Genomic DNA, 72,089 nt, shown 5'->3' on the forward strand with positions numbered 1-72,089 from the left:
CTGAATGAATGCTTGAATAGTGCATATGTCTCTTGAATTTGTTGTTTTTAAGAATGTTAAATTTGTTGGCTCTTGAAAGAATGAGGAGAAAGAGAACTGTTATTGAGGATCTGAAAAATCATCAAATTGATTCTTGAAGCAAGAAAAAGCAGTGAATACAAAAAAAAAAAATTTTCGAAAAAAAAAAAGAGAAAAAAAGAAAAAGAAAAAGAAAAGAAATAGAGTTGTGATCCAAGGCAACAAGAGTGTGCTTAAGAACCCTGGACACCTCTAATTGGGGACTTTAGCAAAGCTGAGTCACAATCTGAAAAGGTTCACCCAATTATGTGTCTGTGGCATGTGTGTATCCGGTGGTAATACTGGAAGACAGAGTGCTTTGGGCCACAGCCAAGACTCATATATTAGCTATGTTCAAGAATCATTATACTTAACTAGGAGAATCAATAACATTATCTGAGTTCTGAGTTCTCATAGATGCCAATCATTCTGAACTTCAAAGGATAGAGTGAGATGCCAAAACTGTTCGGAGGCAAAAAGCTACTAGTCCCGCTCATCTAATTGGAACTATGTTTCTTTGATATTCTGGAATCTATAGTATATTCTCTTCTTTTTATCCTATTTTGATTTTCAGTTGCTTGGGGACAAGCAACAATTTAAGTTTGGAGTTGTGATGAGCGGATAATTTGTATGCTTTTTGGCATTGTTTTTAGTATGTTTTTAGTATCTTTTAGTTAGTTTTTAGTATATTTCTATTAGTTTTTAATTAAAATTCACTTTTCTGGACTTTACTATGAGTTTGTGTGTTTTTCTGTGATTTCAGGTATTTTCTGGCTGAAATTGAGGGTCCTGAGCAAAAATCTGATCCAGAGACTGAAAAGGACTGCAGATGCTGTTGGATTCTGACCTCCCTGCACTCGAAGTGGATTTTCTGGAGCTACAGAAGCCCAATTGGCGCGCTCTTAACGGCATTGGAAAGTAGACATCCTGGGCTTTCCAGCAATATATAATAGTCCATACTTTGCCCAAGATTTGATGGCCCAAACCGGCGCTCAAAGTCACCTACAGAAATTCCAGCGTTAAACGCCGGAACTGGAATAAAATTTGGAGTTAAACGCCCAAACTGGCATGAAAGCTGGCGTTTAACTCCAGAAAAGGTCTCTACACGAAATTCCTTCATTGCTCAACCCAAGCACACACCAAGTGGTCCCGGAAGTGGATTTTTCTGTCATTTACTTATTTCTGTAAACCTTAGGATACTAGCTTTTACTACTTATAGGATCTTTTGACATTGTATCCGTACCTTATGACCCCATAACATTTTGTACACGTTTCTTTCCACAGTATGAGTCTCTAAACCCCATGGTTGGGGGTGAGGAGCTCTGCTGTGTCTTGATGGATTAATGCAATTACTACTATTTCTTATTCAATCATGCTTGCTTCCATTCTAAGATAACACTTGTTCTTAATCCGGATGAATGTGATGATCCGTGACAATCATCATCATTCTCAACCATGAACACGTGCCTGACAACCACCTCTGTTCTATCTTAGATTGAGTAGTTATCTCTTGGGTTCTTTAATCGGAATCTTCGTGGTATAGGCAGGACCTGATGGCAGCATTCAAGAGAATCCGGAAGGTCTAAACCTTGTCTGTGGTATTCTGAGTAGGATTCAATGATTGAATGACTGTGACGTGCTTCAAACCTGTAACCTACTGGGCGTTAGTGACAGACGCAAAAGAGTGATTCTATTCCGGTAGGGGAGGGAACCAAACCGGTGATTGGCAGCACTGTGACAGAGTGTGTGCATTAGCTTTCACTGCGCGGATGGGAGGTAGCTGCTGACAACAGTGAAACCCTATACGAGCTTGCCATGGAAGGAGACTTGCGTGTTTGATGAAGAAGACAGTAGAAAAGCAGAGATTCAGAAGATGGAGCATCTCCAAAACTCCAACCTATTCTCCATTACTGCAAAACAAGTAACCATTTCATGTTCTTTTGTTTTTCACAATCAATCCTGATAATTTCTGATCTCCTGACTAAGATTTACAAGATAACCATAGCTTGCTTCAAGCCGACAATCTCCGTGGGATCGACCCTTGCTCACGCAAGGTATTACTTGGACGACCCAGTGCACTTGCTGGTTAGTTGTGCGGGATTGCAAAAAGTGTTATTGCAATTTCGTGCACCATCTCCCAACTCAAGGGTCTCCGAATATTAATCAACTCTAAGGCCAAGTTGGAAGCCTACTCTATTGACATGGAAGCCATACTCGCATACATGTAAAGGGGGTAGAAAGAAGACATGAAATTTTGGAAGAAATTAAATAGAACAATACTATAATATTAATAAATTTCAAGATTGAAGATATCCATATGTAACTCTGAACAAAGTAAATGGGGATTAAAAGAGTAAGGAAATAAAAAACAAACTAGAATGATAAAGACTTCAACGGAGGTAGTAATATCCAACTCAAAAGCATAAAACTAAGAATCCTAAAACTTAGAGAGAGGAGAGAGCCTCTCTCTCTAGAAACTACATCTAAAACCTAAATTGTGAATAATGAGAAGTTCGTCGAATGAATCAATGATTCCCTCTTTCTGTAGCCTCTATTCTGTGTTTTTGGGCTTAGAATTGGGCCAAAAAGGAGCCCAAAAATCGCTCCCAGCGCTTTCTGTAATTTCTACACGTGGCGCATGTCACGCGTACGTGTAGGTCACGCGTACGCATCGTTTGACGAAATTCCTTGTCACGCATACGCGTCGGTCACGAGTACGCATCACTTGTCCTTTGTGCTAGTCACGCGTACGCATCAGGTATGCACACGCGTCGCTGTTAGCTTTTTAAAACTTCATTTTCTTTGTGTTCCTTCCACTTTTGCATGTTTCCTTTCCATCCTCTAAGCCATTCCTACTTTATAAAGCCTGAAAACACTTAACACACAAATCACGGCATCGAATGGTAATAAAGGGGAGTTAAAATACACAATTTAAAGGCTTAGGAAACATGTTTTCAATTATATAACAGAATTAGGAAGGATTTGTAAAATCATGCAAATTGTATGAATAAGTGAGCAAAGAATTGATAAAAAAACCACTCAATTGAGCACAAGATAAACCATAAAATAGCAGTTTATCACACGGCTAGGCTCAAGGTGCAAAACACCAAAGAAAAGAGAATTAAAGAAAATTTGTTGTGTTCAAGGATTAATCCGAAGTAAAAAGATTAGAGAATTCATAATTTGATCCGGATTCTAATTCCGAATGACAGTGGCATTCCTCTTATTCAAAGGATAGTGAGATGCCAAAACTATTCAGGATTGCAATGTAAAAACCCCACTTTGAGAAGAGTCAAGAGCTTAATTGAACACTCACCTCTCATGCAAATTAACATCCTAAGCCTATATTAGTTTTGGTTGCTTAAGGGCAAGCAACAATTCAAGTTTGGTGATGTGATGCGTAAGCATCTTTTCTATCTTTTTCTAGTGAATTTGCATTCAAATTGTTGAGTTTAATCAAGATTTAAATATTTTTTAGCCACTATGGATGCTACATTGATTTGTGTGCAATTCTATTTATTTCAGATAAAATTCAGATGGATTTGACAGAGTTTTATAGAAGAAAAGGCAAAAAGTGGATGATGCAGTTAATCCTGACCTCCCTGCACTCTAACGAACATAACTTGAGCTACAGAGGTCCAATTGATGTGATTTTAGTTGCATTGAAAAGATAACTTCCAGAGCTTTCCAACTATATATAATAGTATGCCCTTTTTCTTCATTCTATACGGCCAAGGTGGCGCCTAACTTGGAATTTCCCAAGTTAGGCGCCATGATCTCAAGTTAGGCGCCACACCAAGCCATAAAATCATATTATAATCGGGCAGGTTGAAGTTAGATGCCAGGTTCCTGAAGTTATGTGCCAGGTGTCTGCCTCAACATGAAGTTAGGCACCAGGGAATCCAAGTTAGGCACCAGGTTGGGACTTCACACCAAGTTAGGCGCCACAATCCACCAAGTTAGGCGCCAGGTCAAGCAAGTCGCGTCCAATCCTTGCTGCCTCCTCCAAGTTAGGTGCCAAATCCTCCAAGTTAGGCGCCAATCTAATGATTCACAATGGTCCCCACGTCTCAATTGAAGATGCACGAAGATCCTATTTTATTTTGACTAAAACTTTATTTTAATTACAAATAGGAAAAGATATTATTTAGTATTAGAAAATATATTTTACATTTAATTAGGATTAGATATAAAAGGGAAAAGAATCAGCCCTTCGGGCTTGTCTCTTCTTTTACCTCATTCCGCACTTTACAATTTTATGGAACCCTAGTTTTCTCTCTGAACCATGAGCAACTAAACCTCCACTGTTAAGGTTAGGAGCTCTGTTTATTCTATGGATTAATACTATGATTGCTCTATTTTAATTCATGTATTGATTTCAATTTCAAGAATCATTTTTGTTCTTTATCTTATGAATCTGGGTGGAACGGAAGTATGACTCTTATTCTAATTAAGTTCTTGTAAAACTTGGAAAAGTTCTTTGCTTGAACAACTGCTTGAAAACAATCTCTCCTAAATTTCTAATTATCTGGACTTAATGGGATACGTGACATATAATCCTCTTATATTTAGATAATTAAGATTTCTGTGACATATAAACTAGAATTGAACTTAGCTCTCTAATTGGAATCAAGTGACAAAGGAATTGGCAGTTGATGAAGGTTAGAGAGCCTAAAAAGGTCTAAGGAATTAGGGTTTAGTCACATATAGTTTGCCATGAATAGAATCTTGCATGATTAAAAAAGTTAGTAAGAAAAGTCAATTCAAAAGATAGATATCTCTGAAGCCTTAACTATTTTCTCCATATATGTTTCACCTCAATTTACTGCTTGTTTTTTGATTCTCTGAATTACTATTTGATGCATTTGAACTTTCAAGACTCTTTTCTGTTTGTCTAACTAAGTAAATCACGCAATTATTGTTGCTTAGTCCATCAATTCTCGTGGGATCGACCCTCATTCACTTAAGGTACTACTTGGTACGACCAAGTGCACTTGTTGGTTAGTTTGTGGGATATAAATTCCGCACCATCTGGCTAGTGTTCAACACCAGTAATGTTACCCTTTGTGGGCATTGAACGCTAACTCTTGCCTTCTTTTATGGCATTCAACGCCAGCAAGAAATGTACTCCAGGGTATTCTATTTTGACTTCTGAATGTTTCTGTCTTTGTTCTGACTAATGCACCTGATCATGAACCTAAAGAAAATAATTAAGAAAAACAAATTCAAAGAAAAACATAAACAATAACTATGGTTGGGTTGCCTCCCAACAAGCAATTCTTTAACGTAACTAGCTTGACTGTTAGCTCCTTACAGAGATGAATATGAGCTCAGAATTTTGCCCCTTATAGTGAACTTTCTTCCTGTCTTCTCATGGATGAGATCCACATGCTCTAGAGACAAGATACGACTCATTGTATGTGGTATGACTGGTTTCTTGGTGAAGATAACTCTCATGCCAGGTGAGAGGCCTTCAATAGGGATCTTTTTGTCCATCCAGCATTTAAGTACTTTCTTCTTAGTACCTTTAGTTTCAGTGCTTGTTGATGGCTGCCCAACACCAAACTTAGGATTGGTGTCTGGGGGCCTAATAAAGCTCTGCACTGAGAGAGATGGTTAGAACACTAAGTGTTGCACAGTTATCTCTTTTTTCTCAGAGGCAGAGTTGGGGTGAGGCATCTTGAACAAGATGTGCTCCTCCCCAAGTTGTAAAATCAGTTCTCCCTTTGCTATATCAATGATAGCATTGCCAGTAGCTAGTAAAGATCTTCCAAGGATGATGGATTCATCCTCATCTTCCATAGTCTCTAAGATTATGAAGTTTATAGGGATGTAAAGGTCTTCAACCTTCACCAAGACATCCTCTATTAAGCCATATGTTATTTTCATTGACTTGTCTGCCATCTTTAGTGAGATATTTGCAGCTTGTACCTCAAAGATTCTCAACTTTTCCATCACATAGAGTGGCATGAGGTTTATACTTGACCCTAGGTCACATAAAGCCTTCTCAAAGGTCATGGTGCCTATGGTGCAAGGGATTAGGAAGCGTCTGGGATCCAGAAGCTTTTGAGATAGTTTTTGCTAAATGATAAACGAAATTTAGCATGTCGATTTCGAATTCAATGAGGAATATGATCGTGAGTATAGTCTAATCGACACTTAAACTTCGCATCAAACAATCCTACAATCTATAACCGAGAGTACTAGTCTCCCGAGTCGTCCTCCCTTGGAATTGCTAGAGTATGCATCTTATTGATTAGGAAGCCTTGTTATGATTCTTTGAAGGTTTTAGCAAAATAGAAAACAAACAATCAATCCTTAAAAGACTTGGCATAGGGTTGGCATTAGAAATTCTATCCTTATAGTTCCTTCAATGATGACAACAATTAGGCCTTGCTTCATTTAGTTAACCCCTAGGCATAGAGGAAAGTCAAATGAGAGTAATTAACTTGAATCACAAGTCCTAGCTTTACCTTATGGAAACCTAGCTTTAGTGCACTCCAAGTCAATTAGCAATCCCTAATTCCAAATCAACAATTGACACAACTATTCAACTTCTTCTAATGGCCCAAACCCTATGCCAAGTAAGAAACTTTTACTCCATAACTAGTGTTGGCATTTTATCAAACATTTGATGAGCAAGAGTGAAAGTCATAGTAAAAATGAGAAGAAAGTAGAATTAAAAGTATTTCAACATAAGGAACTAACAACAATTAACAAAGAACAACAATGAAAATAAAATTCTCAAGGAATTGATAAAATCCAAAACTACAAAGTTGAATCCTAGATCTATGAGAATTGAGCAATTACAAGTACTAATTGAGATTGGAGAAGAAGATCTATGATATGAACAAAGTAAATTGAGAATTGCAATGGATCTCACCAAAGAGTGATTGAAAATTCAAAAATTGGATGAAGATGAACCCTAATGAGAGCTTGGAATCTCTCTCCCTTCTCCAAGAGTGTAACTAACTATCTCCAAAAATATCTAGAATCTAGAAAATGAGCTCAAAAAAATCCCGTAACCCTTGTTTCTTTGGTCTTCTTAAGCTTTTCCCGCCAAGGCACTTCCCCAAGATGGGATCTCCAACTGCCTCCACGCCTAAGTCACGTAGCTCTTTAAAAAAATCACATTCGAACATCGGCGCGCACGCGCAATGTACGCGTGCGCGCCACTGAGGCATCTTGTAATGTGCGCGGAGGCGCAATGTATGCGTGCGCGCCCATGAAGATCATGGCCTAGCCGCTACGCAAGCCGGCTCGTGGCTTGGCTCTTGGCTTCGACTTCTAGCTGCTCAATCCACGCGGACGCGTCAAGTGCGCGCACGCGCCCATGCTGAGATTTCCAAAGCTCAATTCTCATGCTCGCTTCCTTTGCGCCCGTTCTCTTTCTCTCTTCCGATCCATCCCTGCCCTATATTCTGAAACCACTTAACACACAGGTCACGTCATCAAATGGCACCAAGAAAAGATTAGAAATGTATCTAATTTAGTGCAAAATAAGCATGTTTTCATCCATGAGGCAAAATTAGGAAAGGAACACAAAGTCTTGTATTTTCATATAGAAAGCGTGTGGAATCATTGATAAAACCCCTGAAATCAATACAAGATAAACCCTCAAAATGGGGTTTATCACTAAACCAAAGCATTGAGTTCTATGGTAAGTGACGAATTGGATTTTCTATCATTAAAGAAATTTACAAATATAATCACGTTGTAAGTATAGCTTCTAAACCAACAGAAAATCCTTTCGTACAAATGTTTGGTTGTCACAAGTAACAAACCCAATAAAAATAAATAACCGAAGTATTCAAACCTCGGGTCATCTTCTCAAGGAATTGTAGGGAAGTATGATTTATTATTGGTTATGGAAAATAGTATTTTTGGGTTTTTGAAAGGTTTGAACAAGAGAAATAATTTGCAGAAATTAATAAATCAATAGCTAAGAAAACTCTTGGCAATGTATGAAAACTGGAAGTCCTATCCTAGTTATCCTTATCAATGGCGATGAGAATTATATTTTTGCTACCACTAAGTCAACCTCTAACTATGAAGGTAAGTTAAGTGGATAAATTAATTTAACACCTAAAGTCCTAGTCAACTCCTAAGGAAATACTAGAGTTATAGGAATCTAAATTAATCAGCAAAGATATCAATTATCAATCACGATGAGTTTGACAACTTAAGAGTCACCAATTAATCAACCAAAGCCAAAAGGGAAAAATCTAAATTATTTATATAATAAATAGAAGAAAGCAATCATGAGTCTAAAATACCTCAAATTATATTAAATTAAGAAAATCATAACATGAATGGTCCATAAGCCAATTGGGCAACATAAATCAAATACACATAAAAGCATCAGAGTAAATAAAAGTAGAAGAGAAACATAAATTATTGAACCTGGTATGAAGAAATAATCCTAATGACTAAAAGAAATCCTAAATCCTTTAAGAGGAATCCTAATCCTAAATCCTAAGAGAGAGGAGAGAACCTCTCTCTCTAAAAGCTACATCTAAATTATGAAAAGTGTGTATTATGAATGAATGATTGAATTAATGAATTCCCCCACTTTATAGCCTCTAATTTGTGTTTTCTGGGCTGAGAACTAGGTCAAAAACAGCCCAAAAATCGCTGATTGTAAAATCTGGTTCGTACAGGTCGTGGCAAAGTGACGCGGAGGCGTCATCCATGCGTTTGCATGGATTGAGATTTTGCATATGCAACACATGCGCGTTATTCACGCATCCGCATCACCTAAATTCGGGACAGCTATAGCAAATTATATATCATTGTAAAGCCCCGGATGTTAGCTTTCCAACGCAGCTAAAACCGCATCATTTGGACCTTTGTATCTCATGTTATGACCGTTTGAGTGCAAAGAGGTCAGGCTGGACAGCTTAGCAATTTCTTCAGTTTCTTGTATTCCTTCTACTTTTGCATGCTTTCTTTCCATCCTCTGAGCCATTCCTGCCCTGTAATCTCTGAAATCACTTAACACACATATCACGGCATCGAATGGTAATAAGAGAGGATTAAAAATAGCAAAATTAAGACTAAAGAAGCATGTTTTCAATCATAGCAAAGAATCAAGAAGGAAAATATAAAACATGCAAATCATATGAATAAGTGGGTAAAGAGTTGATAAAAACCACTCAATTGAGCACAAGATAAACAATAAGATAGTGATTTATCAGTAAGCACTAGAGGTTCTTCCTCCAATGTCTTTACTCCAAATAACTTGGCATTTAACTTCATGAGAGCACCTAGGTACCAAGTAACTTGCTCTTCCCTAGTTTTCTCATCCTCATCAGAGGATGAGTATTCATCAGAACTCATGAATTGCAAGAGTGCTTGCAAGGGGACCTCTATGGTCTCTACATGAGCCTTGGCTTCCTTTAATTCTTGGATAGGGACTTCATCAGTGGGTGTTAAATACTCGGTAGGAATACCTTTATTGGCGTTCAACTCCACCTTTTGTGGCTTTTTGGGCGTTGAACGCTCAGTAGGCACATCTTCACTGGCGTTCAACGCCAGCTTCTCTGCTAATTTAGGTGTTGAATGCCTAGTAAGATCTTTCTTACTGACGTTTAACACCAGCTCTTATGCCAGTTTGGACGTTGAACGCCCAGTAAGGTCATCCTTACTGGCATTCAACGCCATTAAAGGTGTAGCATTGGGCGTTGAATGCCCAGTAAAGACTTCCTTAATAGCGTTCAACGCCAAGGATGGCATATCATTGGGTGTTGAACGCCCATTAGGGATCTTATCATTGGCGTTCAACGCCAAATTTCTCCCTTCAGATTCGGCCTCAACTTCAATAGTGATGGCCTTGCACTCTTCTCTTTTGTTTACTTCAGTGTTACTAGGAAGAGTGTTAGGAGGAGTCTCAGGGATTCTCTTGCTCAGTTGACTAACTTGTACCTCCAAATTTCTAATGGAGGACCTTGTTTCAGTTATGAAACTATGAGTGGTCTTAGAGAGGTTGGAGACTATAGTGACTAAGTCAGAAAAGGTCTGCCTAGGAGTCTGCATATGTTACTGAGAAGATGGGAATGGTGGCTTGTTGTTGAACCTATTCTGGGTTCTTCCACCTTGATTATTACTGAAGCCTTGCTGAGGCTTCTGTTGCTCCTTCCATAAAAGGTTAGGATGATTCCTCCATGAGGGGTTGTAGGTGTTTCCATAGGGTTCTCCCATGTAATTCACCTCCTCCATCATGGGTTGGTCAGGATCATAAGCTTCTCCTTTAGAGGAAGCTTCTTGAGTGCTGCCAGTTGCAGCTTGCATTCCAGTCAAATGCTGAGAGATCATATTGACCTATTGGGTCAAGATCTTATTCTGAGCCAATATGGCATTTAGAGTGTCTACTTCAAGAACTTCTTTCTTCTGAGCTACCCCATTATTCACAGGGTTTCTCTCAGAAGTGTACATGAATTGGTTGTTTGCAACCATCTCAATGAGTTCTCTTACTTCTACAGGTGTTTTCTTCAAGTGGAGTGATCCACCTGCAAAGCTTTCCAATGATATTTTGGACATCTCAGATAAACCATCATAGAAGATGCCTAAGATACACCATTCTGAGAGCATGTCAGAAGGACATCTCCTGATCAGTTGCTTGTATCTTTCCTAAGCTTCATAGAGGGATTCATCTTTTTGTCTGAAGGTTTGAACTTGCACTCTGATTTTGCTCATCTTCTAAGGATGAAAGAACTTGGCCAAGAAAGCACTGACCATTTTTTCCCAAGAGTTTAGTCATTCCTTAGGTTGAGAGTCCAACCATATCCTAGCTCTGTCTCTAACTGCAAAGGAAAATAGCATAAGTATGTAGACCTCAGGATCCACTCTATTGGTCTTAACAGTGTCACAGATTTGCAAGAATTTAGATAGAAACTGATGTGGATCTTCTAGTGGAAGTCCATGAAATTTGCAATTGTGTTGCATTAGAGAGATTAATTGAGGCTTAAGCTCAAAATTGTTTGCTCTAATGGCAGGTATGGAGATACTTCTTCCATAAAAATCAGAAGTTGGTATGGTGTATTCACCAAGAACCTTTATTTCATCTCCTTCATTAGGTTCGGCTTCCATGCTTTCAGCTTCTTGTTTGAAAATCTTTGTGACGTTTCTTTCGGAGTATTATGCTTTAGATTATTGTAAACGTCTCTTTAAGGTCCTATGAGATTCAAGATCAAGATTTAAGAGAGGTTCTTTATCTCTGTTCCTGCTCATAAACAAGAAAAAGAAAACAAGAAAGAAGAATAATGGAAGCTCTGTGTTCAAGAACAGAAGACTCCCTGTGAGATGTGAAGAAGAAAGAAGAAAGAAGATAGAGAGAAGAGAAGAAGAATTCGAAATTAGAGAGGGGGAGAGAAGCATCACTAATTCAAAAATAAAGAAGAATGAGATTTTATAAAATATTTTTGTTTTGTTTTTATTTATTCATGTAATTCGAAAAAGAAAAGGAAATAAAGAAGAAATAAAGACAATTAAAAACTAAGACAACTAATTAACTAAAAAGATTTGGAAATTAAATAATGAATGTTGAAAAAGAAGAGGGAGAAATAGAGAAGATATTTTCGAAAATTAGAAGAGAGAAGAATTAGTTAGGAAGTTTTGAAAAAGAAGAAAGAGAAAACAACTAACTAATTAAAAAAAGATTTGAAATTATGATAAGATAGAAAATTAGAAAAGATTTGAATTTAAAATTTGAAAGGATAAGATAAAATTGAAAAGATTTGAAAAATATTTGATTTTGAAATTAGAAAATATAAGATAAGAATTTAAAAAGATTTGAACAAGATTTAGATGAGATAAGATTTGAAATTTGACTTTTGAAAAAGATTTGATTTTGAAATTTGAAATTTGAAATTTGAAATTTTAAATTTTAAATTTTGAAATTGAATTTTAAATTTTGAACAAGATAAGATAATTATTTTTTTTGAATTTTAACGAAAGATATAAAGATAAGATAGTGATTTGAAAAGGTATAATTTTTGAAAAGATTTGAAACTAAAATAAGATCAGATAATGATTTTGAAATTAAAATTTGAAATTTTTGTTTCAATTTTCAAAAATTAAAGTAAAAAGATAGAAAATATATTTTTTTTATTTTTTTTAAATTAATGAAGAAAGAAAAAAACAACTAAATGACACCAAACTTAAAAATTTTAGATCTAAAGACACTAAGTTTCGAAAATTATAAAGAAAAACACCTAAAGACACCAAACTTAAAATTTTAAAGATCAAAACAAGAAGAAAAAACAAACACAACATGAAGATCAAGAAGAACAACAAGAACAAACTCGAAAAATTCAAAGCAATTAAAGAACATGCAATGGACACCAAACTTAAGATGTGACACTAGACTCAAACAAAAGACACTATTTTTGAAAATTTTTGAAAAAAGACTCAAGAAAGTTCGAACTCTAACAAGAACAAGAACAAAAGAGTCAAACAAAGGATAAAGATTATTAAAGAAAGGAAAAGATTTTTTGAAAAATTTTTTATTTTTTTTTTCAAAAAAGAAAATAAAAGACTCAAACAAAATTAAAAACAATACCTAATCTAAGCAACAAAATAATCCGTTAGTTTGTTCAAACTCGAACAATCCCCAGCAATGACGCCAAAAACTTAGTGCACGGATTCCCACACTCCGAACAACTGAACCAGCAAGTGCACTGGGTCGTCCAAGTAATACCTGAGGTGAGTCAAGGTCGATCCCACGAGGATTGTCGGCTTGTATCAAAGAGTGGTTATCTTGTAAATCTTAGTTGGGCGGATAGAAAAGTTGTATAGTTGTTTAAACACATAAAAGTAAAATAAAGATAACGTTACTCAGTAATTGTGAATTCAATGATAAGAAGATGGTTAAGGCTTCAGAGATGCTTTGTTCTTCTGGATCAATCCTTTCTTACTGTCTACTCCAACTGTGAATGATTTCTTGTATAGCAGGTTGTATCTGATCAACGCCGGTTTGAGCAGCTGCCAATCTTCCTCTAGGTTGAACACCAAGTTTAGTGCGCATCCAGTCTGAATGAGGGTGAAGCTCCTGTAGTTCATTTCCTTGGTGATCCTACTCAAAACGCCATAGACAAGGTCGAATCTTCCGGATCAGAGAATGCTGCACCTTGATTCTAGCCTTTACCACAAAGACCTTAATCTCCCCATACCTCGGCTGAACTGATGTCTCGAGAAGTCCCCAACGAAGTCGTGGATTAGCCGTCTAAGAGATGTATCCTCAAGCTTGTGGTTCATTGATATCTGATGAAAGACGCTCGCTGAACCCATGTAGAATAGAGACAACTTTTGACGGTTCAACTCATTCATAAGGTTGAGGAACGAAGATACATCTTAGGAGAGAATTAAACACGAATTGAAATAGAACAGTAGTGCTTTTATTAATCCATAAAACTCAGTAGAGCACCTAACCTTAACCTAGGATGTTTAATGGCTCATACTATACATAATGGTGTTCGAAAATATGATATGTTGGAGAGTGATCCTAAACATGGTTGATCTTCTCCTATATATACTAATCTAGTAACTAAGGATTACAAAAATATGATAGGCTTAGGCTTGTAGTGGGAAAATCCACTTCCAGGACCCACTTGGTGAGTGTTTGGGCTGAGCTAAGGATGTCTTCACGTGCTAGTAAGACTCTTGGGCGTTGAACGCTCCCTTTTGACTCCCCTTTGGGCGTTGGACATTGGCCACCTCTCTGTGGGCGTTGGACGCTAGGACTGGGGTAGATGGCTGGCGTTCAACGCCAGTTTTAGGCCTTTATCTCCAAAGACAAGTATAGACTATTATATATTCATGGAAAGTTCTAGATGTTAGCTTTCCATAGCTGTTGAGAACGCTCCATTTGAATATCTATAGCTCCAGATATGCTTGCTTAAATGCACGGAGGTCAGATCTTGACAGCATCTGCTATGCTTTCCTTGCCTTTGAATCAGACTTTGTCAAAACTCTCAGATTTTAGCAAGAAAATACCTTAAATTACCATAAAACACAACAATTCATAGTAGAATCCAAAAATTTGAACTTTACACTAAATCTTATGAAAATATAATAAAACTTAAACAAAACATGCTAAAAACTATATGAAAATGATGTCAAAAAGCGTATAAAATATCTGCTCATCAACATTTCCTCAAACACTTGGTGAGCAAAGATAATAGACATGATAAAAACTAGAAAAATAATTCAATTCAATTACCACTAACAATAATCAATAATTACAAAACAAGCAATAACAATGGATATGGAAATAACTCAATGCATTAACAAAATTCAAGAGTAACAAAATCCAAATATGAGTTCAAGATAACCAAATTGAAATGAGTACTAAAGAAATTAAAGAGAAAACTATAAGGAAAACAACGAGAAATGAAGATAGTAGCAGTTTCTCTCAAGATCCAATTGAAAATAAACTAAGAAAACCAAAACCCTAGAGAGAAGTAGGAGTTTCTCTCACTAGAATTCAAAACTAAAGCAAAACTAAAACTAAACAGAAGTTTCTCTGTCCCAGCTCTATTCCTAGAGTATTGTCTTCATTTTCGGGCTTGAAACTGGGCCAAAATCAGCCCAGAAATCACCCCCAGCGTATTCCCTTTATTGCAGCACGTGACGCTCATCACGCGTACACATCGGTGGGCTCTGCACTGGCCATGCATACGCATCAGTCGCGCATACGCATCAACAGACGATGCTCCTAGCCACGCACACGCTTCTGCCACGCATACGCATCAGTATCAGCCTCTCAACTCTTTAATTTCTTGTGTTCCTTCCACTTTAACATGCTTCCTCTCCATTCTCCATGTCATTCCAGCCCTATAACCCTGAAAATACTTAACAAATACATCACGGCATCGAATGGTAATAAGAGAAGATTAAAAATTAGTAGTTTTAAGGCTAGGAAGCATTTTTAATCATAGCACAAAATTCGGAAGGGAACTTAAAAACACGCAAATTATATAGATAAGTGTGATTAAAGTTGATAAAATACACTCGATTCGATCCAAAATAAGTCATAATATTGTAGTTCATCAAATCTCCCCACACTTAAACGTTAGCATGTCCTTATGCTAAGCTCAAGGGAACCAAAAGAGTGAGGGAAAAATGGTAGGACTTATGCAATGCAACCTATCTATATGAATGCAACTACATGCTAAATGCTTCTACCTACTTAGTTAAAAGTAAATCAATCTTCCAAGAACAAATATGAACTGAACTCTACTAATTTAAATCTCATAAAAAAGTACAAATAGACTTGCAATAAGGAAGCTCTTGAAAGCCAACAACAAGGAATTGAGCATCGAACCGTCCCCGGAAGTGTATGCATTCTAATCACTCTAGTGTTTGAAGGTTGATTCTCTCGGTTCTCTACTAATCCTGCTTTCTAAGGCTTGCTCTTCTTCTACCAATCAACAAAAATTTAATGCATAAATACACATATCAAGAGGTCTTTTCAAGGGTTGTAATGGGATTAGGGTCAAGGTAGGAATGTATTTGGTTAAGTGGACTAAAATCCGAATCCTTGATTAACCTAAACTTTTCACCTAACCTAAGACACTCCATGAAATTACAATGCAAAACCTAACTACCCATTGCCTTTCTCTCCACAAATTCATGCACCTTGATATTTTTGAATACGAATCATATGTATTGATATCATTAGTTGCCTTGGGACATTTTGTCCCTTTTTATTGCTTTTTCTCTCTCTCATTTTTTTTGAAATATGGTAGAGAATATATATACACAAGGAGATAATGCATATGATTAAAGTGTTGGATGCATGAATAAGTGCCCAAACTATTTTCACATTTCCAGTTAAGAATATAAAATACCCAATTCCCAAACCAAGCATTACTATACCTAATTTTCCCACAGTTAAATTGTGCACACTCGCACTAGTCTAAGCTAACCAAAAATTCAAATTAAGGACATTCATTGTTTTCTACTTAGAGTTAGTGATGTGCTAAAATAAATAACAAATGGGATAAAATAGGCTCAACATTGGTTTGCAAAGGATGATGAAAGGGTACAGTGGTGCATGAAAGTGACTCCGAACGTTTTGCACAAATAGACCGACAAGTATACCGGGTCGTACAAGTAATACCTCAAGTGAGTGAGGGTCGATCCCAGGGAGATTGTTGGTTTGAGCAAGCAGTGGTTACCTTTCAGATCTTAATCTGGCAAATAGAAAACATAGTTGTCACAAGAAAATGCATAAAATAGATAAATAAATAAACGTTACAAGATAGATATGAAATCAGAGATGATAGAACAGTTGAGGCTTCGAAGATGCTTCTTCCTTCTAGGTCAACTTTTCTCACCATCTACTCCAACTTCTAATTGATTCATTCCATGGCAGGCTGTAAATGATTAACGTCAGGTCAGTGGTCATTAATCTCTTCTGCTTCAGATCAAATGCCGGGTTAGCAGTTATCTAATCTGAACGAGGGTGAAGCTCTAGCAGTCCATTCCCTTGGTGATCCTACTCAAAATGCCACAGACAAGGTCGGATCTTCCGGATCAGAGAACACTTCTCCTTTGGTTCTAGCCTATACCACAAAGGCCCTCATCTCCCCGCATCTCGGCTGCACTGATGTCTCGAAAAGTACCCAATGACACCGTGGATTAGCCGTCTAAGAGATCTATAATCAAGCTTGTGGTTCCATACTATCCCATCAAGGACTCGCAAGAACCCATATGGAAATGGGATGATGGTCAAGTTACACTCCCAATCTGTTAGGATGAAGAACGAAGATACATCTTAGAATAGAATCAAGCATAGATTGAAGTGGAATAGTGATATTATTAATTCATAAGAATCAGCAGAGCTCCTAACCTTAACATAGGAGGTTAGTGACTCATACTGTATAGAAAATAATAGTAAAAAGTTTGAATGGGTAAAGGTCTCTAACAATGGTGATCTTTGTTCTATATATACTAGTCTAGCAACTAAGAATTATAGAAAATAAGATAAACTAGTCTTGCAGTGCGAAAATCCACTTTTCGGGCCAACTTGGTGAGTATTTGGGCTGACCTTGAGTGAAGCCACGAGCTAGTGCTCCCTTTTGGGCGTCCAATGCCAGCTTTGGACTCTTCAATGGGTGTTGGACGCCAGCTACTCCCCTTTGGGCATTGGATGCCAAGAATGGGGCTGGTGGCAGGCGTTAAACGCCAGTTTTGGGTCTTCATTTCCAAAGCAAAGTATAAACTATTATAAATTTCTAGAAACTCCTGGATGTTAGCTTTCCATAGCCATTGAGAGCATGCCATTTGAACTTTTGTAGCTCTAGAAATGCTCCTTCGAGTGCATGGAGGTCAGATCTTGACAGAATTAGTAGTCCTTTCTTTGTCTCTGAATTAGACTTTGCCAAAACTCCTCAATTACAGCCAGAAAATACCTGAAATCATCATAAAACACAATAACTCAAAGTAGAATCCAAAAATATGAATTTTTCACTAAAACCTATGAAAATATAATAAAACTTAAACAAAACATAATGAAAACTATATGAAAATGATGCCAAAAAGCGTATAAAATATTCGCTCATTTGAACACCAAAATTAAACTGTTGCTTGTCCACAAGCAATCAAAAACAAAGTAGGATAAAAAGAAGAGAAGGATACAATAAATCTCAGAGTTTTCAATGAAGCTCAATTTCAATTAGATGAGTGGAACTATTAGCTTTTTGCTTCTGAATAGTTTTGGCATCTCACTTTCCATTGAGGCTCAGAATAATTGGCATCTCTAGGAACTTAGAATCCAGATGATACTATTGATTCTCCTAGTATAGTTCTTTTTTATTCTTGAATACAGCTTCTTTTGAGTCTTGGCCGTGACCCTAAGCGCTTTGTTTCCAGTATTACCACCGGATACAAAAATGCCACAGACACTTAACTGGGTGAACCCTTTCGGATTGTGATTCAGCTTTGCTAGAATCCCCAGCCAATGGTATCCAGTGTTCTTCAGCACACTCTTTGCTTTGGATCATGACTATAACGGCTCAATCTCAAGCTTTTTACTTGACACCTTCACACCACAAGCTTATAGTTAGGGAAGCAGCTCATTTGAACTATTTAGGCCAAGATTTTGTTTCTTTTAGGCCCTCCTAACCATTGATGCTCAAAGTCTTGGATCTTTGCTCTTGTCTTTTGGTTTAAAGAGCTACTGGCTTTTTCTTTTCCTGCTTGCTTTTTTTCCGCATATGCATATATAATTTTTTTTTCTTTTATTGCTTTTTGCTGCTTTTTCTTACTTCAAGAATCAATTTTTGGATTTTTCAGATTACCAATAACACTTCACTTTCATTATCATTCTTTCAAGAGCCAACATTCTTTACTCCAATATCAAATATGCACTATTTATTCATACATTCAGAAAGCAAAAGCAATGCCACCACATCAAATAATTGAACTATTCTTGATATATAACTCGAAATTCGTGCATCTTACTTTTCTTTTTCAATTAAAGTTTTCTTTTAAGCAAGGTGAAAGATGCATGAAATATTTCATAGATTTAACACATAAAGATGATCATGCACTAGAAACAGACAATAAGATAAAATACCTGGAAAATAGAAAAATAACAAAAGCAACAGGGGATTAAAAGAACGAATCCACCTTAGAGATGGCGACTATTACTCCTTCTGGAGGATCCAATGGAGTGCTTGATTTCTTCTTTGTCACGCCCATGCCTCTGTTGTTCTTCCCTCATAACTCTTTGATATTCCCTTATGTCCCTTTGATCTTCTCTTATTTCATAGAGGATGGTGGAATGATCTTGATGTTCCATCCTCAATTGATCCATGCTGGAGCTTAATTCTCCTAGAGAAGTATGCAATTGGTCTCAATAGCCTTGGGGAGAAAAATGCATCCCTTGAGGCATCTCAGAAATTTCTTGTTGGTGCATGTGTAGGCTCTCTGGTTTGCTCCATCCTTCTTTTAGTGATAGGCGTGTCCTCCTCGATGGGGATGTCACCTTCTATGACAATTTCAGCTAAATTGCATAGATGACATATAAGGTGGGAAAAAGCCAACCTTGCTATGGTGGAAGGCTTTTCAGCTTTCTTGTACAACTCTTGAGGTATTACCTCATGTACCTCCACCTCACTTCCAATCATGATGCAATGAATCATGATGGCTCTGTCATTGGTCACTTCTGGCCGATTGCTAGTAGGGATGATAGAGCATTGAATGGATTCCAACCATCCTCTAGCTATGGGCTTGAGGTCAAGCCTTCTCAGTTGTATAGGCTTGCCTTGAGTATCCCTCTTCCACTGAGCTCCTTCCGCACAAATATCTGAAAGGACTTGGTCCAGCCTCTGATCAAAATTGACTCTCCTAGTGTAAGGATGTCGGTCTCCTTGTATTATTGGCAAATGGAGTGCCAACCTTACACTCTCCGGGCTAAAATCCAAGAGACGCCCTCAGATCATTGTATGCCAATTTTCGGGACTTGGGTTCACGCTTGTATCTTGGTTTTTCATGACCAATGCATTGGCATAGAACTTTTGTACCATCAAGATTCTAACTTTTGGGATAGGATTAGTTAGGACTTCCCAACCACTCCTCCAGATTTCTCGTCGGATCTCGGGATGCTCATTCTTTTTTAGCCTAAAGAAGACTTCAGGAATCACCCTTTTCTTTACCACTACTTCATAGAAGTGGTCTTGATGGACTTTGGTGATGAATCTCTCCATCTCCAAAGGTTCAGATGTAGAAGCAACAGCTTTTCCTTTTCTCTTTCTAAAGGATTCTCCGATTTTGGGTGTCATGAGTATGAATGGAAAGAAAAAAGCAAGCCTTTTCCAACACCAAACTTAAAAGTTTTTCTCGTCCTCAAGCAAAATATGAAGAAAATAGTAGAAGAAAAAGAGAATAGGGGAGATGGAGGAAGAGATAAGAATTCGGCCAAGTGGGACTTGAGTGTTTGAATGGTGTGTGTATGAAGGGTAAGAAGAAGGGGTATTTATAGAGGTGGGATAGGTTGGGGTTTGAATGAATGGGTGGGAATTGGGTGGGAAATTTTGAGTTCGAAGTGGGTGGAGGTTGGTGGGAGTTTTGATGGTTTTGGGAAGAGATGTGGATATGATTGGGTTAGGGTTTATAGGGAAGAGTATGTTGGGAAGAGTGAAAGAGAGAAGAAGGTGGGGTAAGTGGAGATTTTGTGGGACACACTGGTCCTGAGAGGCTAAGGAATTCGAATTTCCTACCCCCTTGTGGGCGTTGAACGCCCAGCTCTTGCTCTTGGCTGGCGTTCAACGCCAACTATGTGCTCCTGTTAGGGCGTTGAACCCTCATTGGAGTGCTCCTTCCTAGCGTTCAACACCAGGCCTCTGCCTCTCTTGGGGCATTGAACGTCCAGTCTTTGCCCCTGGCTGGCGTTCAGCGCCAGCTTCATGCTCCCTGGCTGGCGTTCAATGCCAGCAATGCTACTCCTCATGGACATTGAACGCCCACTCTGGCCCCCTTGTCTGGCGTTCAACGCGAGCTAGGTACCTGCTCTAGGGTGTTCTGTTTCCAGTTATGACTGTTTCTGTTTCTATTCTAACTACTACACATGATCATAAACTTAAACAAATATGAAATTAAACTGATAAAACTGTAATAAACTTAATGAAAAATAGAAATAACTTTAATTATGGTTGGATTGCCTCCAAATAAGCGCTTGTTTAATGTCACTAGCTTGACGGTTAGCTCCTTACGGAGATGAATAGGGGCTCGGAATTTTTCCCCTTACAGTGAACTTCTTGCATGTGCTCTCCTGGATGAGCTCCACATTCTCTAAAGACAAGATCTTGTTCATTGTGTGTGGAATGGTGGGGTTGTCAGTGAAGACAACTCTCATGCCAGGTGAGAGGCCTTCAATGGGGATCTTTTTGTCCCTCCAGCCTTTAGGTATTTTCTTCTTAGTACCTTTATTCTCAATGCTTGATTATGGCTGCCACACACCAAACTTAGAATTAATGTTTGGGGCTCTGTATAACTTTGCACTGAGAGAGAGGATTGGAACACTAGGTGTTGCACAACTGTCTCTCTTTTATCACAGGGAGAATTAGGGCTAGGCATCCTGAACAAGATGTGGTCCTCCCATAACTATAGATCTAGCTCTCCCTTTGCTACATCAATTATGGCATTGGCAGTGGCTAGGAGGGGTCTTCTAAGAATGATGGATTCCTCCTCTTCCTTCCCAGTATCCAAGATTATAAAATCTGCAGGGATGTAAAGGTTTTCAACCTTTACTAAGACATCCTCTACCAGACTATAAGCCTTTTTCATTGACTTGTCTGCCATCTCTAGTGAGATTCTTGTAGCTTGTACCTCAAAGATTCCCAACTTCTCCATTATAGAGAGTGGCATAAGGTTTATGCTTGACCCTAGGTCACACAGAGCATTCTCAAAGGTAATGGTGCCTATGGTGTAAGAAATCAGGAAGCATCTGGTATCTGGTAGCTTCTGAGGTAGTTTCTGTTGAACCAAGGCATTGAGTTCCTTAGTGAAAATTGGAGGTTCTTCCTCCAATGTCTCTGTGCCAAACAACTTGGCATGCAGCTTCATGAGGACTCTCAGGTACCTAGAAACTTGCTCATCCCTAGTACCATCTTCCTCATCAGAGGAGGAGTGATCCTCATAATGCATAAATTGCAACAAGGCATTCAAGGGAACTTCTATAGTCTCCTCATGAGCCTTAGTTGCCTTCAGTTCTTTAATAGGGAGGCCTTGAGTGGGTGTTGAACGCCCAGCTGCCGTATTACTGGCGTTCAACGCCAACTTTTGTACCTTTTTGGACGTTGAACGCCCAGTAAGGCCTTCCTTACTGGCATTCAATGCCAGTGATGGTGCTTCTATGGGCGTTGAACACCAAATAAGGACTTCCTTATGATGTGTGGAAAACGATCCAACACAAAACTCACCGGCAAGTGTACCGGGTCGCATCAAGTAATAAAACTCACGGGAGTAAGGTCGATCCCACAGGGATTGAAGGATTGAGCAATTTTAGTTCAGTGGTTGATTTAGTCAAGCGAATCAAGTTTTGGTCAAGTGATTTTGTATCCAACAGTAAGTAAATGACAGAAAATGTAAAGGGGAAGGGAAGAATTGCAGAAATTAAAGAAAACTGAAAGTAAAAGAGCTGAATCTTAAAGAACAAGAAATTAAATGACTGAAACTTAAAGTGCAAGAAATGTAAATTGCAGTAACTTAAAGTGCAAGAAATATAAATTGCAGAAATGAAAAGGGATTTGAGGACTGGGATTTCAGAATTCAAGCAAGGTAAGTTAAATTGCAACAATTATCAGAGCAAGAGATGATTTGAATTCTGTTAAATCTCAAACAGAAAGGGAAATTAAATTGCAGGGTTCACAGAAGAACCAAAAGGAAAATGGGATCTCAGGACTCCAGAGGCTAGATAACAAAGTCTATATCTCAATTGCCTTCCCAGATCCAAATTCACAAAGCAATTAACGAGAAATTTAAGAAGAAGCAGTAAAGGAAATGTAATTGAACTTAATTCTGCAGAAGAGGGATTAAAGAGATCTTGAATGGAGATTGAGACAGAAATTCCTCAATTCTTCACACCCAAGAATCAAACAAGAAAAGTAAAAATGCTCAAGCAAGAACGAGGAAGAAGAGAGATCAATTCTCCTCCCCAATTCCCTGAAATCTCAGTTCCTAGCTCTCAATGAAGTTTCCAAATTCAAAAATCAAAAGAAGGTTCAAGAGTCAAAAAGTAAAAAGAAAGGTCCTAATTACATCAAACTATCGCCTATTTATACACTTTCTATTCTTGGATTTTGGAATTTGGATGGGCTTTTGATTTGGTGAAGAAATGAATTTAATTGGATTTTTAATCCAAATTCAGCCCATGAGGAAGTAGCTCCCAGGAGGCTGTCCTGCTATTGTGGAGGGCAGGGCAGGAAATGGTGCGTGCGGCCCTTGTTGCGTGCATGTTTGGTGTGTGTGATGCTGCAGGATGCTGCCCTGCCCTTGTGGAGGGCAGGACAGAGTTTTCTTGGTGCGCCAGATTCTGCCCGTGCGCGCTGCTGCTGGCCGAGACTCCCTTGGTGCGTGCCAATCTTATGTGCTGGCCGTGCATCACAAAATGCTGCCCTGCCCTTGTGGAGGGCAGGGCAATGTGCCAAAGGTGAAGTCCCAAGTTCGAAACTTGGTGGAGGCACACGCTACTTCTTTTCTTTGGTTTTCTTGGCACCAAAGTCATGCTTAGTTCCTTGCTTCCTCATGGTGCCGTGTTCGATCCAGGGAGAATGAAAGCAAGCTAATTTTTGCTTGATTTTATTGTGCTTGAGCGCTACTCCTTTCCTCCTTGTCCTTGGGTTCGAAACCCATAGGAAGCATTATGAAGCAATTCCTTTTGAATTTTTCTTGGTTGAAGCCCGATATTGCTCTTGAGGAGGGCAGGGCAGAGTTTTTGCACTCTTTGATTCTTAGCATCAAATTGTGCTCCGCCCTTGTTATGGGCAGGGCAGTGATGCTTTTCAAGGTTTGGCTCATAATGTTGCTCTCCTGGAGGGCAGTGTGCCCTTGTGGAGGGCAATGTTTGCTTCCTCCCTTCCATGCGCCACACTTCTTATCTCTTGGGCCACGCTTTCTTAAGCCACGCTTTTCCTCTTTCCTTTTTTTCTTCACCTACAAGAAACCAAAACAACCACTCAAAGTATCTCTAAACTCATAAGGTTTATAATTCATTAAAAATCAATTAATTCTTGCTTAAACCTCATGATTTAGCATCAATTTAATGGTGGTTGCTTGATTTAAAGAAGTTGTGCATTTTCATTCCAAATTGCTTACTTAAGATACAAGAAAGTGCATAAAGGCTAATAAAACAAGTGAAATTAGCTTGAAAAATGGGTATATGATGACCTGTCATCACAACACCAAACTTAATTCTTGCTTGTCCCCAAGCAAGCATCAAAACTAAGAGAAAATGAAATGAACAAGAAAAGAAAACATATCCTTATTAGGCATATAGCAGAACTTGATTTATGGAGTTTTTATGCAGACAATGACAACTCAATTATTGTTGCTGTTACATAATATACATTCTTCCTCAAAGGCTTACTAAACTTGTTGTTATAAGGTTTATTCTTTCTTTGCTCCCTTGCTAACTTTTCTTTTCTCATGTTGCTTATCAAGCTTATTATTCTTTGAAGGCTTGGTGTCTAATGTTGCAGTAGTAGCCTTTGGATATATATATATATATATATATATATATATATATATATATATATATATATATATATATATATATATATATATATATTACTCAACATCTTTCCACCACAGACACATGGCTCACTATTTTCTCCTAGAATCATTGATGCCCACCATCTCTTTGGATAACTAAATGTTCTGTATCTAGGTTGCTCTTTATTGTGGACTTTCAATTGGTCATCCCAAATCAGTTGATCTAAGTGACCGGATTTTGAAATACCCCTCAGAATTTACTTATCCAAGCATATCCTAGTACAAGAACACCACAGGCATGTGTCCTAGGGTCCAAGCTATTGGTGTCCAGCCTTTATTCTTTGTTTTTCTTGCCATATTGGCTTTTCTTCTTCCTTTTCTTCTGTTTTATTTTTGTTCTCAAGGGCTCTTTCTTTACTGATAAGAACCTTGATAACAGCAAGCTAGCTCACACTTCAATGAAAATGACACTATACAGCAATTATTTCATGAGTTATACATTTGATCAAACACATTCACCACCATTAACTTCCATTCTAACTTATGCAACATTGGATATTTACTTTCCAATTCAAACAATTCTCTTTTATTCAAGCATATGGGAAACAAAACAAAATTCAGATGGATGACAAGCATTATGCAGATCATTTCTCTAGCTACTTATTGAACAAGGAAAAGTACAAGAAAATGAAATAAAAATGAAATAAACAGTGGAGGCATATCATGTTTCAGACATGCTTCTCCTTATTAGAAGTATGAAAGAAGAGGTATGGAAGAACTTTGCCACCTTCTAATGGTTGTGGCTGCTGCTTGATTCTCCCTTTTTCTTCTTTCTCTTCCCTAGCTTGGAATAGTCTCGGATCTCTTCACCAGGACATCTTCTATCCCAGACAGAATCTAAGAGTCCTGAGAGCCCAACTTCTTCCAATCTGTTAAATGTTACCTCCGTATAATGATGAGACCTTGCTTGTTGCTTGGCTCCAAATTCAGGGCATTGCTCAAATGGCTTGATTTGTGGATTGAGTGTTGGCAAATTATGGGTCAGGTACTCCAACCTTGCTTGTATGTTTTCATCACTCTCCATTCTTTGCGCATATCTAACTTCTCCCATGGTGTGATGAATATTCTTCCATTGATACAGGTTGTGACTATATTCCCCTGCTTTAGCTTGACTAAAGTACAGCTTATCATATGATTCTTTGAATTCTTTGTATTGCTCTTTTTGTCCTTCAAGAATTTGTGCTTGAAATTCTTGCTGTTGAGTCATCATTTGTTGTTGCCATCTCTCTTGCTTCTCCTCCATTTGACGCTGCCAAGCTTCTCGCTCCTCTTTATCCCTCAAATATTGCTCCCTAAACTCTGGATGGGGCTCTAGATATTGCTCTTGACGCCCTTGATTTTGCTCTTGTTGAGTTTGCATGAGTTGTTGAGATAGCTCTTTAATTGCTCTTTGTAGCTGGCTCATGTCTATGGCACCATGAGCTTGCTCTTGTTCTCCTTCTCTTTGAGGTCTTCTTTGTCTAGGAGCTACCACTCCCTCTTGATCATCTTCTTCATTCAACCCTTCCATGCTCCTCTTGGTGATTCCTTTCCCTTTTTTCACTTTTTTTGTGTCCTCATCTTCAAAGATTACTCCAGCTTTATTGCACAGTCTGAGAATTGTACTTGGATGCCCAAGACCACTTGATTTGCTTGTGCTGTTGGCCATCTCTTGAATACTGTCGGATATGAGTTGTGCGAGGTTGATTTCACCTCCATGTAGGATGCAGTATGTCAAGAGTGCTCTTTTGATTGTGACCCAAGAAGTGTTTCCAGTAGGAAGGATAGATCTCCTTACTATTTCATACCATCCCTTGGCCACAGGAGTGAGATTTATTCTCTTCAAGTGGCTTGGGATTCCTTTTGAATCTCTTTCCCAGTCTGTGTTTTCCATACATAACCCTTGCAAGATCTCTTCAACTGGGCTCTGCATAAGTTATGGTTCTCAACTTCAGGGCCCTTGTGATGGCTGCTGGACTGAAATTCACCTCAACTCCTCTGACATAACTCGTATAGGGGACACTATCTTTGTTCTCTTTTACAGCATTTGCATAGAATTCCCTGATCATGACTGCACTGATGTCAACAAGAGGAGCACATAAAAGTTCCCACCTTCTTTCTTTATTAATTTGCCTCATGATGGGATATTCCCCGTCCTTCAACTCAAGGCCCTTCTCATAGATGACATTCTTTGTCTTCATGAACCTATGATATCTCCCTTCATGGAATTGGGACTTAAATTTTCTTGCATCATATGATGGAGGCTCGGTCACCATTGGTTCCTTTCCCGGCCTCCTTTTTGAACTTGAGGAGGCCATTAGATTTGAGGTGAGAAGAAGGGAAAAGTGGGAGTAGAGGAAAAATGTGTTGTGTTTGGGATGATACTCGGTTTTGTTGTGTAAGATAGGGGAATTGTTGGCTTTAGTTTTGGGAGTAGAGGAGATTATGGCTTATAGGTGAAGGTAGCTTGAATGAATTGTGTAAACCATTTAGTGCTAACGGCTATTTATAGGCAAACTCTTCAAACTTTCTAACAAAACCATAATGAATGAGGAAGGAGTTTGTTGGTGCTCCTGAAGGGTTGAGATTGAGTTGATCATACAAAAGGTTCATGGATTGAACGGTCTGCATGCATTGTTGAGGCTTTGACGAGGATTCTCTTCTCATTGGTTGCATTCATTTAGGTGTTCGATGATGCATGCATGCAAATTCTGCTTCCCAAGGAGCACGCTCTTCTAGGCACATGTGACCACTCCTTACTTAGCTTGTCCTAGCCGTGGCCCCTCCTTGTATTTGTCTCAATCTCTTTCTCCTGAATAGATCAAAACAGCTAGCTTTAGGATATGAATGTATACGTTGGTAAGTGAATTGCAATAAAGACGAAAAATGTTTTTGTTTCTTTTTCATAAATAATCAATTGTGTCCCTTAATTAGAATTGCTAAAGGTTGGTGAACACCAAACTTATCTCTTACTGAGAAGATGGCTTAGCAATGCAGTAAATTCTTCACAATTGATATATATATATATATATATATATATTTTTGTATATTTAAAAAATTAATGATGCATGATCCCTCTCTGTATGATTTTGATTCCATGAATAGGAAATGATCTTCTGAACATTGTTACACATGCAGACACCAAACTTAATGTTTGGTCATATGCTTCATCAAAAAGGATTATGCATATGTTCTAAGAATAACCCCCTTTTTTGAAAAATAAACTTAGGTAAACTTAGAAGTCTGACATGTGCTTCAAAACAATGTATGCATTTATATGAACGTTCAAAATCATGCTCAGGTAATCATAGCTTATTGAATAAAAGAAAGGATAGGAATCTTAAATCATGGGTTGCCTCCCATGAAGCGCTCTTTTATTGTCACTAGCTTGACATTGAACTCCCTTTAAGGTGGTTGATGAGCGGATAATTTATACGCTTTTTGGCATTGTTTTTAGTATGTTTTTAGTATCTTTTAGTTAGTTTTTATTATATTTTTATTAGTTTTTAATTAAAATTCACTTTTCTGGACTTTACTATGAGTTTGTGTGTTTTTCTGTGATTTCAGGTATTTTCTGGCTGAAATTGAGGGATCTGAGCAAAAATCTGATCCAGAGACTCAAAAGGGCTACAGATGCTGTTGGATTCTGACCTCCCTGCACTCGAAGTGGATTTTCTGGAGCTAAAGAAGCCCAATTGGCGCGCTCTCAACGGCGTTGGAAAGTAGACATCCTGGGCTTTCCAGCAATATATGATAGTCCATACTTTGCCCAAGATTTGATGGCCCAAACCGGCGTTCAAAGTCACCCTCAGAAATTCCAGCGTTAAACGCCGGAACTAGCACCTAAATGGGAGTTAAACGCCCAAACTGGCATAAAAGCTGGCGTTTAACTCCAAGAAGAGTCTCTACACGAAAATGCTTCATTGCTCAGCCCAAGCACACACCAAGTGGGCCCGGAAGTGGATTTTTATGTCATTTACTCATCTCTGTACACCCTAGGCTACTAGTTTTCTATATATAGGACCTTTTACTATTGTATTTTCATCTTTTGATCATGTTTTGATGATTGAACCCTCTTTGGGAGGCTGGCCATTCGGCCATGCCTAGACCTTGTTCTTATGTATTTTCAACGGTGGAGTTTCTACACACCATAGATTAAGGTGTGGAGCTCTGCTGTACCTCGAGTATTAATGCAATTACTATTGTTCTTCTATTCAATTCCGCTTGTTCTTTGTCCAAGATATCACTTGTTCTTCAACTTGATGAATGTGATGATCTGTGACACTCATCATCATTCTCACTCATGAACAAAGTGACTGACAACCACTTTTGTTCTACAAGCAACCAAGGCTCTAGTGAATATCTCTTGGATTCTTTAACCGGAATCTTCGTGGTATAGGCGAGAACTGATGGCGGCATTCAAGAGAATCCGGAAGGTCTAAACCTTGTCTGTGGTATTCTGAGTAGGATTCAATGATTGAATGACTGTGACGTGCTTCAAACTCCTGAGGGCGGGGCGTTAGTGACAGACGCAAAAGAATCACTGGATTCTATTCCGGCCTGATTGAGAACCGACAGATGATTAGCCTATGCTGTGACAGAGCATCAGGGACGTATTTTCACTGAGAGGATGGGAGGTAGCCACTGACAACGGTGAAACCCTACATGAGCTTGCCATGGAAAGGAGTAAGAAGGATTGGATGAAGACAGTAGGAAAGCAGAGAGACGGAAGGGAAGGCATCTTCATACGCTTATCTGAAGCTCTCACCAATGATATGCATAAGTATCTCTATCTTTATCTTATTGCTTTATTCGTTTACCACTATACCCATTTGAGTCTGCCTGACTGAGATTTACAAGGTGACCATAGCTTGCTTCATACCACCAATCTCCGTGGGATCGACCCTTACTCGCGTAAGGTATTACTTGGACGACCCAGTGCACTTGCTGGTTAGTTGTGCGAAGTTGTAGTGATCACAATTTCGTGCACCAAGTTTTTGGCGCCGTTGCCGGGGATTGTTCTTGTGTATGGACAACTGACGGTTCATCTTGTTGCTTAGATTAGGTTTTTTTTTTTCAGAGTTCTTTAAGGAAGAATTCTAGTGTTTCAAGGTGATGTTCTTATCATCACCAAAGCTGATTGATTTTCATCAATTTAGCTCTTGAATGCAATGTCCTGCTGAAGCTTAGCCGGCCATGTCTAATTCCTTTAGACTAAAGCTTTAGACTAACATTGCATGATTCCTGGAATTCTCATTAAGAATTTTGATACCTTTATTTTCCTTTTCACTTAATTTTCGAAAAAAGCACAAAAAAAATTACAAAATCATAAAATCCAAAAATATTTCTTGTTTGAGTCTAGAGTCTCATCTTAAGTTTAGTATCAATTGCATGTTTCTGTTCTTATTGCATTTATGCATGTGTCTTCATTTGATCTTCAAGTTGTTCTTGATGATTTCTTTGTTTTGATCTTTGAATTTTATTGACTTGAGTGTTTTGTTGTTCTCATGTGCATTCTCATCTTGTTAACAAACTGCTAAGTTTGGTGTCTTGCATGCATTGTTATTTGATTTTAGTTGCATTTTGATTATTCCTTATTATTAAAAATCCAAAAATATTTTTAATTTGTGTCTTTTCAAGTCAATAATACAGAAAATTAAAGATTCAGAACATACTGCAGAGGAATCACACAGAAAAAGCTGAGCATTCAAAAATGCCCAGTGAAGAAGACAGACTGGCGTTTAAATGCCAGCCAGGGTATCTGGCTGGGCGTTTAACGCCCAAAAGGGTATAGTTTTGGGCGTTAAACGCCAGAATGTGCACCATTCTGGGCGTTTAACGCCAGGATGGCACAAGGGGGAAGATTTTGTTTTCAAAATCAATTTTTTTCAAGTTTTCAAAGTTTTTCAAAATCAAATCTTTTTCAAATCATATCTTTTCAATCAAATGTTTTCAAAATCAATTTCTTTCCTTTTTCAAAGATACTTACTAACAATTAATGATTTGATTGAACATTTTTTGCCTTTTCTGTTGAGGAAGGTTTTATGTTTGAATCATATCTTTTCTTGTTAGGCAAGTCATTAATTTTTAAAATCATATCTTTTCAAATTGTTTTCAAATCATATCTTTTAAAATTGTTTTCAAATCATATCTTTTTAATCACATCTTTTTCAAAATAAGTTTTCAATCAAATCTTTTTAATTTTTAATTTCAAAATCTTTTTCAAAAATCACTTGATTTCTTTTCCACTCTTATTTTCGAAAATCAATTAAGTGTTTTTTCAAAATCTTTTACTTAAATTTTCGAAAATTACTTCCCTTCTTCTCACATCCTTCTATTTATGGACTAACACTATTCCTTAATGCAAAATTCGAACTTCATCTTCTTTGATAAGTTCGAATTTTCTACCTCTGTCTTCCATTTTTCTTCCTCTGACACCTCAAGGAATCTCTATACTGTGACATAGAGGATTCCATATTTTCTTGTTCTCTTCTCTTTCATATGAGCAGGAGCAGAGACAAAAGCATTCTTGTTGAAGCTAACCCTGAGCCTGAAAGGACCTTGAAGCGAAAGCTAAGAGAAGCTAAAGCACAAATCTCTATGAACGGAGGTGGTTGTCAGGCACACGTTCATAGTTGAGGACCTAACAGAAATTTTCAAGGAAGAAGAAGCCATGGCAGCCGAAAATAACAACAATGCCAACAATGCAAGGAAGGTGCTGGGTGACTTTACTGCACCTACTCCCGACTTCTATGGGAGAAGCATCTCTATCCCTGCCATTGGAGCAAACAACTTTGAGCTTAAGCCTCAATTAGTTTCTCTGATGCAACAGAATTGCAAGTTCCATGGACTTCCATTGGAAGATCCTCATCAGTTCTTAGCTGAATTCTTGCAAATCTGTGACACAGTCAAGACTAATGGGGTAGACCCTGAGGTCTATAGACTGATGCTATTCCCTTTTGCTGTAAGAGACAGAGCTAGGATATGGTTGGACTCCCAACCTAAAGAAAGCCTGGACTCTTGGGAAAAGCTAGTCAATGCCTTCTTGGCAAAGTTCTTTCCACCTCAAAAATGGAGTAAGCTTAGAGTGGAAGTCCAAACCTTCAGACAGAAGGATGGAGAATCCCTCTATGAAGCTTGGGAAAGATACAAACAATTAATCAGAAAATGTCCCTCAGACATGCTTTCTGAATGAAGCATCATAGGTATTTTCTATGATGGTCTCTCTGAACTATCCAAGATGTCTTTGGATAGCTCTGCTGGAGGATCTCTTCATCTGAAGAAGACGCCTACAGAGGCTCAAGAGCTAATTGAAATGGTTGCAAATAACCAATTCATGTACACTTCTGAAAGGAATCCTGTGAACAATGGGACAAGTCAGAAGAAAGGAGTTCTTGAGATTGATGCTCTGAATGCCGTACTGGCTCAGAACAAGATATTGACTCAACAAGTCAATTTGATTTCTCAAAGTCTGTCTGGAATGCAAAATGCACCAAGCAGTACTAAGGATGCTTCATCTGAGGAAGAAGCTTATGATCCTGAGAACCCTTCAATGGAAGAGGTGAATTACCTAGGAGAACCCTATGGAGACACCTATAATTCTTCATGGAGAAATCACCCAAATTTCTCATGGAAGAATCAAGAGAAACCTCAACAAGATTTCAACAACAATAATGGTGGAAGAAACAGGTTTAGCAATGGCAAGCCTTTTCCATCATCTTCTCAGCAACAGACAGAGAATTCTAAGCAGAACCCCTCTGACTTAGCAACCATGGTCTCTGATCTAATCAAAACCACTCAAAGTTTCATGACTGAAACAAGGTCTTCCAATAGGAATTTGGAGGCACAAGTGGGACAGCTGAGTAAGAAAATTACTGAACTCCCTCAAAGTACTCTCCCAAGCAATACAGAAGAAAATCCAAAAGGAGAGTGCAAGGCCATCAACATGGCCGAATTTGGAGAGGAAAGAGAGGAAGTGGACGCCACTGAGGAAAGCCTCAATGGGCGTGCACTGACCTCCATAGAGTTCCCCAATGAGGAACCATGGGAATCTGAGGCTCAAAATGAGACCATAGAGATTCCACTGGATTTACTTCTGCCATTCATGAGCTCTGATGAGTATTCTTCCTCTGAAGAGGATGAGTATGTCACTGAAGAGCAAGTTGCTAAATACCTTGGAGCAATCATGAAGCTAAATGACAAGTTATTTGGAAATGAGACTTGGGAGCATGAACCTCCCTTGCTCACCAAAGAACTGGATGACTTGTCTAGGCAGAAATTACCTCAAAAGAGACAAGATCCTGGGAAGTTTTCCATACCTTGTACCATAGGCACCATGACCTTCAAGAAGGCTCTGTGTGACTTAGGGTCAAGTGTAAACCTCATGCCTCTCTCTGTAATGGAGAAGCTAGGGATCTTTGAGGTACAAGCTGCAAAAATCTCATTAGAGATGGCAGACAACTCAAGAAAATAAGCTTATGGACTTGTAGAGGATGTTCTAGTAAAGGTTGAAGACCATTACATCCCTACTGATTTCATAGTCCTAGAGACTGGGAAGTGCATGGATGAATCTATCATCCTTGGCAGACCCTTCCTAGCCACAGCAAAGGCTGTGATTGATGTTGATGAAGGTGAATTGATCATTCAAGTGAATGAAGAATCCTTTGTGTTTAAGGCTCAAGGATATCCCTCTGTCACCATGGAGAGGAAGCATGAAGAGCTTCTCTCAAATCAGAGTCAAACAGAGCCCCCACAGTCAAACTCTAAGTTTGGTGTTGGGAGGCCACAACCAAACTCTAAGTTTGGTGTTGAACCCCCACACTCAAACTCTAAGTTTGGTGTTGGGAGGTTCCAACATTGCTCTGAGTATCTGTGAGGCTCCATGAGAGCCCTCTGTCAAGCTACTGACATTAAAGAAGCGCTTGTTGGGAGGCAACCCAATGTTATATTTTATATATTTTCCTTTGTTGTTTTTTGTTATTTTGTAGGTTGATGATCATGAGAAGTCACAAAATCAATTGAAAAAGCAAAAACAGAATGAAAAACAGGAAGAAAAATAGCACACCCTGGAGGAAGAACCCACTGGCGTTTAAATGCCAGTGAGGCTAGCAGTTGGGCGTTTAACGCCCAGTCTGGCACCATTCTGGGCGTTTAACGCCAGAAAGGGGCACCAGACTGGCGTTAAACGCCAGGAAGGGGCAAGAACCTGGCGTTAAACGCCAGGAATGGGCACCAGCCCGGCGTTTAACGCCAGAATTGGCTCAAAACGTGTTTTTGAATGCCATTTGGTGCAGGGATGACTTTTCCTTGACACCTAAGGATCTGTGGACCCCACAGGATCCCCACCAACCCCACCACCCTCTCTTCTTCTTCACCCATTCACCAATCACCTCTACCACTCTCCCTCTCCTCCATTTCTTCTTCTTCTACTCTCTTCTTTCTTCTTTTGCTCGAGGACGAGCAAACCTTTTAAGTTTGGTGTGGTAAAAGCATTGCTTTTTGTTTTTCCATAACCATTTATGGCATCCAAGGCCGGAGAAACCTTTAGAAAAAGGAAAGGGAAGGCAAAAGCTTTCACCTCCGAGTCATAGGAGATAGAGAGATTCACCTCAAGGGATGCACTTCCCTCCACAAGACTATTGGGAGCAACTGAACACCTCCCTAGGAGAATTGAGTTCCAACATGGGACAACTAAGGGTGGAGCAACAAAGACAAGGAAGAGACATTGAGGAGCTCAAGCACTCCATAAGACCTTCAAGAGGAAGAACAAGCCGCCATCACTAAGGTGGACCCGTTCTTTAATCTCCTTGTTCTTTATTTTTCTGTTTTTCGAATTTTTATGCTTATGTTTATCCATGTTTGTGTCTTATGATCATTAGTGTCTTAGTGTCTATGCCTTAAAGCTATGAATATGAATCCATCACCTTTCTTAAATGAAAACTGTTTTTATCACAAAAGAACAAGAAGTACAGGATTTCAAATTCATCTTTAAAACTAGCTTAATTAGTTTGATGTGGTGGCAACACTTTTGTTCTCTGAATGTATGCTTGAACAGTGCATATGTCTTTTGAATTTGTTGTTCATGAATGTTAAAATTGTTGGCTCTTGAAAGAATGATGAAAAAGGAGACATGTTACTGAGGATCTGAAAAATCATAAAAATGATTCTTGAAGCAAGAAAAAGCAGTGAATTCAAAAAAAAAAAAAAAAAGAGAGAGAAGCAGAAAAATGAAAAAAAAAGGGGGAAAAAAAAAGAAAGAAATAAAGTTGTGATCCAAGGCAAAAAGAGTGTGCTTAAGAACCCTGGACACCTCTAATTGGGGACTTTAGCAAAGCTGAGTCACAATCTGAAAAGGTTCACCCAATTATGTGTCTGTGGCATGTATGTATCCGGTGGTAATACTGGAAGACAGAGTGCTTTGGGCCACGGCCAAGACTCATAAAGTAGCTGTGTTCAAGAATCATCATACTTAACTAGGAGAATCAATAACACTATCTGGATTCTAAGTTCCTAAAGAAGCCAATCATTCTGAATTTCAAAGGATAAAAGTGAGATGCCAAAACTGTTCGGAGGCAAAAAGCTACTAGTCCCGCTCATCTAATTTGGAGCTATGTTTCATTGATAATTTGGAGTCTATAGTATATTCTCTTCTTTTTATCTTATTTGATTTTCAGTTGCTTGGGGACAAGCAACAATTTAAGTTTGGTGTTGTGATGAGCGGATAATTTATACGCTTTTTGGCATTGTTTTTAGTATGTTTTTAGTATCTTTTAGTTAGTTTTTATTATATTTTTATTAGTTTTTAATTAAAATTCACTTTTCTGGACTTTACTATGAGTTTGTGTGTTTTTCTGTGATTTCAGGTATTTTCTGGCTGAAATTGAGGGATCTGAGCAAAAATCTGATCCAGAGACTCAAAAGGGCTACAGATGCTGTTGGATTCTGACCTCCCTGCACTCGAAGTGGATTTTCTGGAGCTACAGAAGCCCAATTGGCGCGCTCTCAACGGCGTTGGAAAGTAGACATCCTGGGCTTTCCAGCAATATATGATAGTCCATACTTTGCCCAAGATTTGATGGCCCAAACCGGCGTTTAAAGTCACCCTCAGAAATTCCAGCGTTAAACGCCGGAACTGGCACCTAAATGGGAGTTAAACGCCCAAACTGGCATAAAAGCTGGCGTTTAACTCCAAGAAGAGTCTCTACACGAAAATGCTTCATTGCTCAGCCCAAGCACACACCAAGTGGGCCCGGAAGTGGATTTTTATGTCATTTACTCATCTCTGTACACCCTAGGCTACTAGTTTTCTATATATAGGACCTTTTACTATTGTATTTTCATCTTTTGATCATGTTTTGATGATTGAACTCTCTTTGGGAGGCTGGCCATTCGGCCATGCCTAGACCTTGTTCTTATGTATTTTCAACGGTGGAGTTTCTACACACCATAGATTAAGGTGTGGAGCTCTACTGTACCTCGAGTATTAATGCAATTACTATTGTTCTTCTATTCAATTCCGCTTGTTCTTTGTCCAAGATATCACTTGTTCTTCAACTTGATGAATGTGATGATCTGTGACACTCATCATCATTCTCACTCATGAACAAAGTGACTGACAACCACTTTTGTTCTACAAGCAACCAAGGCTCTAGTGAATATCTCTTGGATTCTTTAACCGGAATCTTCGTGGTATAGGCGAGAACTGATGGCGGCATTCAAGAGAATCCGGAAGGTCTAAACCTTGTCTGTGGTATTCTGAGTAGGATTCAATGATTGAATGACTGTGACGTGCTTCAAACTCCTGAGGGCGGGGCGTTAGTGACAGACGCAAAAGAATCACTGGATTCTATTCCGGCCTGATTGAGAACCGACAGATGATTAGCCTATGCTGTGACAGAGCATCAGGGACGTATTTTCACTGAGAGGATGGGAGGTAGCCACTGACAACGGTGAAACCCTACATGAGCTTGCCATGGAAAGGAGTAAGAAGGATTGGATGAAGACAGTAGGAAAGCAGAGAGACGGAAGGGAAGGCATCTTCATACGCTTATCTGAAGCTCTCACCAATGATATGCATAAGTATCTCTATCTTTATCTTATTGCTTTATTCGTTTACCACTATACCCATTTGAGTCTGCCTGACTGAGATTTACAAGGTGACCATAGCTTGCTTCATACCACCAATCTCCGTGGGATCGATCCTTACTCGCGTAAGGTATTACTTGGACGACCCAGTGCACTTGCTGGTTAGTTGTGCGAAGTTGTAGTGATCACAATTTCGTGCACCAGTGGTTGATGCTGGTGATGTCTCAACTTGTCCCCTCTCACTGTAAGCTTTCTCTGTGTGCCTTGATGCTCAATTTCAATGTGCTCAAGAGAGAGTACTTGGTTGACAGTGTAATGATCTTCTGTTCCCAGCTGTTGATATACTAATTGTACTTTATCACCTTTGGAAAATCCTTCAGTTGGAAATTTTTTATTCTTCCACCCTTTGTAAGCCTTCTTCTTATTTTTCTTCTTTTTCTTTCTTGTTGATCTGTCTCCTTTGACAGTGACTCAAGTTGTGATACCTCCCTTTTTGTTTATCATCTCGGCCTCTTTTTGAATTCCTTCCCCTCCTTGTACCTGCTCACTCTTCTGTTCTACTGTGTTATTGGTTGCTTGCCTTGGAAGACAGTCACTTGTCTTGCTTGTTTCTTCATTACTTTGTGATTCTGGAAACACTTTCAAGGTGATGCTCTCTTCATGCATCCTGAGGGTTAGCTCTCCCTGCTCTATGTCTACAATGGCTCTAGCAGTGGCCAAAAATGGTCGACCAAGTATTATGGAGTCATTCTCATTCTCTGCTGAATCTAGGATCACAAAGTCTGCCGGAAAGATGAACTTGTCAACCTTAACTAAAAGGTTCTCAATCAACCCTTTAGGATATACCACTGATTGGTCCACCAATTCCAAGGACATCTGTATTGGTTCCACCTCTCCTATGCCAAGCTTTTTCACTAAGGAAGATGGAATTAGTTTTATACTTGCTCCTAAGTCACACATCCCCTTGTTGATGAATAGGCTTCCAATAGTGCAAGGTAGGAAGAAACCTCCAGGATCTTCAAGCTTGGGAGGGAGCCCTTTTTTGATTAGTGCACTGCATTCTTCACTGAGCATTACAGTCTCCTTCCCATTCCAACTTCTTTTCTTGTTGATGAGCTCCTTTAAGAACTTGGCATATAGAGGCATTTGCTCCAATGCCTCAGCCAAAGGTATGTTGATTTCCAGCTTCTTGAAAGTCTCAAGGAATTTGTGGAAATGTTGATCCTTTGCTTCTTTTTGGAATCTCTGTGGATAAGGTAGCGGAGGTGTAAGATTCTTTTCCACTTGCTGCTGTTTTGGATTTGGTTCTTCCATGATCTGCTTTCCTTTCTTTAGACTCTGTGGTTGGTTGTTCTCTTCTGTGAGCTTTTCTGAGATATTCTTGTTTGTTATGTCCTTGTTGTTAGCTCCATCTTTTTCTGTTGGCTCTTTGTCATTCTCCATAAGTTTCTTGGTTACCCCTTGGTTGCCACCCACCAATGTCTTTCCACTCCTTAATTGCATGACTTTGCATTCTTCTTTAGGATTAGGAATGGTGTCACTTGGTAGTGAGCTTGAAGGTCTCTCAATAGAAATCTGCTTGGAGATTTGTCCAATCTGCCTTTCTAAGCTCTTCATGGAAGCTTCTTGGTTCTTTGTTGTCAGTTCTTGGTTCTTCATCATCTTCTCCATGAGCATCTCTAGATTAGTAATCCTTTGAGAGTCTTGTGAGATTGGTTGGTTTTGGGGTGTTGATGGATGATGGTAGGTGTTTTGGTTAGTTGGTTGGTTATTGGGTGGATAATGGTTTGAGTTGGGGTAAGTGTTTTGTGGTTTTCTGTATGTATTTTGGTTAGTATTTGGCTGGTTGTTGTGGTTTGTGTTTTTCCAATTGTTTTGAGTTGAGCTCCTTTGCCATGGCTGCTGAGTTTGATTGTGGTTGTCTCCCCATCTGAGGTTGGGATGGTTTTTCCAAGAGGGATTGTAGGTATCACCATAGACTTCATTTGTTCCGGGATTTTGGTTGTGCATGTATTGGACTTGCTCTTGTTGTTGCTCCTCTTGAGTTTCTTCATTTTGCCCCCAAGTAGTTGATGGTTGGCTTGTGGCACTCACTGATGCAACTTGAAGGCTATCAATTCTTTTGGCCATTTGCTCAAACTGTTGTTGAATTTGCTGCTGCATCATCTTGTTCTGAGCTAGGATTGAATCCACTCCTTCCAGCTCCATTACTCATCTCCTTTGCGATGGTTGGCGTTCCCTTTGGTGAGCAAAGAAATATTGGTTGTTAGCCACCATATCAATGAGGTTTTGAGCTTCCTCTGTAGTTTTCATGAGTTGTAATGAGCTTCCAGCTGAATGATCAAGTGCTTCTTGAGCTTTCAGAGTAAGTCCTTCATAGAAGTTCTGCAACTTATCCCACTCAGTAAACATTTCTGGTGGACATTTCCTCAGCAGAGCCTTATATCTTTCCCATGCTTCATATAAATTTTCAGCCTCCATTTGAGTGAATGTCTGTACCTCAGTCTTCAATCTTATGATCCTTTGAGGGGGATAAAATTTGGCAAGGAACTTGCTCACCAAATCATCCCAAGTGTTGATGCTTTCCTTTGGAAATGTTTCTAGCCATTGAGTGGCTTTGTCCTTGAGAGAGAATGGAAAGAGTAGCAACTTGTAACTGTCAGGAGGCACACCATTGGTTTTGACAGTGTCACAAATCCTCAAGAAGGTAGATAAATGTTGATTCGGGTCCTCCAATGGCCCTCCTCCAAAAGTGCAGTTGTTTTGGACTAATGTGATGAGTTGTGGCTTTAGTTCAAAGTTGTTTGCATTGACATTAGGGGTAAGAATGCCACTCCCACAATGTCTAGCATTTGCAAATGTGTAGGAGGCCAGTACTCTTCTTTGTTGTGGGTTATTGTTGGCCCCTCCTTCTGGTTGATTAGGATTTGATGGATCTCCTTCCATTTCTTGGAATTCCTCCTCAGATTCTTCCTCTCCAATAACGTTCTTCCCTCTTTCAGCTCTTCTTATTCTTCGAAGAGTTCTTTGATCAAGTTCGGAGAGAATAGGGGAAGCTCTTCCTGTACCTGACATACAAACACACAATAAGAAACACACAGATCCAGAAAACCAGTGAAACTTCACTCTATTGCTAGAATGAAGTTTTAGTTAGTTTAAGCCAAAAATTCAAACAGTTAGCGTGTTAGTTAAAAAAAGAAAAAGTGATTGATTTAGACCTCCACTTCACTTAATCATTGTCAATCTATTTCAATCCCCGGCAACGGCGCCAAAAACTTGATGTGTGGAAAACGATCCAACACAAAACTCACCGGCAAGTGTACCGGGTCGCATCAAGTAATAAAACTCACGGGAGTGAGGTCGATCCCACAGGGATTGAAGGATTGAGCAATTTTAGTTCAGTGGTTGATTTAGTCAAGCGAATCAAGTTTTGGTCGAGTGACTTTGTATCCAACAGTAAGTAAATGACAGAAAATGTAAAGGGGAAGGGAAGAATTGCAGAAATTAAAGAAAACTGAAAGTAAAAGAGCTGAATCTTAAAGAACAAGAAATTAAATGACTGAAACTTAAAGTGCAAGAAATGTAAATTGCAGTAACTTAAAGTGCAAGAAATATAAATTGCAGAAATGAAAAGGGATTTGAGTACTGGGATTTCAGAATTCAAGCAAGGTAAATTAAATTGCAACAATTATCAGAGCAAGAGATGATTTGAATTCTGTTAAATCTCAAACAGAAAGGGAAATTAAATTGCAGGGTTCACAGAAGAACCAAAAGGAAAATGGGATCTCAGGACTCCAGAGGCTAGATAGCAAAGTCTAGATCTCAATTGCCTTCCCAGATCCAAATTCACAAAGCAATTAACGAGAAATATAAGAAGAAGCAGTAAAGGAAATGTAATTGAACTTAATTCTGCAGAAGAGGGATTAAAGAGATCTTGAATGGAGATTGAGACAGAAATTCCTCAATTCTTCACACCCAAGACTCAAACAAGAAAAGTAAAAATGCTCAAGCAAGAACGAGGAAGAAGAGAGATCAATTCTCCTCCCCAATTCCCTGAAATCTCAGTTCCTAGCTCTCAATGAAGTTTCCAAATTCAAAAATCAAAAGAAGGTTCAAGAGTCAAAAAGTGAAAAGAAAGGTCCTAATTACATCAAACTATCTCCTATTTATACACTTTCTATTCTTGGATTTTGGAATTTGGATGAGCTTTTGATTTGGTGAAGAAATGAATTTAATTGGATTTTTAATCCAATTTCAGCCCATGAGGAAGTAGCTCCCAGGAGGCTGCCCTGCCATTGTGGAGGGCAGGGCAGGAAATTGTGTGTGCGGCCCTTGTTGCATGCGTATTTGGTGCGTGTGATGCTGCAGGATGCTGCCCTACCCTTGTGGAGGGCAGGGCAGAGTTTTCTTGGTGCGCCAGATTCTGCCCGCGCGCGCTGCTGCTGGCCGAGACTCCCTTGGTGCGTGCCAATCTTATGTGCTGGCCGTGCATCACAAAATGCTACCCTGCCCTTGTGGAGGGCAGGGCAATGTGCCAAAGGTGAAGTCCCAAGTTCGAAACTTGGTGGAGGCACACACTACTTCTTTTCTTTGGTTTTCTTGGCACCAAAGTCATGCTTAGTTCCTTGCTTCCTCATGGTGCCATGTTCGATCCAGGGAGAATGAAAGCAAGCTAATTTTCGCTTGATTTTATTGTGCTTGAGCGCTACTCCTTTCCTCCTTGTCCTTGGGTTCGAAACCCATAGGAAGCATTATGAAGTAATTCCTTTTGAATTTTTCTTGGTTGAAGCCCGATATTGCTCTTGAGGAGGGCAGGGCAGAGTTTTTGCTCTCTTTGATTCTTAGCATCAAATTGTGCTCCGCCCTTGTTGTGGGCAGGGCAGTGATGCTTTTCAAGGTTTGGCTCATAATGTTGCTCTCCTGGAGGGCAGTGTGCCCTTGTGGAGGGCAATGTTTGCTTCCTCCCTTCCATGCGCCACACTTCTTATCTCTTGGGCCACGCTTTCTTAAGCCACGCTTTTCCTCTTTCCTTTTTTTCTTCACCTACAAGAAACCAAAACAACCACTCAAAGTATCTCTAAACTCATAAGGTTTATAATTCATTAAAAATCAATTAATTCTTGCTTAAACCTCATGATTTAGCATCAATTTAATGGTGGTTGCTTGATTTAAAGAAGTTGTGCATTTTCATTCCAAATTGCTTACTTAAGATACAAGAAAGTGCATAAAGGCTAATAAAACAAGTGAAATTAGCTTGAAAAATGGGTATATGATGACCTGTCATCACCTTACTGGCGTTCAATGCCAGGAATGGGTATTCTTTGGGCGTTAAATGCCCAGTAAGGGCTCCCTTACTGGCGTTCAATGCCAATGATGGTTCCCCTTTGGGCGTTGAACGACCAGTAAGGACTTCCTTATTGGCGTTCAATGCTAGAGTATCCCTTCAGATATGGCATCAGCTTCTACAGTGATGGCTTTGCACTCTTCTCTTGGGTTTACTTCAGTGTTACTTGGGAGAGTGTTAGGAAGGGTCTTAGGGATTCTCTTACTCAGCTGACCAACTTGTACCTCCAAATTTCTGATGGAGGACCTAATTTCTGTTATGAAACTATAAGCGGTCTTAGAAAGTTCAGAGAATATGGTTGATAAGTCAAAAAGGCTCTGCATAGAAGTCTCCATCTGTTGCTGAGAAGATGGGAATGGTGGTCTATTTTTGAACCTATTCTGTGTTCTTCCACCTATATTATTGTTGAAGCCTTGCTGAGGCTTCTGTTGATCCTTCCATGAGAGGTTAGGATCATTCCTCCATGACGAGTTGTAGGTATTTTCATACTGTTCTCCCATGTAATTAACCTCTTCCATCATGGGTTGATCTGGATCATAAGCATTTCCATCATAGGAGGTGTCTTGGGTGCTGCTAACTGTAGCTTGCATTCCAGTCATGTGCTGAGATATCATATTGACTTGTTGGGTCAAGATCTTGTTCTGAGCCAGTATGGCATTCAGAGTGTCAACTTCCAAGACTCCTTTCTTCTGAGCTACCCCATTGTTCACAGGGTTTCTCTCAGATATATACATGAATTGGTTGTTTGCAACCATTTCAATGAGTTCTTGCGCCTCTTCAGGCGTCTTCTTTAAGTGGAGCGATCCACCAGCAGAATGGTCCAATGACATTTTGGACATCTCAGATAGACGACCATAGAAGATTCCTATGATAGTCCATTCTGAGAGCATGTCAAGAGGACATCTTCTGATTAGTTGCTTGTATCTTTCCCAAGCTTCACAGAGGGATTCACCCTCTTTTTGTCTAAAGGTTTGAACTTTCACCCTGAGCTTGCTCATCTTTTGCGGTGGAAAGAATTTATCCAAGAAAGCATTGACCAACTTCTTGTAAGAGTCTAGGCTTTCCATAGGTTGAGAATCCAACCATATCCTAAATCTGTCTCTAACAGTAAAAGGGAAAAGCATAAGTCTGTAGACTTTTAGGATCCATGATGAGCGGATAATTGATACACTTTTTGGCATTATTTTTACATAGTTTTTAATATGTTTTAGTTACTTTTTAGTATATTTTTATTAGTTTTTATGCAAAAATCACATTTCTGGACTTTACTATGAGTTTGTGTATTTTTCTGTAATTTCAGGTATTTTCTGGCTGAAATTGAAGGACCTGAGCAAAAATCTGATTCAGAGGCTGAGAAAGGACTGAAGATGCTGTTGGATTATGACCATCCTGCACTCAAAGTGGATTTTCTGGAGCTACAGAAGCCCAATTGGAGCTCTCTCAATTGCGTTGGAAGGTAGACATCTTGGGCTTTCCAGCAATGTATAGTCCATACTTTGCCTGAGATTTGATGGCCCAAACTGGTGTCCAAAAGCCCACGAGAGACCCTTTTCTGGCGTAAAACACCAGAACTGGCACCAAAGCTGGAGTTAAATGCCCAAACTAGCCCCAAAACTGGCGTTTAAACTCCAAGAAAAGCCTATGCACGTGAAATCTTCAATGCTCAGCCCAAACACATACCAAAGGGGCCCCAGAAGTGGATTTCTGCACTATCTACACTTAGTTACTCATTTTCTGTAAACCTAGTTTACTAGTTTAGTATAAATAGCACTTTTTACTATTGTATTCATATCTTTAGATCATTTTTGAGACTATCTTTGGATCACTTTTGATCTTGATCACGTTTTGGGGGCTGGCCATTCGGCCATGCTTGGACCTTCATCACTTATGTATTTTCAACGGTGGAGTTTCTACACCTCATAGATTAAGGTGTGGAGCTCTGTTGTTCCTCATGAATTAATGCAAAGTACTATTATTTTTCTAAGCAATACACACTTATTCTTGTTCTAAGATATTCACTCGTACTTCATCTTGATGGATGTGATGATCCGTCACACTCATCATTATCCTCCCTTATGAACGCGTGCCTGACAACCACCTCCGTTCTATCTGCAAGAGCTTGAGTGTGTATCTCTTGGCCTCTTGGTTCACGATGCATGGTTGCCTCTCTTGACAACAGAGCCTTCCATTCCGTGAGATCAGAGTCTTCGTGGTATAAGCTAGAATCAATTGGCAGCATTCTTGAGATCCAGAAAGTCTAAACCTTGTCTGTGGTATTTCGAGTAGGTGATGTGCGAAAAATGATTCGACACAAAACTCACCGGCAAGTTGATGAGCGGATAATTTATACGCTTTTTGGCATTGTTTTTAGTATGTTTTTAGTATCTTTTAGTTAGTTTTTATTATATTTTTATTAGTTTTTAGTTAAAATTCACTTTTCTGGACTTTACTATGAGTTTGTGTGTTTTTCTGTGATTTCAGGTATTTTCTGGCTGAAATTGAAGGTTCTGAGCAAAAATCTGATCCAGAGACTGAAAAGGACTGCAGATGCTGTTGGATTCTGACCTCCCTGCACTCGAAGTAGATTTTCTGGAGCTACAGAAGCCCAATTGGCGCGCTCTCAACGGCATTGGAAAGTAGACATCCTGGGCTTTCCAGCAATATATGATAGTCCATACTTTGCCCAAGATTTGATGGCCCAAACCGGCGTAGCAAATCAGCATCAGAAATTCCAGCGTTAAACACCGGAACTGGCATAAAACTTGGAGTTAAACGCCCAAACTGGCATGAAAGCTGGCGTTTAACTCTAGAAAAGGTCTCTACACGAAATTACTTCATTGCTCAGCCCAAGCACACACCAAGTGGGCCCGGAAGTGGATTTTTCTGTCATTTACTCATTTCTGTAAACCTTAGGATACTAGTTTACTATTTATAGGATCTTTTGACATTGTATCCGGACCTTATGACCTCATGACATTTTTTACACGTTTCTTGTGTACCCTCCACGGCATGAGTCTCTAAACCCCATGGTTGGGGGTGAGGAGCTCTGCTGTGTTTTGATGGATTAATGCAATTACTACTGTTTCTTATTCAATCATGCTTGCTTCCATTCTAAGATATCACTTGCTCCTAACCCGGATGAATGTGATGATCTGTGACACTCATCATCATTCTCAACTATGAACATGTGCCTGACAACCACCTCTGTTCTACCTTAGATTAAGTAGATATCTCTTGGATTCTTTAATCGGAATCTTCGTGGTATAAGCTAGAACTGATGGCGGCATTCAAGAGAGTCTGGAAGGTCTAAACCTTGTCTGTGGTATTCTGAGTAGGACTCAATGATTGAATGACTGTGACGTGCTTCAAACTTCTGAAGGCGGGGCGTTAGTGACAGACGCAAAAGAATCACTGGATTCTATTCCGGCCTGATTGAGAACCGACAGATGATTAGCCTATGCTGTGACAGAGCATCAGGGACGTATTTTCACTGAGAGGATGGGAGGTAGCCACTGACAATGGTGAAACCCTACATACAGCTTACCATGGAAGGAGACATGCGTGCTTGATGAAGATGACAGTAGGAAAGCAGAGATTCGGAAGATGGAGCATCTCCAAAGCCTCAGCCTATTCTCCATTACTGCAAAACAAGTACCTTTCTCATGTTCTTTTGCTTTTTACAATCAATCCTGATAATTTCTGATATCTTGACTAAGATTTACAAGGTAACCATAGCTTGCTTCAAGCCGACAATCTCCGTGGGATCGACCCTTGCTCACGCAAGGTATTACTTGGACGACCCAGTGCACTTGCTGGTTAGTTGTGCGGGATTGCAAAAGTGTTATTGCAATTTCGTGCACCAAATTTTTGGCGCCGTTGCCGGGGATTGTTCGAGTTTGGACAACTGATGGCTTATCTTGTTGCTTAGATTAGGACTGTTTTGTTTTTATTGGTTTAGAGTCTTTTAGTTGAGTCTAGTTTCATATTTTAAGTTTGGTGTCAATTGCGTGCTTTTATTTTTTTTTTCTTTCTTCTCTTAATTTTCGTTTTTGCATTTTCTTAGTCCCTTTTTGATTCATAAAAATTCTAAGTTTGGTGTCCTCTTTGTGTTTTTCCTTTAAAATTTTCGAAAATTAGTGTTTGATTTTCTAAAAATTTTAAGTTTGGTGTCTTTTGTTGTTTTTCTCTTTCCTCTTTTTAAAAATAAAATCTTTTTCATAAAAATTTTTCAATCATATCTTTTTAATTGCTACTTTCAAAATCTTTTTAATTAACTAATTGATTCAGTTCTCAATTTGCTTTGATTTTATTTTCTTTTTGATTTTCGAATTTTTCTTTTAATTTCCTTTTATTTTATTTTAATTTTTTTCGTTTAATCCAAAAAAAAAAAGAAAAAAAAAACAAAAAAAAACAAAATTTATCTCTTTGCAATCATTATCATTTCCCTTTTGTCCATTATGGACTCAAGTGGAATTAATCAGTCCAAGAGGACTCTGGGGTCATATGCTAACCCCATTACAGCTGCATATGGGAGTAGCATCTGTATACCTCCCATCAAAGCAAGCAGCTTTGAGCTAAACCCTCAACTCATTATCATAGTGCAGCAAAATTGCCAGTATTCCGGTCTTCCACAGGAAGAACCTACTGAGTTTCTGGCACAGTTCTTACAAATTGCTGACACAGTACATGATAAAGAGGTAGATCATGATGTCTACAGACTATTACTATTTCCATTTGCTGTAAAAGATCAAGCTAAAAGGTGGTTGAATAACCAACCTACAGCAAGCATAAAGACATGGAAACAGTTATCAGACAAATTCCTGAATCATTTCTACCCTCCAAAGAGGATGACACAGCTAAGGCTGGACATCCAAGGCTTTAAACAAGAGGATAATGAATCCCTTTATAATGCCTGGGAGAGGTATAGAGGTATGCTTAGAAAATGCCCCTCTGAAATGTTTTCAGATTGGGTACAGTTAGACATCTTCTACTATGGGCTCACAGAAAAAGCTCAGATGTCTTTAGACCACTCAGCTGGTGGATCTATACACATGAGGAAGACAATTGAAGAAGCTCAAGAGCTTATAGACACTGTTGCTAGAAACCAATACTTATATTCTAGCAATGAGTTCGTTCCAAAAGAGGAGGTCATGGCATTAGTCACTGATCCTAATCCTCAAGAACAGATGAATGAGCTTAATCAACAATTGCTCCTGATGACAGAACAGTTAGCAGAATTTAAAGAAATGCTCCATGATACTAAAGTTGCTAACAAGAACATAGAACTGCAGTTGAATCAAGCAAAACAGCAAATATCTAAACAGATAACAGAAGGATGTCAAACAGTTCAACTAAGGAGTGGGAAAACACTGAGCACCATTGCTCAAAGGAGCAAGAAGCCAAACAAGGAACAATTGACAGAGGATAACCAAACCACTGTTCAAAATCCCTCTGAGGACAATAAGAGCCCAGAAAGGAATATTATTGGCGTTCAAACGCCAGAAAGGGAAGGAAAGTTGGCGTTAAACGCCCATTCCTTGCCCAGTTCTGGCGTTCAAACGCCAGAAAAGGGGGAGAAGTTGGCGTTTAACGCCCAATCATCTCCCATTCCTGGCGTTCAAACGCCCAAGGAGGATCAGGCACCTGAGAGTGCTGATAATTATCCCTCTAACAAGGCTTCTTCAACCACTTCTGTAAGGAATAAACCTGCAGCATCTAAGGTTGAGGAATATCAAGCCAAGATGCCTTATCCTCAGAAACTCCGCAAAGCGGAACAGGATAAGCAATTTGCCCGCTTTGCAGACTATCTAAGGACTCTTGAAATAAAGATTCCGTTTGCAGAGGCACTTGAGCAAATACCTTCTTATGCTAAGTTCATGAAAGAGGTCTTAAGTCATAAGAAGGATTGGAGAGAAACTGAAAAAGTGTTTCTCACTGAAGAATGCAGTGCAGTCATTCTAAAAAGCTTACCAGAAAAGCTTCAAGACCCTGGAAGCTTTATAATACCATGCACATTAGAAGGCGCTTGCACCAAGACAGCCCTATGTGATCTTGGAGCAAGCATCAAACTAATACCTGCATCCACTATCAGAAAGCTTGGGTTGGCTGGAGAAGTTAAACCAACCAGGATATGCCTCCAACTTGCTGATGGCTCCATTAAACACCCATCAGGCATAATAGAGGACATGATTGTCAAGGTTGGGCCATTTGCCTTTCCCACTGACTTTGTGGTGCTGGAAATGGAGGAGCACAAAAGTGCAACTCTCATTCTAGGAAGACCATTCCTAGCAACTGGACGAACTCTCATTGATGTACAAAAAGGGGAAGTAACCCTGAGAGTCAATGAGGATGAGTTCAAGTTGAATGCTGTGAAAGCAATGCAGCATCCAGACACACCAGATGACTGCATGGGCACTGACATTATTGACTCTCTGGTAGAAGAGATCAATATGACTGAAAGCCTAGAATCAGAGCTTGAGGACATCTTCAAAGATGCTCAACCTGATCAAGAAGAACTAGAGGAAGTAAAGGAATTTTCGAAAATTCCTCAGGAGGAGGATAAACCTCCCAAACCTGAACTCAAACCTCTACCACCATCTCTGAAATATGCATTTCTAGGAGAGGGTGACACTTTTCCAGTGATTATAAGCTCTGCTTTAGACCCACAGGAAGAGGAAGCACTGATTCAAGTGCTAAGGACGCACAAGACAGCTCTTGGGTGGTCCATAAGTGATCTTAAGGGCATTAGCCCAGCTAGATGCATGCACAAGATCCTATTGGAGGATAATGCCAAACCAGTGGTCCAACCACAGAGGCGGCTAAATCCAGCCATGAAGGAGGTGGTGCAGAAAGAGGTCACTAAATTACTAGAGGCTGGGATTATTTATCCTATTTCTGATAGCCCCTGGGTGAGCCCTGTCCAAGTTGTTCCCAAAAAGGGAGGCATGACAGTGGTTCATAATGAAAAAAATGAACTGGTTCCTACAAGGACAGTCACAGGGTGGCGTATGTGTATTGACTACAGAAGGCTCAATACAGCCACCAGAAAGGATCATTTTCCTTTACCATTCATAGACCAAATGCTAGAAAGACTAGCTGGTCATGACTATTATTGCTTTTTGGATGGCTATTCAGGCTACAACCAAATTGCAGTAGATCCTCAGGACCAAGAGAAAACAGCATTTACCTGCCCTTCTGGCGTGTTTGCCTATAGGAGAATGCCTTTTGGTCTGTGCAATGCACCTGCAACCTTTCAGAGGTGCATGCTCTCTATCTTCTCAGACATGGTAGAGAAATTTCTGGAAGTCTTCATGGATGACTTTTCAGTATACGGAGACTCATTCAGTTCCTGTCTTAACCACCTATCACTTGTCCTGAAGAGATGCCAAGAGACTAACCTGGTTTTAAACTGGGAGAAATGTCACTTTATGGTGACTGAAGGAATTGTCCTTGGGCACAAAATTTCAAGCAGGGGAATAGAGGTGGATAAGGCAAAGGTAGAGGTAATTGAAAAATTACCACCACCTGCCAATGTTAAGGCAATCAGAAGCTTTCTTGGGCATGCAGGATTCTACAGAAGGTTTATAAAGGATTTTTCAAAAATTGCCAAACCTCTAAGTAATCTACTAGCTGCTGACACTCCATTTATCTTTGATAATGAGTGTCTGCAGGCATTTGAGACCCTGAAAGCTAAGCTGGTCACAGCACCAGTTATCTCTGCACCAGATTGGACATTGCCATTTGAATTAATGTGTGATGCCAGTGATCATGCCATTGGTGCAGTGTTGGGACAGAGGCATAACAAGCTTTTGCACGTCATTTATTATGCCAGCCGTGTTCTAAATGACGCACAAAAGAACTACACAACCACAGAAAAAGAATTACTTGCAGTGGTTTATGCCATTGACAAGTTTAGATCCTACTTAGTGGGATCAAAGGTGATTGTGTACACTGACCATGCTGCTCTTAAATACTTACTCACAAAGCAGGATTCAAAACCCAGGCTTATAAGATGGGTGTTGCTTCTGCAAGAGTTTGATATAGAAATAAGAGACAGAAAAGGGACAGAAAACCAAGTAGCTGATCATCTGTCCCGAATAGAACCAGTAGCTGGGGCGTCCCTCCCTTCTACTGAGATCTTTGAGACTTTCCCAGATGAGCAACTCTTTGCCATTCAGGAAGCTCCATGGTTTGCAGATATGGCAAACTATAAAGCTGTGAGGTTCATACCCAAGGAGTACAGCAATGTGCAAAGAAAGAAATTAATTTCAGATGCCAAGTACTACCTCTGGGATGAAGCATATCTCTTTAAGAGATGTGCTGACGGAGTGATCCGCAGGTGTGTACCCAGAGAAGAAGCACAAAGGATCCTATGGCACTGCCATGGATCACAATATGGAGGACATTTTGGAAGTAAGCGAACAGCCACTAAAGTCCTCCAGTGTGGCTTCTACTGGCCTACTCTCTATAAAGATTCCCGAGAGTTTGTGCGTAACTGTGACAGTTGCCAAAGAGCTGGTAACCTGCCTCACGGATATGCCATGCCTCAACAAGGGATATTAGAGATAGAATTGTTTGATGTATGGGGAATTGACTTCATGGGGCCATTCCCACCATCATACTCAAACACTTACATTCTGGTGGCAGTGGACTATGTATCTAAGTGGGTAGAAGCCATTGCTACACCCACCAATGATACCAAGACCGTACTGAAATTCCTCCAGAAAAATATCTTCAGTAGATTTGGTGTTCCCAGAGTACTAATCAGTGATGGGGGCCCTCATTTCTGCAACAAACAGCTATACTCTGCTATGGTTAGATATGGAATCAGCCATAAAGTGGCAACTCCGTATCATCCACAGACAAATGGGCAAGCTGAAGTCTCTAACAGAGAGCTAAAAAGAATCCTAGAACGGACTGTGATAGCCCGAAGAAAGGATTGGGCAAAGAGCTTGGATGATGCTCTGTGGGCATACAGAACAGCGTTCAAGACTCCTATAGGCACCTCTCCATACCAACTGGTGTATGGGAAGGCCTGTCATTTGCCTGTGGAACTGGAACATAAAGCCTACTGGGCAACCAGATTCCTAAACATGGATGCTCAGTTAGCTGGTGAAAAAAGATTGCTTCAGCTAAATGAGCTAGAGGAGTTCAAACTCAATGCCTTTGAAAATGCTAAAATTTATAAGGAAAAGGCAAAGAAGTGGCATGACAAGAGATTGTCAACCAGAGTCTTTGAGCCAGGACAAAAAGTTCTGCTCTTCAACTCCAGACTCAAATTGTTTCCAGGAAAACTCAAATCCCGGTGGAGGGGTCCGTATGTGATTACAGGAGTGTCACCATATGGATATGTTGAGCTTCAGGATATTGATTCAGACAGAAAGTTCATTGTTAATGGACAGAGAATCAAGCATTATCTTGAAGGCAATTTTGAGCAGGAATGCTCAAGATTGAGACTTGAGGGATTCTTAGCAGAAGTCCAGCTAAAGACAGTAAAGAAGCGCTTGCTGGGAGGCAACCCAGTCATTAGGAGGGTATATTATTAGTTCTTACAAAGGCAAGTATCAAAAATGAAGGAATTCACAGAGTTACAGAAGGATTCAGCTCAAAAAGCAGAGAAAATGAGCTTACTGGCGAAAAAACGCCAGTAAGGGGCATTTTGGGCGTTAAACGCCAGAATGGGTACCATTCTGGGCGTTTAACGCCAGGAATGGTGCCATTTTGGGCGTTAAACGCCAGAATGGGCACCATTCTGGGCGTTTAACGCCAGGTGTGCAGCATCCTGGGCGTTCTGAAAAACGCCCAGTGACAAAGGATTTCTGGCGTTTAACGCCAGCCAGGGCACCTGGCTGGGCGTTAAACGCCCAAAAGGGATAGCAAATGGGCGTTAAACGCCAGAATGGGTGCCATTCTGGGCGTTTAACGCCAGCTTGGTGGGGGGACCACAATTTTGTTTTCAATTCAATTTTTTTCAAACTTTCCTTTTCTCACCCATACTTTTCTACAAAATCACACTTCAATCATTCATCATTCACTTTCAAATCTTCAAAAATCAAAACCACTCTTCAAATTTATTTCAAATCAATTACAAACATTGTTCAAAAATTTCACCCTTTTCTCAATTTCTTTCCATATCTTCTCAAATCTCCTTTCAAATTTCTCTCTTCTTTTTTCGAAAACTCCCCTCCCCACCTTATAAATACACGTTTGGCTCCCTCATTCCATCACACCATTCGAATTTCCTCTTCCTCCCCCTCTCTTTTCTCTTTTCTTTTGCTTGAGGACAAGCAAACCTCTAAGTTTGGTGTGCTTTTCCGTGATCACTAAGCCAAGATTCATCAAGATCATGGCTCCTAAGGGAAAACAAACCAATTTAAGAGGAAAGAAAGAGTCTAATCCAAAGAATCTTTGGAATCAAGAGAAGTTCTTAACCAAAGAACATGAAGACCATTATCACAAAATAATGGGTCTGAGGTCAGTGATCCCGGAAGTAAAATTTGATCTGAAAGAAGATGAATATCCGGGGATCCAAGAGCAAATTCAAAACAGAGGTTGGGAAGTTCTAACCAATCCTGAGACAAAGGTTGGAAGGAACATGGTTCAGGAATTTTACTCAAATCTGTGGCTGACAGATAAGCAGAGAATGACTGGAACCGCTTACCATACCTACAGAACCATGGTCAGAGGGAAAGTTATGTACTTCCATCTGGACAAAATAAGAGAAATCTTCAAGTTGCCTCAACTGCAAGATGATCCTGACTCCTTCAATAGGAGGATGGTGAGAGTAGAAAAAGGGTTGGATCAAGTTCTAGAGGACATATGCCTCCCTGGAACTAAGTGGATAACCAATTCGAAGGGTGTCCCAAACCAACTCAAGAGGGGAGACCTCAAACCAATTGCAAGAGGGTGGCTAGACTTCATTGGGCATTCCATATTGCCCACTAGCAACCGTTCTGAGGTTACCATCAAGAGAGCAGTGATGATTCATTGCATTATGCTTGGAAAAGAAGTGGAGGTTCATCATGTGATTGCTTGTGAGATCTACACAATTGCAAATAAAAATTCCACTGAAGCCAAATTGGCTTACCCAAGCTTGATCTCCTTGCTCTGTAAAGAGGCTGGGGTGAAGATGGGAGTAGATGAATTCATACCCATTGAACATCCAATCACCAAGAAGTCAATAGAAGGACAATTGCAAGACAACTCTATCAAAAGGAGGGCACAGGAATTCCTCCCTGAATTCCCAAGAATTGACTACTGGACCAGCCTAGAAGCATCTATTACCAAGTTGCAAGAAACTATGGAGCAACTGAAGGAAGAACAGCAGAATCAAAACTGCATGCTCTGCAAATTGCTGAAGGAACAAGAGAAGCAGGGGCGTGAAATTCAAGAGATGAAACGCCAAAAGCTCTCCTCCCAAGCTGAGGGAGCATCCACTTCTCAAAATCAAGGTTGTTGAGTCCTAACTCTGTGAAAACCTCTATCATTAGGAGCCTATTTTTGCGTTTTTCTTTTATTTTCTAGTTTAATCTTCGATTTATTTTTTAGTCTTGTTCTTAATTCATAATTAATAAAATTAAAGTTTATGCCTTAAAGCTATGAATGTCCTATGAATCCATCACCTCTCTTAAAAGAAAAATGCTTTAATCACAAAAGAACAAGAAATATAGGGTTTCGAAATTTATCTCTGAAACTAGTTGAATTAGCTTGATGTGGTGACAATACTTTTTGTTTTCTGAATGAATGCTTGAACAGTGCATATGTCTTTTGAATTTGTTGTTTTGAGAATGTTAAAATTGTTGGCTCTTGAAAGAATAAGGAGAAAGAGAACTGTTATTGAGGATCTGAAAAATCATCAAATTGATTCTTGAAGCAAGAAAAAGCAGTATTCAAAAAAAAAATTTTCGAAAAAAAAGAAAAGAGAAGAAAGAAAAAGAAAAAGAAAAAGAAAGAAATAAAGTTGTGAACCAAGGCAAAAAGAGTGTGCTTAAGAACCTTGGACACCTCTAATTGGGGACTCTAGCAAAGCTAAGTCACAATCTAAAAAGGTTCACCCAATTATGTGTCTGTGGCATGTATGTATCCGGTGGTAATACTGGAAGACAGAGTGCTTTGGGCCACAGCCAAGACTCATACACTAGCTATGTTCAAGAATCATCATACTTAACTAGGAGAATCAATAACACTATCTGAGTTCTGAGTTCTCATAGATGCCAATCATTCTGAACTTCAAAGGATAGAGTGAGATGCCAAAACTGTTCGGAGGCAAAAAGCTACTAGTCCCGCTCATCTAATTGGAGCTATGTTTCTTTGATATTTTGGAGTCTATAGTATATTCTCTTCTTTTTTATCCTATTTTGATTTTCAGTTGCTTGGGGACAAGCAACAATTTAAGTTTGGTGTTGTGATGAGCGGATAATTTATACGTTTTTTGGCATTGTTTTTAGTATGTTTTTAGTATCTTTTAGTTAGTTTTTATTATATTTTTATTAGTTTTTAGTTAAAATTCACTTTTCTGGACTTTACTATGAGTTTGTGTGTTTTTCTGTGATTTCAGGTATTTTCTGGCTGAAATTGAAGGTTCTGAGCAAAAATCTGATCCAGAGACTGAAAAGGACTGCAGATGCTGTTGGATTCTGACCTCCCTGCACTCGAAGTGGATTTTCTGGAGCTACAGAAGCCCAATTGGCGCGCTCTCAACGGCATTGGAAAGTAGACATCCTGGGATTTCCAGCAATATATGATAGTCCATACTTTGCCCAAGATTTGATGGCCCAAACCGGCGTAGCAAATCAGCATCAGAAATTCCAGCGTTAAACGCCGGAACTGGCATAAAACTTGGAGTTAAACGCCCAAACTGGCATGAAAGCTGGCGTTTAACTCCAGAAAAGGTCTCTACACGAAATTACTTCATTGCTCAGCCCAAGCACACACCAAGTGGGCCCGGAAGTGGATTTTTCTGTCATTTACTCATTTCTGTAAACCTTAGGATACTAGTTTACTATTTATAGGATCTTTTGACATTGTATCCGGACCTTATGACCTCATGACATTTTTTACACGTTTCTTGTGTACCCTCCACGGCATGAGTCTCTAAACCCCATGGTTGGGGGTGAGGAGCTCTGCTGTGTTTTGATGGATTAATGCAATTACTACTGTTTCTTATTCAATCATGCTTGCTTCCATTCTAAGATATCACTTGCTCCTAACCCAGATGAATGTGATGATCTGTGACACTCATCATCATTCTCAACTATGAACATGTGCCTGACAACCACCTCTGTTCTACCTTAGATTAAGTAGATATCTCTTGGATTCTTTAATCGGAATCTTCGTGGTATAAGCTAGAACTGATGGCGGCATTCAAGAGAGTCCGGAAGGTCTAAACCTTGTCTGTGGTATTCTGAGTAGGACTCAATGATTGAATGACTGTGACGTGCTTCAAACTCCTGAAGGCGGGGCGTTAGTGACAGACGCAAAAGAATCACTGGATTCTATTCCGGCCTGATTGAGAACCGACAGATGATTAGCCTATGCTGTGACAGAGCATCAGGGACGTATTTTCACTGAGAGGATGGGAGGTAGCCACTGACAACGGTGAAACCCTACATACAGCTTACCATGGAAGGAGACATGCGTGCTTGATGAAGATGACAGTAGGAAAGCAGAGATTCGGAAGATGGAGCATCTCCAAAGCCTCAGCTTATTCTCCATTACTGCAAAACAAGTACCTTTCTCATGTTCTTTTGCTTTTTACAATCAATCCTGATAATTTCTGATATCCTGACTAAGATTTACAAGGTAACCATAGCTTGCTTCAAGCCGACAATCTCCGTGGGATCGACCCTTGCTCACGCAAGGTATTACTTGGACGACCCAGTGCACTTGCTGGTTAGTTGTGCGGGATTGCAAAAGTGTTATTGCAATTTCGTGCACCACAAGTGCACCGGGTCGCATCAAGTAATAATAACTCACATGAGTGAGGTCGATCCCACAGGGATTGAAGGATTGAGCAACTTTGGTTTAGTGGTTGAATTAGTCAAGCAAATAAGTGTTGATTGTGTGAATTTGTGTTAACAGGAATTTAAATTTGCAGAAAGTAAAGGGAATGGGTGAATTGCATGAAATTAAAGAGAACTGAAATTTAAAGTGCTGAATCTTAAAGAACAAGAAATGTAAATTGCAGAAACTTAAAGTACAAGAAATGTAAATGACTTGAATTGTAAATGGGTCAGGGATGTGGGATTGCAGAAATTAAACAAGGAAATTAAAATGGAAACCAATAGATCTCAGGACCCAAGAGACTAGATAATCAATTCTAGATCTCAATGCCTTCCTAGATCAAAATCACAATTCAATTGCAAGAGAAATAAAAATCCAACAGAGGAAGAACTAAATTCAGATCACAATTTCTCAAAAGTGCAGTAAATAAAACAGAGAGATCTCAGGGTGGAATTGAAACAGAATTCCTTCAATTCTCCAACACCCAAGATTCAAACAAGATTTTGCAAGAAAGTAAACAAGAAAACCAGAGGAAGAGAATTCAATTCTCTTCCCAGAAACTCTCTCAAATGTCAAGTGCTCTCTCTCTCAAAAGTTCCTCAGCCCGAATTACAATTCAAAAACTTTTTTTAAAACTTTAAATTCTAAGCTATTTATACACTTTCTTCTAATGATCTTCAAGCCTTGAATTGGGCCTTGGCCTTGATGGAATTGGGTTGCTAGTTGCCTCCGTTGATTGCTCTAAGTGTTGGGAAAAAAACCACTTGTGAACCGGCCATGCAAGTTTCACGTTTGAGCCAACGTTTGAGGGCAAACGTTGACTCAAACGTTGCTGAGTGAATGATGCAGCAGAGGCCGTTGCTGTCATCCACGTTTGGCTCAACGTTTGAGGTCAAACGTGAGCTCAAACGTGGATCCTCTATGCTTTCTTTTTGGCCAACGTTTGGCCCAACGTTTGAGGTCAAACGTTGGCGCAAACGTGGCTCAATTAACTCAAAAATCAGGGGTGCTCTTCCATGCTATTATTCACCAAAATGTCGCCAACGTTTGACCCAACGTTTGAGGTCAAACGTTGGCTCAAACGTTGGTTTTGCCCAGGAGCCCATTCTTCCTTCTTGGCACCAACGTTTGCCTCAACGTTTGAGGTCAAACGTTGGCGCAAACTTCATCCTCCCAGGGGCTTCAATTTTCCTCCTTGTGGTGCCAACGTTTGCCTCAACGTTTGAGGTCAAACGTTGGCTCCAACGTTGCCTCCATGAGCATCTTTCCTTGGCCAACGTTTGCCTCAAAGTTTGAGGTCAAACGTTGGCTCCAACGTTGGCCTCCAGGGTCTCTTTCTTCAGCCAACGTTTGCCACAACGTTTGAGGTCAAACGTTGGCTCCAACTTTGCCTCCCTGGGGCTTCTTTTTGAGCCTCTTGCACCCTTCTTCCAAGCCTTGTTTCACCTATCATCAATCAATCAAAATCATCAAAGCTATGCTTCAAATCATGAGAATATTTCCATTCTAAAATGTATGACAATTATAACACAATATCTCATGAAAAGGCATCAGTTTATACATGATTGATTGAGTCAAAGATAACATGAATTTCAACCCTATTGGCTTACTTATGGCTTAAGAAAGTGCATAAAACTAAATAAAAGTAAAGAAAAAGACTAGTAAAACTAGGCTAAGATGACTTGTCATCAGTAGGATCTGTGATGGGATGACTGTGACGAGCTTCAAACTCGTGACTGCTGGGCGCAGTGACAGTGTGCAAAAGGATCAATGGATCTTATTTTGACACGATCGAGAACCGATAGCTAATTAGCCATGCGGGAAACCGTAGCAGATATGTTTTCACTAAGAGGACGGATGGTAGCCATTGACAACGGTGATCCACCAACATACAGCTTGCCATGGAAGGGAGTAAGCAAGATTGGATGAGGACAGTAGCAAAGCAGAGGCTCAGAGGGAACAAAGCATCTCCATACGCTTATCTGAAATTCCCACCAATGAATTGCATAAGTATCACTATCCTATTTTATGTTTTATTTCTTTTTTAATCATCAAAACCTCATAACCATTTGAATCTGCCTGACTGAGATTTACAAGATGACCATAGCTTGCTTCAAGCCGACAATCTCCGTGGGATCGACCCTTACTCACGTAAGGTATTACTTGGACGACCCAGTGCACTTGCTGGTTAGTGGCACCGAAGTTGTGAAAAGTGTAAATCACAATTCCGTGCACCAAGTTTTTGGCGCCGTTGCTGGGGATTGTTCGAGTTTGGACAACTGACGGTTCATCTTGTCCCTGCACCACTGGACCTTTATTTTATTTTCAAAAAGTTTTCAAAAAAATTACAAAAAAATTAATAAAATCATAAAAACCAAAAAAAATATTTTGTGTTTCTTGTTTGAGTTTAGTGTCAAATCCTAAGTTTGGTGTCAATTGCATGCTTTCAATTTTTTCCAAGATTTTCGAAAAATCCCATGCATTGTGTTCTTCATGATCTTCAAGTTGTTCTTGATAAAGTCTCCTTATCTGATCTTAAAATTTTCTTGTTTTGTGTCTTTTCTTGTTTTTCATATGCATTTTCGATTTCTTAGAATCAAGAGTTTAAAAATTTTTAAGTTTGGTGTCTTGCATGTCATTCTTTTAAAAAAAATTTTCAAAAATATGTTCTTGATGTTCATCATGATCTTCAAAGTGTTCTTGGTGTTCATCTTGACATTCAAAGTGTTCTTGCATGCATTTTTTGTTTTGATCTTAAATTTTCATGTTTTGAGTCATTTTTGTGTTTTTCTCTCTCCTCATTAAAAATTCAAAAATAAAAAAATATCTTTCCCTTATTTCTCTCATAAATTTTGAAATTTTGGATTGACTCAGTCAAAACATTTTAAAAAAATTTAGTTGTTTCTTATGAGTCAAGTCAAATTTTTAATTTAAAAATCCTATCTTTTCAAAACTTTTTCAAAAATAAAATCTTTTTCATTTTTATTTCATGTTTTTCGAAAATTTTAAAAATTTATCTTCAAAATCTTTTTCTTATTTTCATTTCATATTTTCGAAAACCTTGCTAACAATTAAGGATTTAATTTAAAAAAATTTCAAGTTTGTTACTTTCTTGTTAAGAAAGGTTCAATCTTTAAATTCTAGAATCATATCTTTTAGTTTCTTGTTAGTCAAGTCATCAACTTCAATTTTCAAAATCAAATCTTTTTTAAATTTCTTTTTCAAATCTTTTTCAAATTAGATTTCAATCATATCTTTTTCAAAACTTAATTTCAAAATCTTTTTCTAACTTCTTATCTTTTCAAATTTTACTTTCAATTCTTTTTCAATTAACTACTTAACTTTTTTTTTTATTTTAAAGAAATTTACTATTTCTTATCTTTTTCAAAACCACCTAACTACTTTTCTCTCTCTCCAATTTTTGAAAACCACTAACAACTTTTTCAAAAATCTTTTTAATTAACTAATTGTTTTAAACTCTAATTTTATTTTATTCCTTCCTTAATTTTTGAATACTAACTAATATTTAAAATAAAAACAAAAAAATTTCCTTTTATTTAATATTCGAACCCTCTCTCCCTCTCTGTGTTCGAATTCTCTTTATTTTCTCTCTACCTCATTCTTCTCTTCTTCTCTTCTTCTACTCACATAAAAGAATCTCTACACTGTGACATAGAAGATTCTTCTTCTTTTCTGTTCTCTTATTTTTTCATATGAGCAAGAACAAGGATAAAGATATTCTTGTTAAATCTGATTCTGAACCTGAAAGGACTCTGAAGAGGAAGCTAAGAGAAGCTAAAGCACAACTTTCTGGAGAGGACCTGACAGAAATTTTTGAAAAAGAAGAAGACATGGCCGAACCCAATAACAATGGCAGAGGTGCAAGGAAGATGCTTGGTGACTACACTGCACCAAATTCTAACTTCTATGGAAGAAGCATCTCAATTCCTACCATTGGAGCAAACAACTTTGAGCTTAAGCCTCAATTAGTTTCTCTAATACAGCAGAATTGCAAGTTTCATGGACTTCCATCAAAAGATCCTCATCAGTTCTTATCTAAATTCCTGCAAATCTGTGATACTGTTAAGACCAATGGGATTGATCCTGAGGTCTACAGACTTATGCTTTTCCCCTTTGCTGTAAGAGACTGAGCTAGGACATGGTTGGACTCACAACCTAGAGAAAGCTTGAACTCTTGGGACAAGTTGCTCAATGCTTTCTTGACCAAATTCTTTCCACCTCAAAATATGAGTAAGCTCAGAGTGGACGTCCAAACCTTCAGATAGAAGGAAGGTGAATCCCTCTATGAAGCTTGGGAAAGATACAAGCAATTAACCAAAAGGTGTCCTTCTGACATGTTTCCAGAATGGAGCATCATATGTATATTCTATGATGGTCTGTCTGAAATGTCAAAGATGTCATTGGATTATTCTGCTGGTGGATCTCTTCATCTGAAAACACCTGCAGAAGCCCAGGAACTCATTGAGATGGTTGCAAATAACCAGTTCATATACACTTCTGAAAGAAATCCTGTGAATAATGGGACGACTCAGAAGAAAGGAGTTCTTGAGGTTGATACTCTGAATGCCATATTGGCTCAGAACAAAATATTGTCTCAGCAAGTCAATATGATTTCTCAGAGTCTGACTGGATTGCAAGCTAAAGACGCCTCCTCTGAAAGAGAAGCTTATGACCCTGAGAATCCTGTAATGGAAGAGGTGAATTACATGGGAGAATCCTATGGAAACATCTATAATTTTTCATGGAGGAATTACCCAAATTTCTCATGGAAGGATCAACAGAAGCCTCAACAAGGCTTCAATAACAATAATGGTGGGAGAAACAGATTTGGCAATAGCAAGCCTTTCCCATCATCTTCTCAGCAACAGACAGAGAATTCTGAGCAGAGCCTCTCTAGCTTAGCAAATATAGTCTCTGATCTATCTAAGACCACTCTCAGTTTCATGACTGAGGCACGGTCCTCCATAAGAAATTTGGAGGCACAAGTGGGTCAGCTGAGTAAAAGAATTACTGAAACTCCTCCTAGTACTCTCCCAAGCAATACAGAAGAGAATCCAAAAAGAGAGTGCAAGGCCATTAATACAACCAAAATGGCCTAACCTATAGAAGAGGAGGAGGATGTGATTCACAATAAGGAAGACCTCATGGGACGTCCACTGGACTACAAGGAGTCCCCTATTGAGGAACCACAGGAATCTGAGGATCATCTAGAGACCATAGAGATTCCACTGAACCTACTATTACCATTCATGAGCTTTGATGAATATTCTTCCTCTGAAGAGGACAAAAATGTTACTGAAGATCAAGTTGCTCAATATCTAGGAGTAATCATAAAGCTGAATGCCAAATTATTTGGTAATGAGACTAGGGAGGATGAATCTCCATTACTCATCAATGAACTAAGTGCATTGGCTCAGCTGAAGTTACCTCAAAAGAAAGAGGATCCCAGAAGGTTCTTGATACCTTACACCATAGGCACCATGACCTTTGAAAAGGCTCTGTGTGACCTAGGATCAAGTATCAACCTCATGCCACTCTCTATAATGGAGAAGTTAGGGATCTTTAAGGTACAAGCTACAAGAATGTCACTAGAGATGGCAGACAAATCAAAGAAACAGGCTTATAGACTTGTAGAGGATGTCTTAGTAAAGGTTGAAGGCCTTTACATCCCTGCTGATTTCATAATCCTAGACACTGGGAAGGATGAGGATGAATCTATCATCCTTGGAAGACCCTTCCTAGCCATAGTAAGGGCTGTGATTGATGTGGACAGAAGAGAGTTAGTCTTTCAATTGAATGAGGACTACCTTGTGTTTAAGGCTCAAGGATCTTCTTCTGTAAACATGGAGAAGAAGCATGAAAAGTTTCTCTCAGTACAGAGTCAAACAGAGCCCCCACACTCAAACTCTAAGTTTGGTGTTGGGAGGCCACAATCATGCTCTGAGCACCTGTAAAGCTCTATAAGAGCTTCCTGTCAAGCTATTGACATTAAAGAATCGCTTATTGGGAGGCAACCCAATTTTATTTATCTATATTATTTACTCTTTCATTTTATTTTTCATTGTTATTTTATGTTTTCTTTAGGATGATGATCATGTGGAGTCACAAAAACAACTGCAAAAAAATTAAAGCAAAATCAAAAATAGCATTAAAAATAGCACACCCTGGAGGAAGAGCTTACTGGCATTTAAACGCCAGTAAGGATACCAAAATGGGCGTTTAACGTCCAGCCTGGCACAATTTTAGGCATTTAAACGCCAGAATGGGTAGCAGTCTGGCGTTTAAACGCTAGAACTGGCAGGCAAATTGGTGTTTAAACGCTAGTAAAGGTATAAAAATGGGAGTTTAAACGCCCAGTCTGGCACCTTTCTGGGTGTTTAAACGCCAGAAAAGGGCATCAGCCCAGTGTTTAAACGCCAAGAATGGCACATAGAGGGAGTTTAACGCCAGAAAGGTGCAGGGATGAAAAATTCCTGACACCTCAGGATCTGTGGACCCCATAGGATCCCCACCTATCCCACCTCACTCTCTCTCTCTTCTTCACACTTCTCCATAACACTCTACCCAAAACACCACTCACCTATCAAATCTTACCGTTTTTCCCATATGCTCTTCACCACTCACATCCATTCCCTAATTCCCATAAACCTATCGTACAACCCACCTACCCCCACCCACTCAAATTCAAACCATTTCCCTCCCAAACCCAACCCTTCTCACACGAACCAACTCCCTCTCTTACACTATAAATACCCCTCCTTCCTCCTTCATTTTCATACATCACATACACTCAACACCACCCTTGGCCAAACCCTCTCAAGCCTCCATCCCTCACTTCTCTTCTTCTTCTACTCTCTTCTTTCCTCTCTTACTCGAGGACGAGCAAACATTTTATGTTTGGTGTTGGAAAAAGTATTGCTTTTTGTTTTCAATAACTATTAATGGCACCTAAGGCCGAAGAAACCTCTAGAAAGAGGAAGGGAAAGACAATTGCTTCCACCTCCAAGTCATGGGAGATGGAGAGGTTCATCTCAAAGGTCCATCAAGACCACTTCTATGAAGTTGTGGCCAAGAAGAAGTTGATTCCCGAGGTCCCCTTCAAGCTCAAAAGGAGCGAATATCTAGAGATCCGACATGAGATTAGGAGAAGAGGATGGAAAGCTCTTACCAATCCCATTCAACAAGTCAGAATCTTAATGGTTCAAGAGTTCTATGCCAATGCATGGATCACCAAGAACCATGATCAAAGTATGAACCTGAACCCAAAGAATTGGCTCACAATGGTTCGGGGGAAATACTTAGATTTCAATTTGAAAAATGTGAGATTGGCATTCAACTTGCCAATTATGCAAAGAGATCTTCATCCTTTCACAAGAAGGGTCAACTTTAATCAAAGGTTGGACCAAGTCCTCATGGACATCTGTATGGAAGGAGCCCAATGGAAGAGAGACTCCAAAGGCAAGCCGGTTCAACTAAGAAGGCTTGACCTTAAGCCTGTGGCTAGAGGATGGTTGTAGTTCATCAAACGCTCTATCATTCCTACTAGCAACCGATCCGAAGTAACTGTGGATCGGGCTATCATGATCCATAGCATCATGTTTGGAGAGGAAGTGGAAGTTCATGAGATCACACCTCTAGAACTATACAAGGTTACTGACAAACCTTCCACTTTAGCAAGGTTAGCCTTCCCTCATCTCATTTGTTACCTATGCAATTTAGCTGAAATTATCATAGAGGAAGACACCCTCATTGAAGAGGACAAGTCCATCACTAAAAAGAGGATGGAGCAAACAAGAGAGCCCTCTCATGGACCTCAACAAGCGCATGAGGAAGTCCCTCATCAAGAAATCCCTGAGATACCTCAAGGGATGCATTTTCCTCCATACAACTATTGGGAACAACTCAACACTTCTCTAGGAGATTTGAGTTCCAATATGGAGCAACTAAGGATGGAGCACCAAGAGCATTCCATCATCTTCCAAGAAATTAGAGAAGACCAAAGAGACATTGAGGAGCTCAAGAACTCCATAGGATCTTCAAGAAGGAGAACTAGCCGCCATCACTAAGGTGGACCCGTTCTTTAATTTCTTTGTTATTTGCTTTTCTATTTTTTTATTTTTTATACTTTATGTTTGTCTATGTTTGTGTCTTTATTACATGATTATTAGTGTCTAATGTCTATGTCTTAAAGCTATGAATAATTCCATGAATCCTTCACCTTTCTTAAATGAAAAATGTTCCTAATTACAATAAAAACAAGAAGTACATGAATTTCAAATTTTATCTTGAAATTAGTTTAATTATTTTGATGTGGTGGCAATACTTTTTGTTTTCTGAATGAATACTTGAACAGTGCATATTTTTTATAGTGAAGTTTATGATTGTTAAAATTGTTGACTCTTGAAAGAATGATAAACAAAGAGAAATGTTATTGATAATCTGAAAAATCATAAAATTGATTCTTGAAGCAAGAAAAAGCAATGAATAACAAAGCTTGCGAAAAAAAAGTGGCAAAAATTAAAAAAAAAGAAAAAAAAGAGAAAAAGCAAGCAGAAAAAGCCAATAGCCCTTAAAACTAAAAGGCAAGGGTAAGAAGGATCCAAGGCTTTGAGCATTAAAGGATAGGAGGGCCCAAAGAAACAAAATCCTGGCCTAAGCGGCTAAATCAAGTTGTCCCTAACCATGTGCTTGTGTCATGAAGGTCCAAGTGAAAAGCTTGAGACTGAATGGTTAAAGTCGTGATCCAAAGTAAAAGAGTGTGCTTAAGAACTCTGGACACCTCTAACCGGGGACTCTAACAAAGCTAAGTCACAATCTGAAAAGGTTCACCCAATTATGTGTCTGTGTCATTTATGTATCCGGTGGTAATACTGGAAAACAAAGTGCTTAGGGCCACGGCCAAGACTCATAAAATAGCTGTGTTCAAGAATCAACATATTGAACTAGGAGAATCAATAACACTATCTAAATTCTAAGTTCCTAATAGATGCCAATCATTCTGAACTTCAAAGGATAAAGTGAGATGCCAAAACTGTTCAGAGGCAAAAAGCTACTAGCCCCGCTCATCTAATTGGGACAAAATTTCATTGATATTTTGAGATTTATTGTATATTCTCTTCTTTTTATCCTATTTTGTTTTCAGTTGCTTGGGAACAAGTAACGATTTTAGTTTAGTGTTGTGATGAGCGGATAATTTATACGCCTTTTGGCATTGTTTTTACATAGTTTTTAATATGTTTTTGTTACTTTTTAGTATATTTTTATTAGTTTTTATGCAAAAATCACATTTCTAGACTTTACTATGATTTTGTGTGTTTTTCTGTGATTTTAGGTATTTTCTGTCTGAAATTGAAGGACCTGAGCAAAAATCTGATTCAGAGGCTGAGAAAGGACTGAAGATGCTATTGGATTCTGACCTTCCTGCACTCAAAGTAGATTTTCTGGAGCTACAGAAGCCCAATTGGCGCAATCTTAATTGCTTTGGAAAGTAGACATCTTGGGCTTTCCAGCAATGTATAATAGTTCATACTTTGCCCGATATTTGATGGCCCAAACTGGCGTCCAAACGCCCATCAGAGTCCCTTTTTCTGGCGTAAAACGCTAGAACTGGCATCAAAGCTGGAGTTAAACGCCCAAACTGGCACCAAAACTGGCGTTTAAACTCCAAGAAGAGCCTATGCACGTGAAAGCTTCAATGCTCAGCCCAAACACACACCAAGCGGGCCCCAGAAGTGGATTTCTGCACTATCTACACTTAGTTACTCATTTTCTCTAAACCTAGTTTAATAGTTTAGTATAAATATCACTTTTTACTATTGTATTCATATCTTTATATCATTTTTGAAACTATCTTTGGATCACTTTTGATCTCTTGATCATGTTTTGGGGGCTGGCCATTCGGCTATGCCTGGACCTTCATCACTTATGTATTTTCAACGGTGGAGTTTCTACACCTCATAGTTTTAGGTGTGGAGCTCTGCTGTTCCTCATGAATTAATGCAAAGTACTATTCTTTTTCTATTCAATACACACTTATTCTTGTTCTAAGATATTCACTCGTACTTCAACCTGATGGATGTGATGATCCGTGACACTCATCATCATCCTCCCTTATGAACGCGTGCTTGACAACCACCTCCGTTCTATCTGCAAGAGCTTAAGTGTATATCTCTTGGCTTCCTGGTTCACGATGCATGGTTGCCTCTCTTGACAACAGATCCTTCCATTCCATGAGATCAGAGTCTTCGTGGTATAAGCTAGAGTCAATTGGCAGCATTCTTGAGATCCAGAAAGTCTAAACCATGTCTGTGGTATTCCGAGCAGAATCTGGGATGGGATGACTGTGACGAGTTTCAAACTCGTGACTGTTGGGCACAGTGACAGTGTGCAAAAGGATCAATGGATCTTATTCTGACACGATCGAGAACCGACAGTTGATTAGCCATGTGGAAAATCGTAGCGGATATGTTTTCACTAAGAGGATGGATGGTAGCCATTGACAACGGTGATCCACCAACATACAGCTTGCCATGGAAGGGAGTACGCATGATTGGATGAGGACAATAGGAAAGCAGAGGCTCAGAGGGAACAAAGTATCTCCATACGCTTATCTGAAATTCCCACCAATGAATTGCATAAGTATCTCTATCCTATTTTATGTTTTATTTCTTTTTTAATCATCAAAACCTCATAACCATTTGAATCCGCCTGACTGAGATTTACAAGATGACCATAGCTTTCTTCAAGCCAACAATCTCCATGGGATCAACCCTTACTCACGTAAGGTATTACTTGGACGACCCAGTGCACTTGCTGGTTAGTGGCACCAGAGTTGTGAAAAGTGTAAATCACAATTCCGTGCACCAATTCACTCCATTGGTCTTAATAGTATCACAGATTTGCAAGAAGTCATATAAGAATTGATGTGCATCTTCTAGTGGAAGTCTTTGAAATTTGCAATTCTGTTGCATTAGAGAGACTAATTGAGGCATAAACTCAAAGTTATTTGCTCTAATGGCAGGTGTGGAGATACTTCTTCCATAAAAGTCAGAAGTGGGTGCAGTAAAGTTACCAAGAACCTTCCTTGCATCTCCTCCATTATTCTGTTTGGCTGCCATATTTGTATTTTCAGTTTCTTGTTCGAAAAGTTCTGTGAGATCTCTTCCGGAGTGTTGTGCTTTAACTTGTTGTAAACGCCTCCTTAGGGTCCTCTCAGGTTCAGGATCAAGATCAAAGAGAGGTTTTTTATCTCTGTTCCTGCTCATAAATAAGAAAAAGAAAACAAGAAAGAGCACTAAGAATAATAAGAACAATTTTCAAAAATTTTAAAGAAAAAATAAACACACAAGGGACACCAAACTTAAGAATTGACACTAGACTCAAAAGAAAACAAGAAAGTTCGAAACTTTAACAAGAACAAAAGACTCACATAAAAGACAAAGATTAATAAAGAAAAGAAAGGGTTTTGAAAATTTTTTTAAAAGAAAACAAAAGACTCAAACAAGAGATGATAGAACGGTTGAGGCTTCAGAGATGCTTCTTCCTTCTGGATCAACTTTTCTCACCATCTACTTCAACTTCTGATTGATTCATTCCATGGCAGGCTGTAAATGATTAACCTTGGGTCAGTGGTCATTAATCTCCTCTGCTTCAGATCAAACGCCGAGTCAGTGGTCATCTAATCTGAACAGGGGTAAAGCTCTAGCAGTCCATTCCCTTGGTGATCCTACTCAAAACGCCACAGACAAGGTCGGATCTTCTGGATCAGAGAATGCTGCTCCTTTGGTTCTAGCCTATATCACAAAGGCCCTAATTGCTTCGTACCTCGGTTGCATAGATGTCTCGAGAAGTAGCTAACAAAGCCGTGGATTAGCCGTCTAAGAGATGTATAATCAAGCTTGTGGTTCAATACTATCCCGTCAAAGACTCGCAAGAACCCATGTGGAATAGGGATGATGGTCAAGTTATACTCCCAATCTATTAGGATAAAGAACGAAGATACATCTTAGAATAGAATCAAGCATAGATTGAAGTGGAATAGTGATATTATTAATCCATAAGAATCAGCAGAGCTCCTAACCTGAACCTAGGAGGTTAGTGACTCATATTGTACAAAAATTAATAGTAAAAAGTTTGAATGGGCAAAGGTCTATAACAATGGTGATCTTTGTTCTATATATACTAGTCTAGCAACTAAGAATTACAGAAAATAAGATAAACTAGTCTTGTAGTGCAAAAATCCACTTTCTAGGCACACTTGGTGAGTGTTTGGGCTGAGCTTGAGTGAAGCCATGAGCTAGTACTACCTTTTGGGCGTCCAACACCAGCTTTGGACTCCTAAATGGGCGTTGGATGCCAGCTGCTCCCCTTTGGGCGTTGGACGCTAGGAATGGGACTAGTCGCTGGCGTTCAACACCAGTTTTGAGTCTTCATTTCCAAAACAAAGTATAAACTACTATATATTTCTGGAAAGCCCTGGATGTTAGCGTTCTATAGCCATTGCGAGCCTGCCATTTGGACTTTTGTCACTCTAGAAATGCTCCTTCGAGTGCATGGAGGTCAGATCCTGACAACATCTGCAATCCTTTCTCTGTCTCTGAATCAGCCTTTGCCAAAACTCCTCAATTTCAGCCAGAAAATACCTGAAATCATCATAAAACACAACAACTTAAAGTAGAATCCAAAAATCGTATCAAATATCTGCTCATCAGACCACCAAACTTAAACTATTGTTTGTCCCCAAGCAACCAAAAATAAAGTAGGATAAAAAGAAGAGAAGGATACAACAAATCGCAGATTTTTCAATAAAGCTCAGTTTTAATTAGATGAGCGAGACTAGTAGTTTTTTACTTCTGAATAGTTTTGGTATCTCACTTTCCATTGAAGCTCAGAATAATTGGCATATTTAGGAACTTAGAATCCAGATGATACTATTGATTCTCCTAGTTTATTTCTTTTTTATTCTTGAACACAACTTCTTTTGAGTCTTGGCCATGACCCTAAGCGCTTTGTTTTCCAGTATTACCACTGTATACATAAACGCCACAGACACTTAACTGGGTGAACCCTTTCGAATTGTGATTCAGCTTTGCTAGAAATCCTAATGTTGGTGGATTTGGTCAGGGGGATTCAGAAATAGTACTTCAAGATTCACAATGATTGGCCATACTATTGCTATCCATAATGGAAAAGAACATTTACCTATTTATATAACAGATCGTATGGTAGGCCATAAATTGGGCGAATTTTCACCTATGGGAAGAATCTCTTGGGTGGTGGCGATATCCCCAGCCAGTGGTATCCAGAGTTCTTAAGCATACTCTTTGCTTTGGATCACGACTTTAACTGCTCAGTCTCAAGCTTTTCACTTGACACCTTCACACCACAAGCATATAGTTAGGGAAGCAGCTCATTTGAACTGTTTAGGCCAAGATTTTGTTTCTTTTAGGCCTTCCTAACCATTGATGCTCAAAGCCTTGGATCCTTGCTCTTGCCTTTTGGTTTAAAGAGCTACTGGCTTTTTCTTTTTCTGCTTGCTTTTTTTCGCATATGCATATATAAATTTCTTTTTCTTTTATTGCTTTTTGCTGCTTTTTCTTCCTTCAAGAATCAATTTTTGGATTTTTCAGATTACCAATAACACTTCACTTTCATCATCATTCTTTCAAGAGCCAACATTCTTTACTCCAATATCAAATATGCATTGTTTATTCATACATTCAGAAAGCAAAAGCAATGCCACCACATCAAATAATTGATCAATTCTTAATATATAACTCGAAATTCATGCATCTTACTTTTCTTTTTCAATTAAAATTTTCTTTTTAGCAAGGTGATCGAGAGATGCATGGAATATTTCATAGTTTTAAGACATAAAGATGATCATGCACTAGAAACAGACAATAAGATAAAATACATGTAAAACAGAAAAATAACAAAGGCAACAAGGATTAAAGGAACGAATCCACCTTAGTGATGGTGGCTACTACTCATTCTAGAGGATCTAATCGAGTGCTTCATTTCATCTTTGTCACGCCCCTATCTCTGTTGTTTTTCCCTCATATCTCTATGATTTTCTCTTATTTCATAAAGGATGGTGGAATGCTCTTGATGTCCCATCCTCAACTGATCCATGCTGAAGCTTAATTCTCCTAGAGAAGTATGCAATTGATCCCAATATCCTTGGGGAGGAAACTGCATTCCTTGAGGCATCTCAGGGATTTTTTGTTGAGGATGCTCCACATGCTCTTGTTAAGGTGCATGTGTAGGCTCTCTGGTTTGCTCTATCCTTCTTTTAGTGATGGGTTTATCCTCCTCAATGGGGATGTCTCCTTCTATGACATTTCCAGCTAAATTGCATAGATGACATATAAGGTGGGAAAAAGCCAACCTTGCTAAGGTGGATGGCTTTTCAGCTTTCTTGTACAACTCTTGAGGTATTACCTTATGTACATCCACCTCACTTCCAATCATGATGGAATGAATCATGATGGCTTTGTCAATGATCACTTCTGACCGATTGCTAGTAGGGATGATAGAGCGTTGGATGAATTCCAACCATCCTCTAGCTACGGGCTTGAGGTCAAGCCTTCTCAAGCATATAAACAAAACATAATGAAAACTATATAAAAATGATGCCATAAAATATGAATTTTGCACTAAAACCTATGAAAATATAATAAAACTTAAACAAAACATAATGAAAACTATATGAAAATGATGCCAAAAAGCGTATGAAATATCCGTACATCATAAAGCCATATGGGTATGTAAGCTTAGTGAAACAAAGGCCTCAATCACATAAATGCATTCATACATCAAACAATGGAAATATAGAATTAAGCAAGACAAAGGTCGCAGTCTTAGAAAGAACAACACACACCAAAACAAAATAATGGTTGATAAGATGCAACCAATCAAATGTGTTCCAAAATCTCAATAGGCTTGTGTGTTTGAGCTCTAAAACCATGTTCCAAATTAAATTTCTTCAAGCAAGTTAAACAAAAATTTTAATTCAAATTAGTGAAATACTCTAAAACAGTTTCTTGAAAAGGAAATCAACACTTCAACCAACTAGTTCTAGCAGGAAAGAAATGGTAGAATGTGTACAAACTCTAACTATAATGCAATGCAACAACTAACTACAAAATAAATTTAAAATATAGGTGTTGGGGGTGAGAGGGTTGTTACCTTCGGCAGTCAATTACCGACCTCCCCACACTTAAAACTTGGAACGGTCCTCCGTGCCATCAGTGATCCAGAAAGTGTGTCCGGGATCGCCACTTCCAATGGCCAAAAGATGGGGGGACAGGGGCGCCTCCATGTCCACCTCTTGATCACTTGCATCGCCATTAGTGGAAGTAGAGTCTGAGGTGTCAGGTTCCTCCAAAGGCGGGTGATGAATCCATATTTAACGATATATTTTAGCTTGAATTGAGTGGATTTCATCACATAAACTCATACTTATTCACCAAAATAGCATAATTTTGTGTTTGATCCCTAAATTGAACTTAAATGTGAAAACATGCATTTTTGTGCTTAAATTGAGCAATTTAATTCCGCTTTCATGCCATTCGATGCCATGACTTGTTTGTTGAGTGATTTCAGGTCATTGAGGCATGATTGGCTAGGCAAAAGTTGATGAAAGCATGTATAAGGGAGAAAACATGAAGAAAACAAGGAAAAGCACACACACCCATGTGTGCGTGCGCACAAGCAAGCGTGCGTGCACACATGAAGAAATTAGCATGTGTGCGTACGCACAACTACCCGTGCATACACACGGAAGAACATTCAGCCAAGTGTGCGTACCCATACATCTGTGGGTATGCACAAGACCCTGCACATGATTTTATTAATGAAACACGTGCTGTGCGAATTCTGAGGGCTTTTGGCCCATTTTGGAAGGCTTAAAGGCTAAAAATGGATGTTATATGAAGGGGATATCAACACATATGAAGGCATTAGGACTTAGAACTTTATTTTTTTATATTTTCCATAGTAGTAGGAGGAGGAGTAGTGTAGATTAAGGAGAGCTCTCTTAGGGTTTTTAATTAGGGTTAATTGTAGCATTTTATAACAAGCTTTCATTTTAGATTTTTCTTCTTTAATTGTAAGTACTCTCAATTTTCTCTTTAATTAAAGCACTTTTACTTTCATTTCTTTTGGTTCAAATTACTTTGTTCATACTTGCAATTTTGAGTTTCTTGAAGTTTTGATTGATGAATTTAATGCTTTATGCTCTCTTTATGCTTGATTGCTTGTTTATTGTTGGTTTTGTGAATAGTTGGTTATAGTTTTCCTTTTTCCTTTGCAATTTTCCAGGTTT

The 72,089-nt window shown here is 39.1% G+C and overlaps 3 non-coding genes across 3 annotated transcripts; 1 reads left to right on the forward strand and 2 right to left on the reverse strand.

The window, feature by feature from the left end:
- Positions 1 to 31,390: 31,390 nt before the first annotated feature.
- On the reverse strand, positions 31,391 to 31,498 carry LOC130958453 (small nucleolar RNA R71). Its single transcript, XR_009077573.1, has one exon. It is a non-coding gene; the product is annotated as a small nucleolar RNA R71 (small nucleolar RNA).
- Positions 31,499 to 42,628: 11,130 nt separating this feature from the next.
- Positions 42,629 to 42,732, forward strand: LOC130959401 (small nucleolar RNA R71). The gene has a single exon (XR_009078482.1). It is a non-coding gene; the product is annotated as a small nucleolar RNA R71 (small nucleolar RNA).
- A 17,262-nt stretch (positions 42,733 to 59,994) lies between these two features.
- Positions 59,995 to 60,098, reverse strand: LOC130958744 (small nucleolar RNA R71). The gene has a single exon (XR_009077850.1). It is a non-coding gene; the product is annotated as a small nucleolar RNA R71 (small nucleolar RNA).
- Between the last annotated feature and the right edge of the window lie 11,991 nt (positions 60,099 to 72,089).

This window comes from Arachis stenosperma, chromosome 10 (genome assembly GCF_014773155.1).
Source record: "Arachis stenosperma cultivar V10309 chromosome 10, arast.V10309.gnm1.PFL2, whole genome shotgun sequence".
In the NCBI taxonomy this organism is placed as follows: domain Eukaryota; kingdom Viridiplantae; phylum Streptophyta; class Magnoliopsida; order Fabales; family Fabaceae; genus Arachis; species Arachis stenosperma.